The sequence below is a fragment of the Palaemon carinicauda genome, unplaced genomic scaffold (genome assembly GCF_036898095.1).
Source record: "Palaemon carinicauda isolate YSFRI2023 unplaced genomic scaffold, ASM3689809v2 scaffold706, whole genome shotgun sequence".
NCBI classification, from domain to species: Eukaryota; Metazoa; Arthropoda; class Malacostraca; order Decapoda; family Palaemonidae; genus Palaemon; species Palaemon carinicauda.
The window spans coordinates 1-72089 of record NW_027171990.1 but is presented as its reverse complement, the minus strand read 5'-3'; the positions used below and the strand labels follow the sequence as shown (position 1 = coordinate 72089).

Below are 72089 nucleotides of genomic sequence, written 5' to 3'. Positions count from 1 at the left end.
GTCCCTCTCAAGCTCAATAGTCTCTTGTAGTGTCAGCAACCTCACCATCCTTGTGAGCCAGGGAAGATGACTTTGCGGAAGCCTATAGGTCTACCTGCTGAGTCATCAGCAGCCACTATCTGGCCCTCCCTAGTCCTAGCTTGGGTGGAGTGGGGTTTGGGCACTAATCATATGTATATATGGTCAGTCTCTTGGGCTTTGTCCTGCTAGCTAGGGCAATGTCACTGTCCCTTGCCTTTGCCATTCATGTGCCCCCTTTAAAACTATTAACAGTCATGGACGTATATTTAAAGGTTAAAGGTGTCTGGTTTCAGTTCCAGTTCCATCAGAATAGATGCTCACCAGAACGTCAGCCGGGCAAACCCAACCCCCCACTGTGGTGCCCTACCACAGCAGTAGCCTCCCCAGTAAACAGCTTAAACTCACGGCCCTGGGCGGGGATCGATCTCTTGCCACGCGAATGCGAGGCAAACACGTTACCACTGTACTAAAACTTCTTTATTTTTCCAGCTCCCTTATGGTGCAAACCTGAGGTTTCCTGGATGCTGGGTCACCTGGACGGTGATCATGACGGTCGGCTGAGCGTGAAAGAATTGTACCAACTGGAACATGACGACCACGAGCGTTGTATCAAGCCCTTCATTGATCGCTGTGATTTGGATAGGTAAAGGGGTGCTTTTTTAATGAATATTTATTGACACTTAACTAATTTTTCCTTATTTCAGTCACCAATCTCCACAATATAATGAAAAGCAAGTGTCTGGCAGCTATATATGTGTATATAGATGTATAACTACAGTACTTAGTCTCTCCTCGTCCCTTGGGTAGGGGGGAAGAGAGAGTAGTCTTACCCTGGGGAGAGAGGTTGTAGTTAGGAATGGGGAAGGGAAGAGTTGATTCTGTGTGTGTCTGTGTATGTGTCTTCATATCTACCTAAATATATAGTCATGTTGACGGATTGCGTACTGAGATAGAGAGAGGGAGAGAGAGAAAAGGGGCAGTAATCGGATGTAGAACGGCACCTCGTAGTAACGGGGGATGTTGAGGAAGGAGAAGATTAATTGGTAAGGGACCCCAGTTTCTATACCGACACTCCACAAGGGTGAGCGAGCTGGTATATTCCTGGCATTCCATGCAACCTTTTTTTCTCTGGTATATTTAGCAGTATTTATACCTTTGAAAGGGTGCTATAAGGAGTATTTCACTGGGCCACACAGGTCCCTCGCCCAGAAATAGATTTTTCCTTCGTCAAAATCCCTTTTTAAGTATAGAGTGCATGTTCCTGAAAAGCGAAAGATGAGAGATGGAGTAGTCATTAATTAGCAAAAGGATACTCTGATGGTACAGTACTACGAGTATGGATGAGGTTAGATAATTCCTGCCATTAGTGTAGCTATGATTAAGAAATAGTGGAACTAAGTTTGATTTGAACAAATTCTGAGGAAATTTATCAATGTAAAGAGGAACATTGCTACGAAAGTCTTTGTAGCTGTGTTTTTGGTTAGTTAGGAAGCATGCTTGCTTCAATTATTATTATTACTTGCTAAGCTACAACCCTAGTTGGAAAAGCAGGATGCTATAAGGCCAGGGGCTCCAACAAGGAAAATAGCACAGTGAGGAAAGAAAACAAGGAAAAATGAAATATTTGAAAAAGAGTAACATTAAAATAAATATCTCATATATAAACTATATAAACTTCAACAAAACAAAAGGAAGAGAAATAAGATAGAATAGTGTGCCCGAGTGTACCCTCAAGCAAGAGAACTCTAATGCAAGACAGTGGAAGACCATGGTACAGAGGCTATGATACTACGCAAGACTAGAGAACAATGGTTTGATTTTGGAGTGCCCTTCTCCTAGAAGAGGTAAAGTACAACACTGTTTGGGACTTGAGGACCTTTGGAAAACCATATGGTCAGTTTTAATGAAAATCCTCAATATCATTATGAAAAATTTATAACACTACTTGTGTAGCCATATATTTGTCTTTCTTAAATATTCCCAGATTCTATTACTTAGTGATAATACTTTATTGAATAAGACTGTTTGTGAGGACGTTTGTAAAAGCATATGATCAGTTTTAATGAAATTCCACAATATTACACCTTTATGTTTTCCAACATTGCAAAGTCTTAATTTATTGAGTGCCATAAGATGTAATTTACTTTAAATGAAAACTACTCCTTTTGTCTCCAAATGATGTAATTTACGTCCAGTAATTACCAGTTTTTTGTCTATTTTTTACGTATCAGAGAATTTCACAAAATATGTTACATTATATATCAATGGAAAGGAAATTTATTCAACTACACAATTGAAATTTTAGTCCTATTTTGTATAGTTTTGATGTCGAGTTAAGTAAAATGTCAAAAGAAATTGTCCCGAGGCTTAAATGCCAAATCATCGGGAAGGGGTTGGGCCTGAAAAGGTTAATGATTTCAGAGTGTAATTAAACTCCTGCCAATATCTGGAAAAACTTTCGACTTTAGTTCTCTCCCAAATCGATCACTCGGTTTTGAGCACATTGTGGGAAACCTAAATTTTATGCAGTGCAATTGATACATATCAAAACTAGCCGGACATGTTTGCAAAGTTTCTCAAATACAAAACCACCAAAATCAACTCTTTCATCGCCAACTGATTTAATTTGGGAGTGCTTCTGAAAGAAAAATGGGGGAATCAGTGTACAGATAGTGTTAAAAAATCTAGATAATCATAAATTGTATCAATCAATCTTCTTAATTAGTGTACAATACTAGATTGGTTTCTACAAACTTAGAGAAGACATTTCTGTTTATCCTCCATTTGTTAATATGTAAAAATGGATTATCACATCTCCTACTTACTTCAATGGGTCTCTTTAGAGTTGAGGAAATATTTTAAATTAGGCAAGCTAATCTCTCAATAATTCTTTTATTTTATAGAAATATGTAAACGGTAATAAATCATTTACTCAAATTGAACAAAGAAAATATTCAGCAACATCAGTCCCACCATCCATAGCATTTATAGATAATTTAACAACTTCAGGAAAACTAGAAAGCATAGGACCCTTTCTGATAATGTAGAAACTCGCTTAGCCACCCTAACGTTTAAAACATTATGAAATCCTTTCACTTGGGCATGTAGGCCAGAATATCATCTGAAAGAAATGTTGTATGAGTTTCCTGTAGATCATTGAGTGATGGAGGTATGTATGTATGTTGGCATTAATAATTTTCAACATATATTTTCTGACTTAGTACATCACTCACTTGAAAATTATAAATATGGAGTCTACTGGATACGCAACTGAAAGGAGGGGTATAATTTTTCGAAAGGAGAAGATTCAATGAAAATGTAAATATCCCTTATTTTACAGTAACCAATGTGCTTTTTGCTAATGGTGCCGTCATGATAACATGAAGAGAAGGTCCTATATTGTAGAAAAATAGAAAGATTTGAATTAGTTTCTTTGACTTTAGGGACACATTGGAGTGAATTAGGCATTGAAAGGGTACTGAAAAAAGTAGCAACAGCAATACTACCAATCAAAATTGGCACACAAAATCATTGGGCCCAAACATTAGTTTTAAATTATCCTTTTGAATGGCGTTAGGTAAATTATTTTTAGCTTTTTCGTCAGCCGAACTCGGTTGAGTCCCTTGTCAGGCTGGGAGGAACGTAGAGAGGAGAGGTCCCCTTTTTTGTTTCATTTGTTTGATGTCGGCTAACCCCCCAAAATTGGGGGAAGTGCCTTGGTATATGTATAATGTGTATGTCATAAGGTAGTGACAATGAGGGGACTTTTACCGCCCGATAGTAATTTCACAAAAATCCCATGTGTAATTGTATAAAGATAAAAATCTCTCTAACAGTTATTTTTCATAATAACTTTGGTTTTCAATTATATTTTAATTAACTTCATGATTTTGAAAATATTTAAGCATTGTAACCTACAGGCATTAACAAAGTTAAATTAATATCAGTGAAAGACAAGATTATTAAAATGAACACCAGCAACAATTTTGATTTAGATGTTGATCAATTCCTGAAGAACTGGATGATATTACAAAAGCAGAATAGAAAAGAATTAAATAATTTTAAACCTACATATGAAAATTGATAAAATCTAGATAATTTTCTTATCCATCATAGTCATTTTAAACTATAAATAGTAGTTTACTGTTGGTGAATATGTTCAGTGTTGTTAAACTAACTATGTGTTTTTAATTATTAATGCATGTAAGAAATTTACTTGTAGCTAATTTTTATTATGAACTCTTACAGGGACATCTTCCTATCATCCCGAGAGTGGTGTAAATGTTTCGACAAGTCAGAGAGGCCATGCGCCGCCCTGCGTAAGCAAAGCAAGGGCCTTCTCGGTAAGCAGACTATTTAGCCGAATTTTTAATATCTTAAGTGGTCAAATCCTTTAGGAGCTACTGTATTGCATATAAAAAAATCATTTATTGTATTCTAATGTTTCATGAAAGAAGCTATGGGTTGCAAAATATTTTTTGGGTAAGAGATTTGCAATGAACAAAATATGTAAGAGAAGCAAATGGAGAAGAGAGGAACAAAGAAAAGGTCCTATATTGTTGAAAAAGAAATAGTTTTGAATATATTCATAGTTTTCTTGACTTATGGATACATTAGACTGTGAAGTAAGCATTGAAAGGGTACTGAAAAAAAGTAGCAACAACAAATGGTTAATAATATTTCGCTATTGGTAAAGACTACATAACAGACATTCGCGATGTATATACAGTACTGTATAGTGCTATATTACTCTATGCAGTGTCTGAGCAGGAAATGGGCACTAACAAACAAAATAGAAATTTTGAAAGGCTGCTTATATAGGATACAAGGTTCACAGATATTGTTTAAAGATTTGAAGGCTGCCCATGAGCGTTAGAGGCAAAGGATGGGCCGTGATGTTGTCCCACCATGTCCTAAAGACTGAATATATAAACATAGGACCAGGGAAGATTACTCAGTGACTGTTCATAACACTGTGGCAGTGGCATAGCTAAATTGGATACAGGGGGGCCTTTTTTAAAATGTTTCCCAGGCCTCCAAAGAGAGGGGACATCTAAAGCAGTCAGAAAATAAAAGTATTGTATGTGAGTATAATAGGATTTCATTTTCAATGTATCTATAAGGCCAACCTCAATAGCATCTTGGAAAGTATAAAACTGCATCTAAAAGTGATTGATTTTTTTATTAGTGCCTCTCTACCTTCCAACGATTTTTATTTGTGCCCCTCTATCCTCCCAACTATTTTTATTAGTGCCCCTCTTCCCTCCAACTATTTTTATTAGTGCCCATCTACCCTCCAACTATTTTTATTAGTGCCCATCTACCTTCCAACGATTTTTATTAGTGCCCCTCTACCCTCCAACTATTTTTATTAGTGCCCCTCTACCCTCCAACTATTTTTATTAGTGCCCCTCTACCCTCCAACTATTTTTATTAGTGCCTCTCTACTCTCCAACTAATTAGGTTTCGCTCGCCTCTCACCAGGGTAAAGGAGGGGGGACCTCTTTCTAACTTAGCCCCCCATGCCACCAAATCTCTAGCTATGCCCCTGCACAGCAGATAGGCCTGTGATCCCCCAGGAAGTAAAAAAGTCTGAGAGAGGTACAGGATACACTAAATTGCTGAATGAAGCAGAATATACATGCACTGTATTAAGGTTTAGTTCATTGAACAATTGATTGAAAATTATAAGGAACATTTGGTAAACAATTTAGATGGTTTACAAGTAACAGGATAAAGACTAGTATGAAGGCCTTAGATATAATGAGGAAATGGCCTATAAAAAGATCTAGACCAGATACAAAATTAACCAGAAAGTGTATGTAACAGAAATCAGCAGAGAAGATTCACTTCATGTCTGATTATGGGAAAGTTTTAGTGAAAATGTATGTTACTTTTAATTTACTATTTTAGAGGTGTTATTTCTTCTATATGGAAATCTCATACTCTTGAGGCTTCACAAAAACATATTACTTATCTTGTCTATTTTCTTAGCTTTTGTTTATTTTATATTTATTCGTGATACACTGCACAGTATATTCAGTTAGATTTGTTTCCTATTTACTTAGCCATATAAAATAAGCATTCTACTCTGGGATCTTGTAGGAGAAGTTCAAATACATTTGACTTACAAAGGAATAAGTTCATAAGAGACGAACAGTACTATGAAGGGAGAGGATATGTAACGGCTCCTCACCTATCCTCCCCCTTAGATTCCTAGACTGGGTTAAGTCTGTTTGGGGTGCAGATATCTATGGTTATCTACAGATACGTCCCTGATTATAAACGACATCTCAAGATAGTCGTTCCGGGGTTTAGAACCCTGTGATACCTGACGGTAATTCTCTTGTAATATCACTCGCAGAAATATTATACAGTAGGAAGCTGCCGGAAGGAACTTCCATCAGGACGATATGGCTATCTCGCCCAAAAATAGATTTTTCCCACGTCAAAATCCATTTTATTGCACCTATTGGAAACTTCCCTACCACTCGTGTTCAATAGTTTCTAGTAGTGTCTGCAATCTCACCAGCCTTGTGAGCTAGGGATGGGGTGTTTGGGAGAGCCTGTAGGTCTACCTGTTGAGAAATCGGCAGCCATTGTCTAACCCTTCCAGGTCCTACCTCGATGGAGTGCTAATCATATATTTATATATTGACAGTCTCTAGGGTGCTGTCCTGTCCCTTGCTTCTGCCATTCATGAGGGACATTTAAATCTTTAAAGAATAATGATAATTTCCTTTTATTCAGGGATGATATGTATATAAAGTATCATAAGATCAAACTTGACATTGCAAACATATTTAAATGATTATAACCCAAGCTTAAAACTGTTGATTGTTTGTGGCAATCCCTTGAAATTTGTTAAAAGAATATATAATATAGTTATCATTAATGGAAGCTATCATTCTAAGAGAAGTTTTTTAATTGATTTTCTTAGCTTATATTACATAGCTCTGTACTGAGATTCACTCCAGATATTACTATTTTTTAAAGCCCTCCAATTAGGATTAGGCTTATTCTACTATTTGGTAAACTTTCAGCTTAACTTTCCGTTAAAACAAAGTTTACTGTATTACTGCAATAAATATCCCCTACTTAATTCCTGCCCATGTAACTAGACATAAGAACGTTGAAGTACTTTGCATTTTTTGGTTTTGTTAAATAACCATATACTTATCAATCTGTAATTGATATAAAAGCATATATAAAGTAGGGAGTAAATATAAAACGGATTATTCCTAATTCAGTTGGACCTCTCAATTTACCTACCCCAGGCCTCATCTTTTTTTATTCATTTTTGTCCCTCTGCTTTTTTCCTTTCATCACTTTGTGTCTCCATATTTGTGCAAATTTTGCAGCTTCTCTATCATAACTCTTTTTTCTCTTATAATATATGTCTTTGGTAATGTAATTCATATCCTATTCTACTCTGTATTTGCTCTTTTGATATTTTAGAATAAGGAAATAAATTCAATTATATAATCGTTTTTGTGTTATACTTCTCAAATCCTTTTTTGGGAAATTTTGATAACTACCTGTAGATTATGTATTTCTTGCAGGTGGGTATATCCCAGAGTGTGACAGTGAGGGTTATTACCAGGCAACTCAATGTCATGCCGGGGCTGGAGTATGCTGGTGTGTTGACAGGCATGGCGTGGAACTCCCCAACACACGCACTCGAAACACACCAAATTGTGGTATGTACTTGGTTTGAAAGCGGTCCTCTATAGCTTTTAGATCCTGTCAGGTAAACAATTTTGTTTACTAAGTACAGTTGTTTATAATTTATTTAGCTGGTCACAACATGATCGAAGAGTTCATTCATCTCCTAGAAGTTATGAGTACAGAAAAGGTTCTGATTTTCTTTTGCTTATCAAGAAACAGTTCAGTTGTAGATTGCAATTTATACACAGAAATGTGCTTTAGAAAAGTTTTGTTAGACTGAGGTAGTAAGAAGTACAGCTGTTTGAGCTATCTCTTATTGGGCCTTAAATTCAGCATAATTTCATTGTGGTAACAGCCAACTGGATCTCATTGACCAAGCAGACCCTAAAGGACATCATCTCCAACAACAAAATAATTAGATTAATCCTAGTTTGGTGACCATGACAATCAATTTATTTATTCCTGGAGAAAGGACAAGAAAACCAAAGGGTTTCGTGAATACAGTCAAATCCAACTGCTCTAAAAGATGGAATGGGTCTTGCTGCTATCATTTTCATTCAACCTGAGTATATCAGCATTAATTTGTCAGGATTATAGTGTTGGTTACAAAGTCCCAACACTGTTAGGCCACTTTTAATAGTCAATCCTTTTGCGATTATAAATCAGCAAATTATTTTGATGCATTGCTGAAGGAGTGAGAGCTTTCATTACTTATACTAAGTTGACTAAGACACCAGCCACCCATTGAGATGCTACCTTTTCAAAGCTGTTGGGTCCCTTAACTGACCAGATAGTACTACATTGGGTCTCTCTCTAGTTATGGCTTGCTTTTACCTTGCCTATTGTCTGGCGTATTCTTCACACATTCTCTTTTTTCATACACCTAACAACACTAAGATAACCACCAAAAAATTCTTCTTTACTCAAGGGTTTAACTACTGCCCTGTAATTGTTCAGTGGCTACCTTCCATTTTTAAGGATAAAAGACTCTTTATTATTATTATTATTATTATTATTATTATTATTGTTGTTGTTATTATTATTATTACTTGCTAAGCTACAACTCTAGTTGGAAAATCAGGATGCTATAAGCCCGAGGGCTCCAACAGGGAAAATAGCCCTGTGAGGAAAAGAAATAAGGAAACTAAAAGAGAAGTAATTAACAATTAAAATAAAATATTTTAAGAACAGTAACAATATTAAAATAGATCTTTCATATATAAACTATATAAACTAAAAAACAAGAGGAAGAGAAATAAGATAGAATAGTTTGCCCGAGTGTACCCTCAAGCAAGAGAACTTTACCCCAAGACAGTGAAAGACCATGGTACAGAGGCTATGGCACTATCCAAGGCCAGAGAACAACAGTTTGATTTTGGAGTGTCCTTTAGCTATGATAAGCAGCTCTTCTAAAAGAAGGACACTCCAGAATCAAACCATTGTTATCTAGTCATGGGTAGTGCTAGGAATTGTAAAAATGAAATAAAAAATAAAATGTCTACTTACGATACCTGAAATAGAATGAGAGGTACAATACTAGCAAGTGTTAGTGGTGACACAAACTACTTTTGCAGTCTTTTCTGCCCTTGGGATTTTTTACAATTATTTTTATCATTATTAATATTATCATTTTGATTATCATTTATTATTATTATTATTATTATTATTATTATTATTATTATTATTATTATAGGACAATCACATGGAACCATGCCTTTTGGCTGTTATCTCTCCAGTGGGAGATGAAAAAGTGAGAACATCAATTTCTAGTTCAAATGTTCTTTACCTAGCTTGAATATCATGGAGGTATTTTTTAGATATGGGAAAGATATTTTTGTTTAAGTTGTTTACTTCAGAACGCGTGAAGGTACACACTTCTACTAAGTCTGAGTTTACCCATGTATTTCCAAATATGTGCAAATTATATTGGATTAAAAGAGTACTTATTTAATCCAGGCATCAAATCTATTCTGTAGTATTCGTTTCTTAACTACGGCAATCTTACCATACCCTCCACTGAATTGAGTTGGATATTTGTGCTCTGATGTGTTATCCTTCAGAATAGTTTTGCCCTTAGATGTGCCATACAGCTTAAAGTTGAACTCTCTCTCTCTCTCTCTCTCTCTCTCTCTCTCTCTCTCTCTCTCTCTCTCTCTCTGGCACATTTAATGAAAGAAATCAAGTTTCATTTATGCAATTGCATTATGAATTTTTGCAATAAAGTTGTCACTGTTAACCCTTTTATCCCCAGGCTCTTTGAAAATTTCCAACCCTTAACCCCCAGGGGGTTATTTTTTTCCCAGCACATTTTGCAGTATATTTTTTTTAAATTGCTGTAACAGCCTTGATTTATGTCACAGAGAGGTCTCATTCTCTTGGAAAATGCCTGAATTTTCTAAAAAAAATTATCAAAAATATGAAAAAAAAAAAAAAATTATAGCATTTTTTTGCAAGGACGTACCGGTACGTCCATAGGGGTAAAGGGGTGGGTTTTGTGAAACGTACCAGTACGTCCTTTTGGGGTAAAAGGGTTATCAGAGTCAGTGTAAAAGTACTCCCTTACTTCTATCAACTGCTATGAAATAATCTACCTTAGGTATTTTTATGAAAACATCGTAATTTCCTTTTGCAGATGTAATAGTCAGCAGTGAAGAGGTGAGTAATCATGTAGATGACGACGCCGAGGACGGTGACGACTTTCTAGACACCGTTGAAGGCAGTGCAGACATGCCTTTGGACATCTAAAAGAAATGGCTTCCCTTCGAAGCATCTTTGCAACTGCACTACCCAGTCTTCGCTGTCCTAACTTCAAAAGGTGCACCTGAGGCGCTAAAACACATCCACGGGAAATTCAAATTCAATCAGACATATAAAAGAGTAAATATAGAATGTGTAGAAGTAAAAAAAAACAATGTGGGTACTAAATTACTGACCAAAATTCCCAAATGAAGCAAAAGCCATTGTTATTAGACAAAAGAGGCCATAATGTTTGTATCTTTATTTCCACGTCTTGATTTTTATACTTAAAACTTTCAACTCAAAATTAAGTTCATATGATGGGGAGAGTATGTGTTTCAGTTCATCAAAGTAGAGCGTCCATCACATAAACTAAGTGTCCATCCTGATGTAAGGTTACATCAGTTCAACATACTTTGTACATCTTTATTGAAAAGATGTCACTGTTTGGACTCCTATAAAGGCAGCATTGTGCTGCTTTTGTACAGTTCAAATATATTCTTAGGCTTGGAGTAGCTGGGTAATTAAGTTATGTATTTCAATTTCAGTACATTATGTAAAACTACGAGAATGAATAATATACAGTATGTATATGTGTGTGTGTATGTTTATGTACAGTATATTTATTTATATTTATATATGAATATGTATATATATACTGTATATATGTATATGTATGTTATGTGTGTGTAATGGTATGCATATTAATGATCCCATGTTCATTCACAGAATTAATTACTCGTATTTCAACGACTGGAAAAAAAATACACATATTGGTTAGTCAGTTCATGTGGGGTCATTGTGTATATGTACTGTATGTATGTATGCATATGTATACACACCGTATGTATATGTATATATTTACATATATGCCAACACTTATACATACATAATTACACACTTACACACACATGTATAATCACTTATATATGAAATTCAGTTTACATTTTTGTATACTGATAATGTATATGCATATTATGACGTATATACAGAGGAGATATAGACATATTGCTACCTACATAATATAGTAGTTAGCAAAAGTAAATAAATCCCACTTGCAAAATGAAGTAAATTAGTTTTAGTTCACAAACAAAAAATAACAAATGATTCACACGTGGTCTAAACGTTTGTACTTTTGGTAGAAGTGCCGTAAGAATAGACATTCCTTACATGCATGGGTGACTTATGTGATTTTGTCCCCCATAATATTTGTACATAGATTATTAAATGATAAAAAAAATCCAATATTTATTATAGTATACATCTAGGTTAGGTAGAGTGCATGAACTGTATAAAAGGCCCAACATGTACTAGGATTTCACTTGGGACAAAAAAAAAAAATAATTATAATAAAAGCTTCTGCAAGATGTATGTCAATTAAGATTTTGTCCAGATCGTGGTGGCGGCGTAATTCCAAGTTTCTAGTGCTTTGTGGGGCTCGTGTGTGCTCCACCCTCCTTCTCCTCTGTGTCCATGGATGCTTAGGCCATCACCTTAGAGAAATGTAACTCAGAAACTTACTGGTCAAAATACAGTTTGAATCAGTCAGTTGCTCACCTTATTGGCAACAAGTTCATCCCCCTTCCTCAGTGAGCAAGTAAATCTTTGCATATCTCCTCTGCGGAAATCACCATACCTCACAGTTTGAATTGAAAGCAACCTTTTTCCGTCGTAAGCTGGGTGTCTCTAGGTGTGGACCTAAGCAGTAGGTGATTACTAGCAGCTTTGTACACAATGCTGCTTCAACAGTAACTTGACGACAAGTACCGTCGCTATCGTTCATTTCTTTCCCAATGTGAATCATTCCAGACACTTGTACCATTTATAAACACATCCCACGAGGGTTTCCCTGGTCACTGCTTTTTTGGAGCTGCCACCATATTAGGGCTCTGCTTACCATGTGCAGGAGGAGGTATTCTTTCACACCAAAGTAATGCATTTACATCTTTTCAGATGGCATATGTATTGTATATTTGCTTTCAAATACCTCTGTTATGTTAATGATAGATGAAATTTTTATTTAAATGATTATCCACATACATGTGAGATTGCTGGAGTTTGCACCTGGTTATACATTGGACATTATACATATAAATTTCACACACATATATAACTTGGATAACAGTAAGACAAGTGAAGTAATCTTATAAGTTTTAGTAGTCTTCAGGACTGATATCACGCAGTTTTGATCATTAAGACTTAGACGTTGATCCAGAGTTTTGTATATGGCTGTGTGTCCTTTTCACTTGCAGCCCTGTTGTGTGCAATTGCATCAGGAAAAGTTAAGTTTCAGTGGAACCAATATCCTCGCCCGCCGCTGAACTGCCTTTTTTCAGTTTAATTCATATAATTGTGTTGTCATTTCAAGGAAGGTCATTTAGAATTTGGGAGTTTATAAAAATGGGAAAATCATAAATTTATGATAACTGAATTTATTAGTGTATAATAGTGTATTCATAAATTTTTCTTATGAACAAGAATTTTGCCCAGAAAACACAATATTATGAATTACGATGAAAAATTGATTCCATTGAATCCTTGCATTTCCAATTGCAGTATGATTTTGGGGAAACTGGCTCATTCATTTCATTATCATTGTCCATTTTATTTGTCAACTTAGCGTACTTTATTCCTTAGAAAGACAAAGTGTTTCCTTTTATCCTTAAGTGTCCTGTTCAAGTTCACAGAGTCTTCCTGAATTTCAGGTCAAGTAAAATTGCCATTTGCTCTGGGTAACTTTGTAATGAATTTACAGAGTTCTCCTGTAGCCGAGTGGTCCCACCATTACATAACCCACGTTACATGTGACATAACCTGTATTTAGTTAATCTCACAGCCAGTTTCCCTCTTAACTGGAGAATTCACAAATGGATGTACATTAGCACTTGATCTGTAATGTATTAAATGTAACACTGGATACTTATTGCTGTAGGTCATTTGAGGGATCTTCTCCTACCTCACTCTTTGTGAATTCTACAAATTAATTAAGTCTCATCTTAAGGGTGTCCTCCCTGCTGTCTGAAATACCGGCTCGGCAATGCCGCTGCCGTTTTACTTTTCCAAACACCAACATGTTATTACTGTCAGGGGAAATTTTTTAAAAAGTTACATGCGTTGATCCCATAGGAAGTCCAGAACTACCGAACTATCCATTGAATTTCTATTTTTCTTATGAAGCATCGTGTATAGAGCATTTTCATTGCCCTCAAAAAGTTATTTGAATTGATATCCTATAGCAGAATGCTTGTTGATAAATGCCAATCACACTTCCAGTATAAGAAGAGTCTAGGTTGGACTCATAAAACACGTACATCACATTGAAATATAGTCATTTTTACAGCTCAAGTTCTTGAACATTTAGATCTAATTTGTATTACATATCATTGGTACGTTGTCCTGGCAGGTTTTATATATCTTTACTTACTTTTTTAAACCAGTTTTGTATAAGTTCAGGTTTATATATTCATAGTTCTGTTTCCTCTTAAAGTGGGATTGTTTCGGTAAAGGTATCAGCAACTTTAAAGATTTTTTTTATGTTGTATTTACGACAGTCATTAAATTATCATAGATATTTTTTCTAAAATTTCAATTTTTCAACTTTGGACTTTCTCATTACTATTTCATATACAGCACAATACAATCAAACAAAGCATTTTCCAAACCGAAAATTCTTTTTTTCTTTTACCCTGTGTATTGCAGGTCTTTCCGTAAGGGTACATATTAAGAGTTTACATGTGTTTTCTTATTTACTGCATCCATATCCTCTGGATGAGACTTCTAAAGATGCCAGCTTGTAAAAAATACACACAAATTAAGAAATGGAGTTTCATTTCCCCTTTATAGAAGATTGTATTTTTATGAATTCAGTATGGTATAATTGAAAGGTTCTTTTTAAAACATTTCCTGTTAAATTTGAAAATGTTGTTTTGAAAAGATCAGACTGCTTACCACTTCTGTGTCTTTTTGTTTCTTCATTAAAGGAATGAACCATCCCTACATGTGCAGTGTGCTGAAATGGAGATATATCAATAACATCCATAAGAAGAGCATGGGAATGTTTCAAACATTCCCATGAGAGTTGATGTAATGAATTGAGAGAGATATGGAACAAAATTCTCCTACCAGAACAATCCAAAATAATGGAAATAGTTCTTCAATATACCTTATTTTATTTCGTATGTAGCTTGTGTACAGGTATAGTCAAATCCATATTTGTCTTAGTTCAGTTATTATATCAGTGATAAATTTGCCCATAATAGTAGATTTGTCAATATGAGATTTATGTGCACACGTTGCCAATGTCAATCGTAGAATATTACTCTCAATTCTGCATTATGTAATCATATTTGTATTTTTTACCTTCTTTTTCAGTCACAATAAAACTGAAACTTAAATTGGCCTGGGTTTAGAAATAGAAGACAGTTGCAGAGAATATGATATGAAATCTCCAGATTGGTACCAGATCATTCATTTCTACCAACATTGAGAGAAGGATAACAGATAACCTTTGAAAAAGACTCCCTGGACATTTCAAGACTCGGTTCTTCCTCTTTCAATTTCCACCACTTAATCTTTGGGTCCATTGTCGTCTTTTTACTTCTACAATTCCTTAGCAGCGCAATGCAGGTTAGTGGTAATTGATTGCAGACTAAGGAATTGTAGGAGAAGTAAAAAGACGTGAATGGACCCAAGGATTAAGTGGGGGAAATTGAAAAAGGAAGAATTGAGTCTTGTTTAAGGACATTTCAAGGTCAATTATAAGAAAAATGGTATAGGCCACTTCTTCAATCAAGATGATGTATGCTATAAATTTTCAAGAAAGAAATACTTTAGTATGCATAATATAACAACTTTTCAAAAGGAGACTAAAGAATACGGTTTTAATCATATAACTGTGCAATGTAACAGAAGTGATCACACCTAAAAGTGGAATTATCTTCAAGGGTTGTGGTGACCTACTGTAGTTCTTTGATGTCTCACGATCTGTAAGCCCCGAGTTCATGCGTAAAATCATGACCTTCCTTACTATCCCTATTGCCAAGTTTGTGACCTGTCATATTTTCTGAGTCATCAGCAGCCATTGCCTGGTCCTAGCAGAGCTGGAGATGGGACTTAACCACTGTATGTGTGACAGACCACAAAAGAATTTATTATATCTCCAGAAGTATGCACTCAGCTCGCTTTATTATCAAATGTAGGCTAATTAATATTATACAATTATCACTTCATTGGGATTTTATAGGGAGTAGAATATTGGTAGATTTTATAAGAGCTTATGGGTCAACAGTTATTTCAGTAAGATGGCAAAGGCGCATTAGAGATGGATAGTTAAACCAAAGTATCAAGGTAGAACGTGTTGTCCGTTTGTGATTCTGTGTTCGTTATACCCGGACGGATTTTAAAGATACATTGGTTATTCCATTATCTTGACCCCCCTGACACATGTCGGGTCTTAATTAGAATGGCATATGATAAATACAGACCATACTATGCAGTCTTACTAGGCATAGCGCTATACTTAATATGAGCTTGCCATATCCATCTTTAGGACATTATTCGACACCCCCATGACCTTACTCTTGCCTCTGCCAATCATGAATGACCTTTAATATCAAAATATCCTAAATATTTTTTCTTTAGAAGGAATTATATAGTGGAGGTACAGTATTGTTTGTAATACTTTCTCCATACAAAGTTACTATCAAGAAAATTGTAATCTGAATGTTAATTCTAAAAAAGACATTGTATCGTTGAAGTAAACTAGGTAATGTATGTTGGCTTGATCGCAGACACCCTTGAAAATAAGTAAAGTGAAATCTTTAGTAATGTATAGAGCACAAGGAGTAATAAGGATCCCCAGGACAGTATCTTGAATTTTAAAATGAAACCAAAAGATACATTTTGAGTGTTCTTATCACCTAGAGAGCATGTAAGCGGGTATATTTGGTTGAAAGAATCTAAAATATTGTATAAGTTCTTATCACCTAGAGAGCAAGTAAGCTGGTTCATTTGGTTGAGAGAATCTGAAATATTGTATAATAAAGAACAATAGACAATGAGGAACAGTAGGATAAACATGAAAGCAACAGGATGAAGACACACAATATTGCTTAAGAAATTGTGAGAACCAAGAGATCAGTATTAAACAATTAATGGGAGAGTTTAGGAGTAAATAAAAAAGGGATCTTGAAGGAAAAATCTATTTCTGGGCGAGGAACCTGTGTCGCCCAGTGATATGTTCCTTAAAGCACCATATCAAAGGTATAAATACTGCTAAATATACCAGAGAAAAAAGTTTCATGGAATACCAGGAATATATCCAGCTCGCTCACCCCTAAAGGGTGTCGGTATCAAAACTGGGGCGAGTGATACCACTACCAGAGATCCCTTTCCAATAGTACACAGACCTAAATCAAGCATGAGACATCCGCCATGGTGATATGAAAGATAATGCGAATTTTCATGATTCTTGCGTTGATTGGTGAGAATATTCAGGGAAATGTAGTCAATATAGTGTAGGTGCAAGTTTTTAGCATATGAATAATGATAGGAAAAATACTATTTTTGGGGCTCAAGCCATGACGTCCTGATGGAAGGTTCCTTTAGTAGCTTCCCAAGGGTATATATGACTACAAAAAAGTTTGTGGTATAGGAATAATAATAGGAAAAATACTATTTTTTAATACTCTGCATGTTATTAAGGAAAAGAACTGTTTATAAGCAGAGAAAATTAAAGGTGTCAGAAAATCAAGAATAGGATTGTATATGAATGCCAAGAATATGGTTTAATGTTTCAGATAAGAGAATAGATGTTTCAATGAAGGTTTTAATTATTCTATGATTATTCTATAATTGAAAATAAGATGGAGAATACAGAGCCAATCGGAAATTAGTAAACTTGTTATATGATGTCACAGAGCTGATTGGCAATTTGGAATGTTCATGAAGGGGACCGCAAAGATAATTGGCATTCCCAAAGCTGATTGGCAATTTGGAAGGTAGAAAGATGACTTACAGTGCTGGTTAGCAATCTGTAAGGTTGAGGGATGAAATTACAGTACATATGTAAGTGGCAATTTGAAAAGCTGGACAATGGTTACAAAGTTAATGGGTAATTTGGAAGGGTAGAGTAACAGGTCACTTACCTGATTGTACATTTGGAAAGTCCAAAGAGGGAGCCACTTAGCAGATGCCCAATTTGTAATTCAGAAGGAAGGGGTCACAGAGCAGCTTGACAGTTTGGAATTATCAAGAAATGGATCATGGAACTGACGGGCAATTTTGAAATTAATTATGCAAAAGAGCTAATTTGCAATTTTGAAGCTTCAAGCGGGGAATCATGAAGCTGTTTATTAGTTTGGAAATTCCAAAGAGTAGGCCACAGAGCTGATGGGCCATTTGGGAGGTTGACGCCTAGTGTTGCAGAGCTGATTGACAATTTGGAAGGTTGAATGCTAGGATTACAGAGCTCATTTACAATTTGGAAGGTTAAAGGCTAAGATTGTTGAGCTGATTGACAATTTGGAAGGTTGAAGACTAAGATTACAGAGCTGATTGACAATTTGGAAGGTTAAAGACTAAGATTACAGAGCTCATTGACAATTTGGAAGCTTGAATGCTAAAATTACAGAGCTCATTGGCAATTTGGAAGGTTGAATGCTAGGATTTACTGAGCTCATTGCCAAGTGGGAAGATAAGGCTAGGATTACATAGGTGATTGACAATTTGGAAGGTTGAATGCTAGGATTTATAGAGCTCATTAACAAGTTGGAAGATAACGCTAAGATTACAGAGGTGATTGACAATTTGGAAGGTTGAATACTAGGATTTACAGAGCTCATTGACAAGTGGGAAGATAATGCTAGGATTACAGAGCTCATTGACAATTTGAAAGGTATAATGCTAGGATTTACAGAGCTCATTGTCAAGTGGGAAGATAACGCTAGGATTACAGAGGTGATTGACAATTTGGAAGGACGAATGCTAGGATTTACAGAGCTCATTGACAAGTGGGAAGATAACGCTAGGATTACAGAGGTGATTGACAATTTGGAAGGACGAATGCTAGGATTTACAAAGCTGATTGGCCTTTTGGAAGCATAAAGGATGTGGTAACAGGTTGATGGGCAATTAGAAAGGTCGAAGTAGCGGGTCACAGGGCTGGATGTCAGTTTGAAATGTTCAAGAATGGGGCCATGGGTCTAAAGAGGAATTCGGAAGGCTGTAGAACTGATTGACAATTGGAAGGTTCAAGAAAGAGGCCACAGAACTGATGGGCAATTTGTAAGGATGAAAGATTGGATTACAGAGCTGGTTTCCAATTTGGAAGGTTGAAGGAAGGAGTCATGGAGCTCATTGTCATATTGGAATGTTAAAGGAAGGGAGCCACAGAGCTCATGAGCAATTTGGAAGGTTCAAGGTGTCCTGCCTCATGGAGCTGATTGTCAGTTTGGAAAATTCAAATAGGGGAACCACCGAGTAAATTGGAAAGGTTGGAAGATGGGGTTACAGACTTGATAAGCAATTTGGAAGATTCGAGGATGGATTCACATAGATGATATATATATATATATATATATATATATATATATATATATATATATATATATATATATATATATATATATATGTGTGTGTGTGTGTGTGTGTGTGTGTGTGTGTGTGTGTGTGTGTGTTTCTGTTTCATTCGGGATTGTACCCTAGACTATTCAAATGAAGAGCAAGGTAGTAGACTATACAATTAGCTTTCACGAGACATCCGAATGATTGAAGACATTGTGGCTTCCAAAAGGAAACTGAAGACTTTCTTATTCTGTGAGTCGTTTGAAAGTGGCGATTTAACAGTAAATTACCAATATGTGATATGAAATGTTGAATACTCTGAACGAACAAGATAAAATGACAATAGAGGTCTTGTAGAGAGTGGGGTTCCCCTGCAGTATGGGACCGGAAAAGCAGCCGTCAGAGTGAAGTAAGTGGTAGTCAATCATGCCTTATTTGCAAGTGTACAAAGTTCAGTTAATTCCTTATCATATTTCAGAAACTACTGTTTGTACTATAGTTTAGCACAAATCTACAGATAACAGGGTATCTGTTTTCGGTATTGTGAGAGCACACCAGAGATAAGGAGATAAAGTTATAAAGAAAATATATATGCTCTTTGCATCTGATCTGATAAGGATTTTTAGTCTTATCTTCACATCTGGTAAAGTTTTATGGTTAAATTTTTAATCCATTCCAAAAAGGCCCTTACTGTATTTTAATAAAATAAAACAAGTTTTATTGACTTGCAAATGAGTTGGCGAAGGATTCTTTAAATACTGTTATGTATGTCAACTCTATTAAGACACTATAATTTTTGTACAATTGAACTAGATTGTCATATTCCTACAAGTATTTCAAAAAATATAATCTTTCTCGTGTGACGTTTTACCTTGCTTAATATGTGCACTTGAACCTCATGCATGGTAAATACTAGCCTCATTGCTAGTCCAGTGGTAACGTGTTCGCCTAGTATTAGCATGACATCAGATCGATCCTACCCACAATGAGAGTCCCTACCCACAAATGAGAGTTTAAGTTGTTTACTGGAGAGGCCACTGCTGTGGTTTGACAGCACAGTGGGGCTTTGGGCTTTCCTGACTGATGTTCTAGTGAACATCTATTCACATGAAACTGATACTGAAACCAGAAACCTTTAAAATCACAAATCCCATCAATTTCTGGTTCAGTACACACCATTATAAGATTCATATACGTATAAAGACTACTACTGTGTTTAATGTCAACTGCAAGAGAAAAATGGGTGTATTGATCAGTATATTTCATTTATAACTGCGGGCTAACACGTCTTGTTCACCCTACTCGTATAAGAATACCGGGAAATTCGAACCTTAAATTTACTTTACTTTGATATTATTATTGATTTGTAAGTATCCAATGGGAGCTGTTCGTGATACATTAATTTTAAACCCTGGATTCTTATCCTTGTAATTATTATTATTATTATTATTATTATTATTATTATTATTATTATTATTATTATTATTATTATTATTATTATTGTTGTTGTTGCTGTTGTTGTTACAGCCCTAGTTGCAAAAGCAGGATGCTATAAGCCCCAGGGCTCCAACAGGGGAAAAACAGCCCAGCGAGGAAAGGAAATAAACTACAAGAGAGATAATGAAGGATCACAATGGAATATTCTAAGAACAGTATCACCAATGAATTAGATATTTCGTATATAAACTATGAAATAAAAATAAAACACGAGGAAGAAAAGAAAGATACAATAGTATGCAGCGCTCGAGGGACTCCGTGGTAATTTTATTCCCAAGGACATATTCAACCCTTAGTTATGTCCAACCGTCTGCCTGTCCAAGATTGGATGGATATCAATTTTCAGCATCATCAACAGAATTAATAAAGTTATGAAATATGTTTTGGGATGAGATAACACATGCAGAGATAAAACACGAACCGGTAAAAAGAAAATTGTCTTATCTAAAGAATGCTTTTAATTATATTGAAAATTATTTACAAGAACTAGTGTCTGTTTTTGCCTAATTATAAAGTTAAAATCTATATGAAATTACAAACTATAATTTGGTGAAATATAAACCCAAAAGGAATTCAGGGGCGGTGCTATGAAGACGGCCAGAATTTAAGACAACAGCATAGTGTTGTCAATTGTTATGGTTGCAGTTAACTATTTATTATTATCGATTGTTTTATGATAATACGTCACAAATTAGTATGAAATTTACCATTAATTTACGAAATTTATTTTAGAATATTTCTAAAAGTGTTTATGTGTATGCTTTATGTTAATTCTTGAAAATTAAATTAAATTTAATACGAGTTGGCAACTATGCAACTATCGCTTGCAGCTGTAAATATCGTTAGATCGCTCACTCGCTCAGTCGCTCTTGACACATCACAAAGTGTAGGCTTACATACGTGATCCGCCTCTCCAACTGAACTTCAGATTACAAATTCCTACAGCATTTTGTATCAAATTCAGAAATGTCTGCTCCTGACGTCCCATACTTGACCTTCAACAATGGCCATAAAGTTCCATCCTTTGGTCTTGGCACATGGAAGGTAAGTTTTTTTTTTCTTTTTTTTTTTTGACAATCGGAGACCTGTCATTTAGTTGTGCTCTTTGGATTGTCATTACCGGCGCCGGCTTGATTTCGTGATTTTTGGGATATATGAGTAATTACGTGTCATTAAGTAATAGTCGCTTCCAGTAATGGTCATGAAGTTCCAGCCTTTGACCTTGAAAGGTATGTCTACCTTTTAAACAGTTTTGAACCAATCATTTATTGGTGTTAATTACCGGGATTGTTTGACGGAAATTTGGTGAACCTGTAATACAGTAAAACTTTACCAGTTGGTTACAGTTTATGAAATAAGTAAATGAAGTCGAACATACCCTTCCTTACTTTATTTGGAGCCTTTGTATAACGACGGACAGGACCGCCGTCGTGTATAGGGCATCTCCTAACCTAAACTTCCCCACCTAACCTAACCTACAGGACGTGTCCTAACTGGGATAGGATCACCTTGGGTTTTATTATAGTTACGGAAGAGGAAAACATTCTTACTATAAGACAGCTTTTTCCTATTTCTTATGTCACTTCATACCATAGTCAGCTTGTATCCAGCTTGTCCGCCATTGTATAGGTGGTTGTTGCCAAATTTTGTCCGGCAAAATACACGCCCACTTGGTAAACTCCTCGCAGCATGTTCCGCAACATGTACCGCTTGCCTGAACAGATAAACCCTTATGGATATTATACAAATTTACCCAATTATGTAATGTTTAATTGCAAGTGAAGTGAGCTACAGCTTAGCAAAGCCCCGTTAGTTAATAATTAGGGTTAATGAGTGTTAGTTCATTAATCAACGGACTCGTAAATAATCACATTACATTAACATCTAATCCATATTGATTTTTCTTCTTTTATATTTTCACGTCAAATTCAACTTGGATAATTCTAGTGCTTGTGCGCATCAGTTATGCTCCCCTCGTACTACTGTACGGCTGGTGTCCTTTTTGTCGATGTTCCATGTCCATTCGCAAACATACCGCGTTTAAATATAATATAGGATCAGCTCTTAAGTTCTTACGGATTTTCTCTTAACAGCTATTTTCTGCATTGCAATTTTGGTTATGTAGTGACTTTGAAACTCCTTACCTAGCTTGGGGTGAACCCCCTGCAGCTCCTCTTATACTGCCAAATTCTTGGTGATATGGTTGAAAATAAGGGAGTTATAGGGAATGCTAGTCATCATACATGCACCCTTCATTCAACCTACGGTGTACTTTATTCAGCCTACTTGAGCTTACTTTATTGAGCCTTCTCCAGCTTACTTTATTCAGCCTTCTCTAGGTTACTTTATTCAGCCTTCTCTTAGCTTACTTTATTCAGCCTACTCTTAGCTTACTTTATTCAGCCTACCCCAACATACTTTATTCAACCTTCCCTAATTTACTTTATTCAACCTTCCCTAATTTACTTTATTCAACCTTCCCTAATTTACTTTATTCAACCTACCCCTATTTTCTTTATTCAACCTTCCCCTATTTTCTTTATTCAACCTACCCTAACTTACTTTATTCAACCTTTCCCAATTTATTATATTCAACCTCCACAACTTTTATCAACCTTACCCTACCCTTACTTACTTTACCTTATCCTGCTCTACTGTGCTAAGGAAATTATAAGGTGTACCTAACATGCCACAAAATAACCGAAGAATTTACAGTACTGTAGCCCACCATAGATGTTAATTATTTTAAATCGCTATTAGGCAGGGGACTGAATAACTTCGTATCTCTTGGACATCTTTTTATTTAGTATATTGGGAATTTTATGCCATCTGTATTTAGTATGTGCATTTTAAAGTGGTTAGTCCCTAATAAGCTTCTGTAGTATGTTACTGAAATTTTGACTTCTTTTAGCCTAGCCTTTGGCCTAGACCTATATAGAAAAGTAATGGGATGTTATGTTTTCATCGTTAATTAATTGTAAATAAGGAGTACCAGTACTGTACCTTAGCTTAGGTTAGGTTGCATTTCTGAATTTACCTGTAAACAGGTTTGTGTTTTCCCCCTGTTCTAAAACCTCAAATTCCTATACTGGTCTGGCTTTCGTTTTATTTTTTGGTGGTTCTTTATTGCTGAAAAAATCATTTTCCAATAGAAATATAGATCAGATTTAATTAAAACACACCAGTATGCAGGTATTCAGGTATTGTTTGTCCCTATTTCATCCCAGATCTAAACAAAATTTACCAATTAATGTATAGCTGAGGTAACTGACACTCTTGAAGGTTATTACCTCTGCCAACGAAGCTGGAAGGTTATGTTTTACCCCCTGTCTGTGTGTGTGTTTGTGAATAGCTTCTTGGCTACAATTGTAATCGAGGAGTAATTAAACTTGAAGGGATTAACTGTTAGGTAAAAAGCTGGAAATGATCAAATTTAGTCCAAGGTCACGGTCAAGTAAAATGTCCAATTCACATAATCAGCCATAAGTTTGGACATCTTTGTCACAGAGGCTTAAGGCTTGGTTCATATTTGAATGTATGAAAATCCATGCCAATTAATACATGTTAACCATTTTACCCCCAAAGGATGTACTGATATGTTTCACAAAAGTCATCCCTTTACCCCCATGGACGTACCGGTACGTCCTTGCAAAAAACTGCTATTTAAATTTTTATTTTTGCATATTTTTGATAATTTTTTTGAGAAACTTCAGGCATTTTCCAAGAGAATGAGACCAACCTGACCTCTCAATGATGAAAATTAAGGCTGTTAGAGCAATTTAAAAAAAATATACTGCAAAATGTGCTGTTGAAAAAATAACCCCCTAGGGGTTAAGGGTTAGAAAGTTCCAAATATCCTGGGGGTAAAAGGGTTAAGGTCAGAGGTCAAGCAAATAGTTGAGAAATGAGCTGTCGTGGTGGTCTGCGCTCTGAATGCCCTTGTAGTTTATATAGTAATGGCTTTGCTGTTATTCTTCATTTGCTCCCTCTGCTATGTTTTGTGAAATTCAAAAGCTCATAATGCTATGATGGTGTAAATCAAACCATCGATTTCATCTTCAACTCCTAACATCACCAAATTTCTAGCCTTGTACTTGACCCCGGTTCCGGCTTCCAAACTCATTAACTTTTACTTCATTATATAACTGCATGATTTGGCCCCCGTTACACCTCAGTGCGGAATGGCCTCCCTGGGTCTAGGGTTGTGATGTATAGCTAAAGTCCATTGGTTAGTCATACCGCCGATTTTATGTTCATAATTAGGATAATTTTATTATTTCTTTCTTAGGTTTTATAGATTCAATAGGCCTAATTATAGAGTATTTGTGCAGTACAAGAAATGAGTTATTTTAAAACCTTTGGGGTTTAGAACTAAAAGCAAAATTGTCATTATCATTAAACTTAGGCATAGGCTGTAAAAATGTAAAACCTATCTTTTTTTAAAGGTTTTATTATGGTTTTAACTTATTTTTATTTGTATTACTGTAATAATAAAGCATGATAAACCTAACAAATCCTGTCCAGGTTATGTTAAGTAATGATTTCCAGAATGATCAATACCATATCAACTCGCCGTTATTACTGTACGTGTGATCAGTTTGCTGCGCCCAATAGCTGACTGCTAAACAGCGTTGAAGAAAGAAAATTTTATTTTTTCAATAGAGTATGTTAAAACTCCATGAATTAATTTATTTGGACTGAATTACATGTGCCATAAATTAATTGAGGTTACTGCTTTATAACTGATACTTGTTCATACATATACCAAGGCACTTCCCCCGACATCAACAAATGAAACAAAAACAAAAAGGGAACCTCTACTCTCTACGTTCCTCCCAGCCTGACAAGGGACTCAACTGAGTTCAGCTGGTACTTGTATTTAGTACTTATTAAGTTGGTTGGGTGAAAGATTAATAATTGCAGAGATCTGCTGTTTATATTTTTATGGCGTAAACTGATTTTCTTTATGCTCGATTGTGAAGACTGTATGAGTGGCCATACAGTTATTTCATGTAATTTATACAATAATTCATACAATAGATTAAGATCGAATATTGGTACCTAGACAATTACCAAATTCTGAATGAATTTGAAAGTATTTGTGATGCATAGCAGAAAGCTACAGAGACATCACTGGATTCAAAGAGCTTACCAATATTTTGCCATCAAAAGACCTAATGCTGGTTGTTAGTCATCTAGTTACCTTATCAGTACAGTAATGGGTCACCTGGCCTTTATCATGAAATAGGACATTTTGGGATTTTTTCTCGGATGCATTCACCAAGTTGGTAGGTTAGCTGAATGAGTGTTGAACAACGCCATTATATCTAAATAATTACCAGGTAATCGTAGTTTCATGATGATGGTGTGATTTAGTAGTATAATGGAATTCCTAGACTTTGAAATTTACGGGCCCCGAGTTCGTGCATCTTACTAGTGTGTTGGTTCCCACAATCTTAACCTTTTACCCCCAATGGACGTACTGGTGCATTTCACAAAACTCATCCCTTTACCCCCATGGACATACCGGTACGTCCTTGCAAAAACTGCTATTTACTTATTTTTGCATATTTTTGATAACTTTATGAGAAACTTGAGGCATTTTCCAAAATAATGAGACCAACCTGACCTCTCTATGACAAAAATTAAGGCTGTTAGAGCAATTTAAAAAGAACATTTTAAAATGTGTTTGAAAAAGAAAATGCCTGGGTGTTAAGGGTTGGAAAGTTCCAAATAGCTTGGGGATAAAAGGGTTGTCCTTTTTGAGCTAAGGGTGGTAGTTTTGGGGGACACAGACCTACTTCTTAGGCCTTCAGCAGTCATTGTCGAGTCCATCTCGGTTATAAGTTGGGTGGTGAAAAGGCATCGACGCTTGTTAATATGTTCAGTCCCAAGGACTTTACGTAACATTACAATGGCCTCTCCTTTGCATATTCCACTCGTGAGTGACTTTCAAAAATCTTCAAAGGGATTTGAAATTTGCGGACTTAACAGGTTTTTGCAACTATTTGTCATGTTTGTCAGAATTGCTAAAATGATAGGATATGGTTATTCTTAATATGTATTATTATTATTATTACTATCCAAGCTACAACCCTAGTTGGAAAAGCAAGATGCTATAAGCCCAGGGGCTCCAACAGGGAAAAATAGCCCAGTGAGGAAAGGAAATAAGGAAATAAATAAATGAAGAGAACAAATTAACAATAAATCATTCTAAAATAAGTAACAACGTCAAAACAGACATGTCTTATATAAACTATTAACAACAACAAAAACAAATATGTCATAAATAAACTATAAAAAGACTCATGTCCGCCTGGTCAACAAAAAAGCATTTGCTCCAACTTTGAACTTTTGAAGTTCTACTGATTCAACCACCCGATTAGGAAGATCATTCCACAACTTGGTCACAGCTGGAATAAAACTTCTAGAGTACTGCGTAGTATTGAGCCTCGTGATGGAGAAGGCCTGGCTATTAGAATTAACTGCCTGCCTAGTATTACGAACAGGATAGATTTGTCCTGGGAGATCTGAATGTAAAGGATGGTCAGAGTTATGAAGAATCTTATGCAACATGCATAATGAACTAATTGAACGATGGTGCCAGAGATTAATATCTAGATCAGGAATAAGAAATTTAATAGACCGTAAGTTTCTGTCCAACAAATTAAGATGAGAATCAGCAGCTGAACACCAGACAGGAGAACAATACTCAAAACAAGGTAGAATGAAAGAATTAAAACACTTCTTCAGAATAGATTGATCACCGAAAATCTTGAAAGACTTTCTCAATAAGCCTATTTTTTGTGCAACTGAAGAAGACAGACCTTATATGTTTCTCAAAAGTAAATTTACTGTCGAGAATCACACCTAAAATTTTGAAAGAGTCATACATATTTAAAGAAACATTATCAATACTGAGATCCGGATGTTGAGGAGCCACCGTCCTTGACCTACTTACAATCATACTTTGAGTTTTGTTAGGATTCAACTTCATACCCCATAATTTGCACCATGCACTAATTCTAGCTAAATCTCTATTAAGGGATTCACCAACCCTAGATCTACATTCAGGGGATGGAATTGATGCAAAGAGAGTAGCATCATCTGCATATGCAACAAGCTTGTTTTCTAGGCCAAACCACATGTCATGTGTATATAGTATGAAAAGTAATGGGCCAAGAACACTACCCTGTGGAACACCGGATATCACATTCCTATAATCACTATGGTGCCCATCAACAACAACTCTTTGAGATCTATTACTTAAAAAATCAATAATAATGCTAAGAAACGACCCACCCACTCCCAACTGTTTCAGTTTGAAAACAAGGGCCTCATGATTAACACGGTAAATTAAATAGCCCTAGTCATTAAAGATAGTGAATAAGAGCTTGTTTTTGGATGTAAATTACAACTATTTAATTTAAGGGCTGCTTTTCTGGTCCTATACAGCAGGGGAACCCTACTCTTTACAGGATCTCAACAGTCATTTTATGTTTGCTTGAAAGCATTCAACATTTCACACTGCATATCGCTCATTTATTGACAAATCCATACTATCAAAGTACTTTGAGAACAGTCTTCAGTTTCCTCTTGAAACCTTAGAGCATATATTGTATGTATATACATTCAAAGCTTAGGGACAAATTGCACATACTAAATGAAATATGCAATTATGATTGCTGATATTTGTTTTTTCTTGAATATTTTTTCAAATACTATGAGAAGGTAATAGGGATATGTGACATAGTAGGAAGTGGTTTTTATAAGTACAATTTGTTCCGTAACTGAAATACAAACGCTATTTAATATGGGTTATTACTTCGGCATAGCTGAAATGACGAGCCATTAGAATTTTAACGAGGGTTTACTACCCCACCGCTAGTTGGGGGGGGGGGGGGGGGTTAGGGAGTGGTAGCTTGCTCTCCCCCGCCCCTCACACACACCTGTGAATACTTCACTTTGCTTTTGGCTCGGGTGATGAACAGACGTGTCTGCTCTCACCCTCACTTGACTGCCATTAATCTGTTTTTGCTTTCTCTTTTTCTACAAAGTGTGAAGTTGGCCTCTATTAATAATGCGTACGTGTCCTGGTTTACCTGACCACCCTTGTGGGACCTTTATGTCGGCGGTCGACACAGATCCTCACACCTTGTGTCCTCATTGTAGGGGCCAACGGTGTGATAGGGGTAATGTATGCGGTGAGTGTAGGGAGTGGTCTACCTCCCAGAGGGAGAGGTTTGCCCGGTTCCGGAAGAAGAAGTCCAAAAGGGATATTTCTCTTCCAAAGGCTTCTTTGAAGAGAGAAAATCCCAAGGCCTCTTCTTCCGTAGCCCAAACCTCCTCCGAAGCTCCCACTCGATCGGTCTCTTCCGAGAGGCCGTCGAGGGGTAGCGTAGACCTTTGTTCTGTTGACCGATCCCGGGTTGCGGGAGAGGTAGTTGCCTCCCATAGCGAGGCAGCTGCCCTTCCTCCCTCGGAGGAGGATATTGATTTCACTGTAAATAATAATGATTTGTTACAGCTTTGGACTTCCTTGGGGCTTCAGGGTTCACCCTCCAAGGAAGCCCTGTTTGACATGATCAAACTGGGAGCAGCTGTTAAGCAATCGCCGGCGATAGCAGACGTAGATCCTCTGTCTATCGTCGACGTTGTTATAACGGAGGCCTCCGGTGTGTCGGATCAAACTGCTCCTGTTGTTGCTGAGGTAGCTGAAGGCTCTGATTACCCCTCTGAACATCTTTTGAGGTTGGAACTTAGTCCCACGGTCTCTACTGCGGGTGACTCTCCCCCTCGGGGGAGTTCACTTACAGAGACTCCTCTGCGGAGGCCTTATGATGGTCAGCTTGCTGATCCCACGGCCCCTAGAGGCCGTTCAAGGCGGAAGGCTCGTCCTGCCCTTCGCCGTAGAGGACTTCCTTCTCCTCACAAGGGAGTTAGGAGGCGCCTCTTCGTCTCGTCTTCCCCGCAGTCCTCTGCGGAGGAGACTCGCCATTCACTGATCCTGCCGGCTACCACCTTAGACCTCTCCGGAGATCGTTCGCGATCTCCTTCGGTGGAAGGTCGTCCTTCGGGACCCCCTGACCTGTCACCCTCCAGACCTGCTGACCTGCCGTCACCCTTCAAGGCTGCTGATCCTGTCATTGCACAGGCACTGGTCCCTTTGGGGCACAAGGGACTTGAGCGCAAAACTGCGCTTCAGTCCCTTAAGCGCCAGGTACCCCCTGCGCGCCATCTCGCTGCTGTCCATGACTTATTGCCCCTGTGCTCTCTTGCGCGCGCCTGCTCCTGTTCCTGCGCGTCCACGATCTCCTGCGCGCCAGGGCCCACCTGCAGTTCCTGCTATAGCGCGCCAGCGCTCTCCTGCGCGCCAGCGCCCACCTGCAGTGCAGTTCCTGCTACAGCGCTCAAGCTCTCTCCAGTGCCTCAGCGCTCTCCTACATTCCAGCGCGCAGTTCAGGAGGTACCTAAGTTAGCGCACGGGCGCTCACAGGTACCCCTGCCCTCTTCTTCCAAAATGCGGCCGAATCCTGTTGCGTGCCCAACTCAGCAGCAGCGCACACCTGCGCGCCCATCGCAGCAGTGCACTCCTGTGCGCCCGCATCCTGATGCGCACCCACGATCTCCTCAGGGGGCAGTTCCTGCACCACCTGCGCGCAAGTTCACCTTTGCGCTTTCACGAGGCTGCGCAATCGCGCCCTCGCCCCGTGCTTCCAGATACGCGCGCTCCACGCCCACGCGCTCGGGACATTTCTCCTGCGCATGGGCTCTTCAGCAGGTTCCTGCGCGCCCGCGCGAGCAGAGGGTTGCTCACGCTCCAGCTCCCATCCAGCCTTCAACTCCGCCCCACGTTCCAGCTCCTGCGGCCGCACGCCCTCGCCATTACCTATGCGCGCCCACGCGCAAAATTCCTACCTCGCACGATCCTTCCGCGCGCGATCCAGGGCAGTGCTCATCGCGCGACCACCAGTGCAATTTGCGCCACGATCGCCAGCGCGATCCCGCACGCGACTTCACGGGGCTTCAGGCGGACAGGTCATTGTCTCGTTCCCCTCCTCGCAAGCGCAGAACAGCGCGCTCGCCGGAGGAGGGGAGGTTTCCGGACAGGTCCAAGGACTCTCTTTCAGCTTCGTTTCAGGCGAACCCTCGTCTGTCGACTCCTAGGGATCGATCGATCCCCTTCCCTCCAGAGGGAGTGTCCGACAGCGCGACTGTCAGCCAACAGCCCTGGTTTGGGACCATAGTCAGAGCTCTCAAGCAGGCTTTTAAGCCTGTGTTCTCTGAACTGGGTCACAAAGCAGTGGCAACTTTGTCTCTCCTGAAGAGGAAGAGAGGATTCCCTCCGTGGTGACTTCTCCGAGGGCTAAGCTGTCTCCTCGGAAATCCTTGCGCAAGGCTCCCTCTCCCCCCCAGACTTTCTCTCCCTCCCCTGCGGATGAGGATTTTCCATCCTCGGGAGATGGACGAGCCGGTCCGTTCTCCCATCGCACCAATGGGGGAAACTCCGCCTCTCCCTGAGAAGTCTTCTCGCAAGGGGGTGGAGAAGAGCCTGCATCCATCGTTACTAAAGTCCTGTATCCCTCCCAGGAGGGAGCCGAAGGACTCGAAGACTTTACCTAAGTCTTCTGCAAGGATCAGACAGGAGCCAGCTAGACCTTCGGAGAATGTCCATGAGTCCCCCCGGGAAGAGCCACTGGGGACGGGAGACTTAGCTGCTAGCCCTTCGGGAGGAGAGCTTCAAGAATCAGAACATGCGTTCTGGCAAGTTCTGACCCTCATGAGAAATCTCGAACGGGTTTCCGGACCCAGAGATTCCTCCTCGTGAGGGTAAGGACATGGTCTTGGACCGAGTCTACGGCACCCAGAAACCCTCTAGGGCCAGTGCAGCTTTGCCCTGGTCACAAGGGATGAAGAGTGCCAGAGACAAGGTCGAAGAGAGCTGGCCGCCTCCAACAGATCCAGCGCCGGTAACAAGTTCCTCCCTCCTCCTCGAGTCCACCAGAGGAGGTATTTCGAGATCTTGGAGGAGACTTGTTTGGGTCTTCCCATTCACCATTCTGTGGAAGAACTCACTTGGGGAGTCCTTCTAGAGAGACACTCCAACCGGCAGGTTTCGTATTCTGCTACCGAGATCCTAAGCCAGGAGAAGGTGGCGAAGTGTGCCATGCAGGCAACCTCGTGGCTTGACATCTGGCTGGGGTCTCTGGGCATCCTGGTACGGTCTGAGGACCTGTCCAAGGAAGGCACTGGAGACACTTACTCTCAGGCACACGGACCATCGACTTTCTGGCCCACCAAGTCTCGAGCTTGTGGGCCAATACGATCCTGAAACGTCGAGACGCAGTTGCCGAGAGATTTCACCAGAAGGTCCCCAGTTCCGACGTTAGCAGGCTCAGACACTTCCGTACTCGGTAAGAGTTTGTTCGAGCCTAAGGACGTGGAGCTAGCTGCTGAGAGGTGGAGGAAGTCCAACCAGGATTCCCTCCTCCATAGGGCCCTGACATCGAGGCCCTACAAACCTCCAGCAACCCAACAGCCCCGTCCAGCTAAGAATGCGAAGAAGACGACAGCAGCAAAGCCAAAGGTGTCTAAGCCCTTTCCCGTCAAGGACAGGAAGGCCAGAAAGTCCTCTAGGGGAGGTAAGATTCCTAGAGGGAGCGTCCAAGGCTGTAAACGCAAGGAGTGGCAGTCCCCTGCATGTCCACCAGTGGGGGGGATGCCTACAAAGTTGCGCGACAAGGTGGCAGCAACTCGGGGCAGATACCTGGACGATTTCCGTGATCGGTCAGGGATATCGCGTCCCATTCACATCATCTCTATCTCCCCTGACAGCGAAGCCAGTGTCATTGAGCTCCCTTACCATGGGATCGGTAAGGGGGCAAGCCCTGCGGGCAGAAGTAGAGACCATGTTGAAGAAGGACGCTCTCTCCAAGAGGTGGCAGACGGGTCCCCAGTCTTCTACAGTTTACTCTTTCTTGTAAAGAAGGCGTCTGGAGGCTGGAGACCAGTCATCGACCTCTCGACCCTGAACGGGTTTGTCAAACAGACACCGTTCAGCATGGAGACGGCAGACACGGTCAGACTTGCAGTGAGACCGCAAGACTTCATGTGTACACTGGACCTGAAGGACGCTTACTTCCAGATCCCAGTCCACCCGTCTTCGAGGAAGTACTTAGGATTTTGCCTAGACAACAAGATATACCAGTTCAAGGTGCTGTGCTTCGGTCTCTCCACAGCTCCTCAAGTGTTCACCTGTGTTTTCACCCTGATATCATCTTGGGCTCACAGGATCGGTATCCGTCTCCTCTGTTACCTGGATGACTGGCTGATCCAGCAGACTCGGAGGCAACCCTTCTTCGCCACCGAGACAAGCTTCTCGAACTTTGCCAGGATCTAGGGATCATGGTAAATCTCGAGAAGTCCTCTCTGCAGCCCTCTCAGAAACTGGTATACCTAGGCATGGTCAAAGACACCAATCTCCACAAAGCCTTCCCATCAGACGACAGGATGGCAAGGCTGAGGAAGGTCACAAGGCCTTTCCTCAAACGAGAACTTCCAGCCCAAGCGTTGTTACGTCTCCTCGGCCACCTCTCTTCCTTGGCCCGTCTGGTTCCCAATGGTCGCCTCAGAATGAGATCTCTCCAGTGGCGACTCAAGTCTCGGTGGAATCAAGGACACGATTCCCCGGACTCTCTGATCCCTATGGGTCCCGCGGAACAGACGGACCTTCAGTGGTGGTTGGCAGACAAGAATCTACGAAAGGGAGTGGATCTTCTCGTCCTTCCCCCGGATTTGATGTTGTTTTCGGACGCATCAAAGATAGGGTGGTGGGCCCACGTTCTGAACCACAGGACCTCAGGCCTGTGGTCGGAATCAGAAAAGTACCTCCACATAAACCTGCTAGAAATGAAGGCCGTATTCCTGGCACTTCAGAAGTTCCATCAGGTCCTGGCGGGCCACTCTGTGGTGGTGATGAGCGACAACACCACAGTGGTGGCTTATATCAACAAGCAGGGAGGTACCTTCTCAGAACAGCTATTCCATCTTGCAGTAGAGATACTGAGATGGTCCGAAGTCCACTCGGTCACACTTTCGGCTCGCTTCATTCCAGGCAAGAGGAATGTGCTCGCTGACAGTCTGAGCAGAGCGACGCAGATAGTGAGTACCGAATGGTCTTTGGATCCTCAAGTAGCCAACAAAGTCCTGACTTTGTGGGGTTTCCCGACTGCGGATCTGTTCGCTACAGCGCTGAAATTCAAGCTCCCGCTGTACTGCTCCCCAGTCCCGGACCCCAAGGCTCTCTGGCAAGATGCCTTCCAACAACGGTGGGACAACATCGATGTTTACGCCTTTCCCCCGTTCTGTCTGATGAGGAGGGTGCTCAACAAGACCAGAGTATCGGTCAATCTATCGATGACCCTGATAGCTCCGCTATGGCATCACACAGAGTGGTTTCCGGACCCTCTGCAACTCCTCACGGAGCTCCCGAGAGAACTCCCTCCACGTCACGAGCTACTCAAACAACCACACGCCAACATCTTCCACAAAGCCGTAGCATCGCTTCGACTTCACGCCTGGAGACTATCCAGACCTCCTCACTGAGAGAGGATTTTTGCAGCAAGTTGTGAATAGGATGTCTGGACACCTGAGCAGGTCATCCGCAGGGGTCTACCAGGCGAAGTGGCGAGTTTTCTGTGGTTGGTGTCGTGGAAGGGGTATCTCTCCACTCGATGCCACTATTCCAGCAATAGCGGAGTTCTCTGTGTATTTGCGGGAAGAAATGCGCCTTTCAGTCTAGGCAGTGAAAGGCTATCACTCAGCCTTAAGTCTAGCCTTCAGGCTCAAAGGAGTGGACATTTCTTCCTTGCTGGAACTTTCTCTGCTCATACGGAGTTATGAACTTACCTGCCCTCTGTCGGAAGTGAGACCTCCTCCATGGAACGTGGTTCGAGTTCTCAGGTCTCTGAAGAGACCTCCCTAAGAACCATTACGCCAGGCTTCAGATCACCACCTTACTTGGAAGACGGTGTTCCTGCTAGCTTTGGCTTCGGCCAAACGAGTCAGCGAACTTCATGGTCTCTCATACGACATCGCCCATTCAAGGGGATGGGGGGAGGTAACGTTCAGGTTCGTCCCTGAGTTTGTTGCCAAGACTCAGAATCTGGAAGTGCCGGACCCTCGTTTCGACACTTTCCAGGTTTCAAGTCTTCGTTCTGTAACAGATGACCCAGACCATCTCCTACTGTGCCCAGTAAGGAATCTGGGGTTGTATCTTAAAAGAACAGCTGCAGTTCGTCCCCAAGTGCAAGCCTTGTTTGTGAGCACTGGGAAAACGAAGAGGAGGGTCACTAGGAATACCATCTCAGCCTGGATTCGCAAGGTAATGCACCTAGCCTTGAATCCTGACCCCCCTCCGTCACGTTGCCCTAGAGCACATTATGTCAGGGGCATAGCTACGTCCCTGGCCTTCAAGAAAAACTATTCAGTGACGCAGGTCCTGCAAGCTGGGGTGTGGAAGCGTCGGACGACCTTCACAGCCCACTACCTGCAAGACGTGACACACAGGAGACTCGATACGTTCTCTATCTGCCTTGTGGTGGCTGCACAACAGCTGGTCTAACCTCAGGCTCCTTAATGGACAGGTAGCAGAAGGTTGAGGGCATTGTTACCCGGTTTTAGTCTGCATGAATGAAAAGGTTTGTCTGGCCCTTATTCTTTTCTTCATCCTCTCCTCCCTTGGAGGAAGCAGCATCCTGGGTTCTCTGCACAGCTAACCTCAAACCACTGCAGGTAAACCATGCTTGCTTGTGTTCCTAGTATTAAGGTTAATACTGTCACGTCCCCATACCCTGACGAGGTGGTATTGGGAGAGTCCTAGCCTAGAATTCCATCTGAAGAACTCCAGGTCAACTTCCTAGGACGAGTCACGCTTCTCACCTTCACACACAGCTTATGTAGGCAGCAGCAGTTGCACAGCAATGCTAGCGAGGTGCAGGGACTCCTTATTTCCTGAGTACTTACACACTCAAATATTGAGTCCTCGGGCAAAGCCAAAGCCAGTATGGCAGGGACTTACCTCCCTTCCTAAGGGGTGAGTCACCCATATTAAATAGCGTGGTTTGTATTTCAGTTACGGAACAAATGACAAATTCGTAGATAATTTGTATTTTTCCTAACTATACAAACCTTAGCTATTTAATCAAACTTGCCCGCCAGCCCTGTCCCCCGTGAAGTCCTACCTCTAAGCAAAGTGAAATATTCACAGGTGTGTGTGTGTGTGGGGGGGGGGGGGGGGGAGGGTAGCAAGCTACCCCTCCCTACCGGTAGTAAACCCTCATTAAAACTCTAATGGCTCATCATTTCAGCTATGCCGAAGTAATAACCCATACTAATTATTTACGAATTTGTCATATTTAAGACCTAGTTTACCCCATCAGCTTTGTGTTTGTTGCCCTGTAATATATTATGTGGGATGTGCTTCCACTTACTGTTATTCCTCCCCATTTATCTATCCTGTTTTGTATATGTTCTCACTTGGTTGAGAAATAGCAGTGCGTTGTAGTCCCTTATCTCGGGAATACCTCACATGCTGGGTTGATAAGAAAAAATTATACCATTAAGTTACATGTGGTATTATAGAATGAATTGAAATTTCATTAGTGTGTACATTTAGAGCTGCTCGATGCCTGGCCCCGAGATATACTATTGTGTATGGTTGTAGTAATAATCATTAGTCTTTTAAATACACATGGAGAAAACACTTCTAATGTCTCAAATGAGTTTAATTGGTTTAGGCAGTGATGGGTGGCAGTTGTAGCTTTTTATGGCCATGATTAACAATTTTTTGATGTTTTGTATATTTGATTTTATTATATCCTAAGTTCTTTAGTAGCAGGCCTGTAACAGACTTTGCTTTGAGTTGGTATTCTTAGTGGCTGATTGTTAGAAATATTTATTATTTTCTTGATGAAATGGGGAGTTTGGACAAGGTCTAAATCTTTTCCAAATCAGACAACTTGAAAAATTGGACGATTAAGATGTAAAATTAAAAAAAATATCCTTTCATTAAATCATTCAACTATCCCTCCAAGTTCATATCAAATGTATAAATGAGCCTTAAAGAAATAGGGAAAAAAATTGACGTGATAAATTACGGTAGTTGATTTTTAGGAAAATATATGGTAATTATCAAAACTGAAAGGGATGATTTATATGGATGACTCAAAATACAAAAGTAGTACAATATGTGATGGGGAATCTCATGTTGCTAAACTGGAAGACTTTTGACATAATGAATGGTTTGAAGTTTGTAAATAACACTTTTTGTGATTTATAGGGATTAAAGAATGCCTTCGAAGCATTGAAGGAATTTAACCCTCCTCACCAATTGAACCAGAAGGCTCGGTAGTGGCTCTTTCATAGCTCTGTCAGGTACAAAGGGAGGGCAAGTTCCCATAAGGTACAAATACGTATCTGCAAATATCCCATACACTGACACGAGAAGCCATAATTTCTTAAATTCTGAATAAATAAAACAGAGGTGGTCACCCATATCTAATAATAAAAAATAGGAAAATACAAAAAGACATAGACCTTGGAGGCTTGGAGGCCTGTCTATAGAGAAAACAAAAGTACAAAATCAGTCCTACTCTCCTTAGGGTTGGAAGTAAAGGTGACAGGGCAATTTAATTTTAGGCATTTATGCCATAGTTTGTGCTCGCTGGGTTAATACTGTGTTAAAGATATAACCCTTTGAGGAAATATTTAGATGGTACAAGAACATCTCTAGTTTAAATGACAGTAGATGTTGATGACGATATATGGGATTATCTACAATATACCAAGATCGTTAAAAGAAATATTAGATAACAGATCAGTAAAATTTATTTCTTTTTATATTTTTTTATGATAGAGAAAATGTGTTTTATTTAAGTTTCCATGATATTGTTTGGCAATTTTAACATGAAAAAAAGGCTAAACTAAGATAGAATACATCTGTTTGCCTAATGGCCCAAACCTCTTATCAAACCAAAGTAGTTTGTTTACAAACCAAAATTTAAACAAAACAGCACTATACATGGATTCTTTGTATTCTCCCTTTTCTCCTGTTATGAAGTAAAGTTTCATCTTAAGGATTATAAATTTTAATAAAATTCCCTGTCTGAAGTATTGAAGTATAGTACAGTAATTACTGGAATTGACTTGTTTACAGAAATCTTGTGCAGTATATTGAAGTTAATACTGTAATGCTTAGTTAAAGGGATGCATTTTCAAGGCCTGTCAGTGCTGAACTCAGGAAATATATGATCTTCATTAAAAAAATTTAGTGGTTTCTTTTAGAACTAAGAATAGTAGGCAAGTATAGAAGTAATAATTGTTAATTGTATTAATTGGGTGCTTCAGGTCCATAAGCCTTAGTAAACAGAGATGGAAAAGTAAGCATATTTGACGATATGATTACTTTGCAGTATACAGCAGCTACCTTCTTCACTCAGAATAACAATAAATTGATTAGAAATGTGGAAGCAGTCTCAATCACTATTTTGTACTGGCAATGCAGAGATCCAATGTGATTCTGTTTGATAACCTCAGGAGTCATTGTTCTTTGTTTCATGATATGGTATAAGTAGATAACGGAAAGTAGAAATCATACAATTTGTTGTAAATTTGTTTCCCTTTGAAGGTCTGGGTTACCGGAGATGTTATCCAAGTTGTGTTATATCGGCTAAATCGGTTAATACTGAAATTTTTGCTTTAGTAGAGAAACGGAAAGAATTTTTTTCTTATAAAGTTGATATAGTACCGTATTTTTAAGTTTAAGCATTTTGCAAGACTAGTAATTTATAGGTCTAGTCTTTAACCTAAATATATATGATTATGCTGTATTGACAACCGCAGCTTAACTTTAACCATCCATAACTAATTTCTTGCTGTTCACATATCCTTTCTGGCATTTTGAAGAAAATGAAAAGTTGGCCAAATGAAATGGATATATTTATGTTGCAATGGCATCTTTAGTTTTTACTTTTCTTTTATTATTTTCATCTTGGTACCACAGTTCTGTTTAATATATTGTATTGTGCAGTTCTTTCCATATTTAGTTATTCAATCTCTTCCATTTGTATAATTTTAAGTATTAAAATTTAATGTCATCTATACTTGTTTTCAGTCCAAGCCCGGTGAAGTGACACAAGCTGTGAAAGATGCTATCGCCTGTGGATATCGCCACATTGACTGTGCTCTTGTTTATGGCAACGAGCCTGAAGTAGGAGAGGCAATTAAGGCAAAGATTGCTGATGGCACAGTTAAGAGAGAAGATCTTTTTATCACTAGCAAGGTAATGTTTAAATACTTTTATGGAATTCTTATGAATATTTATAGAAGGGGTGTAAGGGTAAGGCCATGTATAAGAAAAATGTCTCGTCTCTCTTCCGCTTGTTTTTTAAAGTTTTTATATTTTATATATCTAAGATTTATTTTGATATTGTTACTGTTCTTAAAATATTTTATTTTTGTTAATTACTTCTCTTGTAGTTTATTTCATTCCTTATTTCCTTTCCTCACTTTGCCATTTTCCCTGTTGGAGCCCTTGGGCTTTATAGCATGCTGCTTTTTCAATTAGGGTTGTAGCTTAGCAAGTAATAATAATAATTATTATAATAATAGCTGAGCGAGGAAAAGAAATGAAATTAATACAGTAATAAATACCAAATATAAAATATCTTGAGATCGGTAACGTTACAATAGATCTGTTATATATAAATGATGAAGAAAGACTTTTTAGTTAGTTAAAAAAAAAAAAAATACTGCAATTTTGAGCTGCAGGGTTCCCCCCTTGTACTTAGAGACTGAGTGACCTCACAGATTCCAATGCTGGGTTATATGACCCAAGTTCATGAACTCTGGAGTTCTGCCACAGTTTGAACTAGAAATTTTCTATATTTTCAAAGGGTAGCAATTTAAATCCTACATTTTTGAAATCCCTGTTGCTTAGAGGTATACAAAAAGAATAAATTGATGCTTACAAAGGTAATAGCAAATTTATTTCTTATAATTTTTGCAGAAATCTCAAATAACTAAGTAATGTTGCTATTAATTGCTAATTGGTAGAGTGGAGAGAATTTATTTTAATACTAATGCTTTTAGCAAGATCCCTTAACAAGTTACTGTATATATTTGCAGCTGTGGAACACATACCACTCAAAGAACTTGGTCATTCCTACCTTGAAAGAAACTCTGAACAACCTTGGACTGGAATACTTGGATTTGTACCTCATCCACTGGCCTATGGGCTACAAGGTTAGTCTCTCTTTCCTATATGCAGTATTGGAATGAAAATAACTGATATATAGAATTTTTATTTAATATTTTTTGTGCCTCCTAAACTTTTGTGATATATCAGTTTTTTATATTGTGGTTTTGGTTTTTAGTATATACATTATATATGTATATATATATATATATATATATATATATATATATATATATATATATATATATATATATATATATATATATATATATATATATATATATAATGTGTGTGTGTGTGATGTAATAAATATGTGTATAGTATTTATACCTTTACTATGCATATGCAGTATATATAATCAACTCGCGTATATATATGCGTGTGTGTGTATGTATGCTTATGTACTGTATATTTATATAATTTAATATATTTAAATTTTATCTTGATGCACATTTACACAATGTTTTGTAAGTGTACACAGCCGAGTAAAGGGAGAAAACTTATTAGTTGCCAACCTGTCACTATGGAAGTGTGACTTCGCATATTTGTCTTGGCTATTGCATAATTAAAGACTTGACAGTTTCCAATCAAGGGTTCAGGGTGTTGGAGGTCTCTTTCTCTTGCTTTTAGTAACCACAAATGACTTTTCTTGTCAATCAATATTGATAATCAGCTAACAGCAATGCAATCAACGACTGTTTACTTTCACAAATGAAAGTGGGTAAACAAAATTTTGATGGCTCATTGTTGTTATACAATTTGTATGGAGACTTGTTTGCCAGGGGGAAATGTAGTAGTAAACTTGTGAAGTTTTAAAGATGAATATTGCTAAAAATGTCTGAAGAAAAAAGAAATAAGCTTTTGTATAATAGCTTCATTAGAAACACTGTTGGGTAGATTATTACAAAAATGATTATACTTGAGTATGTTACAAAAATTATTATTGCTGAGCATGTATAGATCTGATAAATTATATTAGCAAAATAAAATCAGGAAGAATTTAAGATATTTATTGAGAATTTTTCATTGAATATTGAGATTGTAATTGTTATTACAAGCCAGGCTGAAACTTTACAGTGAATAAATTGCCTCTTCACTAAAATTAGTCTTGCAATACTGTACGACAAATTTTATTTAAACTACGTAAGGATGATATGTAATATTAATTCTTTACTTAGTGGGTTAAAATTCCTCTTTATTCTAGTTCACCTTTTGGGCCTCTTCAGGCACGCCTAGATGTGTATTCCTGCTTTAAGTTTCATGTACCAGGTACTTCTTTCTTAAGGGCTAATATTCAACTAATAAAGTTTATGGTGACAGTCTTAAGAGTGTAGAATTTAGACTTTTAGTTCAACTAAAGCATTTGATACTTGTATTGTGCCTTTAAATAAAAGAGCTACAAAAAAAGAAATTTATTGCATGAAGAAATTTTTAAATCATTTCTAGCTTATCTATATTGTATACTAATTTTATATTAAATGTATACTGGTTGTAAGGTCGAAAAGTCAAGTTGTATCAACATATGAGTCATTGAGTGTATTTTTCTAAATACACACCGGATAGTTAATAAAATACCCTTCTTTTCAAGGTACCACATCAGTCTTGCATTGACCATATTAGTTTAGGAAATCAATTAATATTTGAAAATCAAGATGAGAGAACCATAAAAGGTATAGAATTATTCTTATAATTTATTAATTGTACGTTGGAGTATAAGAGAAAATAAAAACTTTACTATTATAAAGAAATGAGGACCAGGACCTGTTAGTAGGTTTTAAATTGTTTATTAAGAAAAATACCTAGATACCTAAGAAGTTATAATGACTAGATGAATTGAAGCAAATATGGAATGCGATTGGAATTACTTAGGCTTTCGTAGTGTAGCATTTTACTCCTTAAATAGCTGTTTTTAATAATTGCAGATAGACCATAAAATTTTTTTACCATATTGTGCTGCTCTTCACTTTTGGCAATTAGAAAATTGTCTCTCACCAGTTTGTAATACAGTATTTGAAAATTGATTCATGGTATTTAGCTGAAAATTTTCAATTTGACGGTTGATAATTCTTGTTTATGCTAATTACAATATTGAAGTATATTTCATAGATTTTCAAGAATTATATCATGCTATGTTGTCAAGAGTTGATGGATTTGTATGCTTTTGACTTAAATTTTTTTCAACTTTTAATTTACTATTTAATTACAGTTTATTGTACATTACGCTTGCAAAAATTTCAGGAGAATGCCGACCACTTTCCAAAAACAGACGATGGAAAGGTTATTTACTCTGATGTAGATTTTGTAGACACCTGGGCAGGTATGGAAGGAGCTGTGGATAAAGGACTTGTTAGAAGCATTGGAGTATCCAACTTCAATAGCAAGCAGGTCCAGCGGATATTGGATATCTGTCGTATAAAGCCAGTGACCAACCAGGTGAACACCAAGAAATTTTTGATTGAATTGAGGATTTTTAAAGGATTTGATGACTTAGATTAAATTTCTGTGTGCGAAATCAAACAAGTTTAATAGACCGCTCATGAATGGCAGGGGTAAGGGACAGTGCCATTACCCTATCGAGCAGGACTGTCCTAGTGACTGACCATGTGATCAGTGCCCAAGCCCCCTATCCACCCTAGCTAGGAGCAAGGAGAGCCAGGCAATGGCTGCTGATGACTCTGTAGATAGATCTATAGGCTCCTCTAAACACCCCATACTTAGCTCATAAGGATGGTGAGGTTGCAGCGACCAAAGAAACTAGAGAGTTTGAGCGGGACTCGGACCCCAGTCGGGCTTCCACCAGATAGGGATGTTAAAGTTTAATCAAATCCTTTAGGAATTCTCATAATAGTTTATGTACTAATTGGTTTATTGATTTTCAGCGCATCCCGGGGCGGAGCAGGCAGTCGTTGTTTTACTTGCACTTTGATTAATTTTGCAAATATGACCTGACTAAATAAATTTCAGGAGGGAGGTAGTCACTTTCCAGCAGATGAAAATGGTAAAACTTTGTATAGCGACGTTGATTATGTAGAAACTTGGCCCGAGATGGAAAAAGCTGTGGAAACGGGACTAACACGATCTATTGGGATCTCAAACTTCAACAAACATCAGACAGAACGTATTCTGGAAGTTGCTAAAATTTTGCCCGTTACAAACCAGGTTTGGCGATTGCCTGTTAACCCTTTAGAATTTTGCTTGGGTAATAATTATAACAAGAAGTTTCCCTTTTTAATGAGCTGATTGCATGCAGCTATTGCTTGAATTACTATATTGTATTATTAACCCTCTTACCCCCAAAGGACGTACTGGTACGTTTCACAAAAGCCATCCCTTTACCCCCATGGACGTACCGGTACGTCCTTGCAAAAAAATGCTATAAAAATTTTTTTTTTCATATTTTTGATAATTTTTCGGAAAAATTCAGGCATTTTCTAAGAGAATGAGACCAACCTGACCTCTCTATGACAAAAATTAAGGCTGTTAGAGCAATTTAAAAAAAATATACTGCAAAATGTGCTGGGAAAAAAATAACCCCCGGGGGGTTAAGGGTTGGAAATTTCCAAATAGCCTGGGGGTTAAAGGGTTAACATAGTTACCGTAGTGCAAGGTAAAGGTAACAAGGCCTTCGTTATGATGTAAAAGATGATTTTGAGCCAGTGGTCTTAAAGATTTGCTTAAATTATTTGCCTGATATTTTTCAAGCAACAGTACACTGAGAAACCAAAATATTTTAGCTTCTCAAATTTTTTGTTGGGCATGTCTGGTTTTCTCTATGACTAAAAAGTTTTAATCCAAACTAAATTTCCATGCAGTGCAGTCAAACATCTTGATTTTTTAAACCTGAAATTCTCAATGATATTAACTAGTCTTTCTTCCCCGAGATAACTATTTTTCCTTCTTTAGATTCTCAGTTTTGAGTAAAAGACAAAGAGAAAATTAATAAACACAAACTTTGATAGGTAAGAAGTTCATTTTATTAATTAATGTTCAGTGTTGTAGACATAATCTGAAATGCTCATATTAGTAAGATGAAATAAGTTTTGTTCTTACAGGGTCTATAGCATTAATCAGTGTATAGATTTGTAGTAGTGAATGTATTCTCATGGTTTTTATTAAAGCAATTTTTTTTTAAAGCATATTTAATAGAAATTATTATCATTATTATTATTATTCCTAGCTAAGCTACATCTGTAGTTGGAAAAGTTGGATGCTATAAACCCAAGGGCTCCAACAGGGAAAAATACCTCAGTGAGGAAACTAAATAAATAGAAAATATGAGAAATAATGAGCAATCAAGATGGGATATTTTAAATACAGTAAGAATGTCAAAACAGAATTTTCATATGTAAACTATAAAGACTTATGTCAGCCTGTTCAACATAAAAAGTATTTGCTGTGAGTTTGAATTAGTTTATTTTATATATTATAGGTGTGCCCATAATTACTTTGGCCTCCAATTTTCTTTGCTTTATCATGTTTTATTTATTATCATTAGATAGTTGATTCTATTATTCTCTCAAAGGACTGGACTTGTTTCGTATTAATTTGTGTACATCTATAGAGACTTCTGTTGTGTTGAAATTTTGATAGCAAAGAGCAATACTAAACATAGAGGATATACTATTTTTGAATTTCTAGTTCTTTTCCCTTCGTGGGGTTCACTTGAATAGTTCTCTCCATTCTTTTATGTCCTGTATTCAGTCTTGCTGGTCTATAAACAGCACTCTTTAATCTCTTTTTCTGTGAGTTTTTGCATCTTCATTAAGGTGTCTGTCTTGTCAAGTCATCATTGCTTTTCTGGTAGGCTATTCTTCATCGCAACTCCAGGGCGTGTCCAGGATGTCATGGAACTTGTTTTATACTTTCTTTCAGCCACTGAACGTGCTAGCACATCTTCCCACCAATTCCTTATTCGTAATACTTTCCACCCAAAATACTCCGGCCATGAATCCTAATATTCAGAGGTTACACTATTTTAAAATCTTCTATTTTTGTTGTCAATGCCTGTGATTCTGCAGCAGAGAGTAGTACAGGATATACAAACCATTGTAAACCTTGACACCCTACAATTTATATATATTTCTATTTACCTGTAGGTCTGTTATTTCTGTTTCATCCTTAGCTTAGGCAGACATTTTCTTACTGCCTTCTCAACTCTTGCCTCACCGTCCAGGTAACAGAAAATTTTATAAGATCTGACCAACCATCACAATAAGGTTCTAAGCTTCCCTATCCTTCTACTTTGTTCTTAAACATTTCTGACATTGAAAATTTACTTGGTATTGTAACCCAGATCATCCTTTATCACCATCTGTTAATTGCAGTCACTGTTAGATTAGTTTTATGTTGATTTTCAGTCCTTGTTCATTTAGTTATATTAACAAAAACATTTACATCACTTCACCAAGTTCTGTTATTGACACTGACATCTATATAAAGTAGTTCCCATGGGGCTCTTTTTTTTTTTTTCCAGCATTCCTATGGACTTCCACCATTAATACAGTAAACAGTAAAGTGCATAATAAATAGCTCCACTGGACACCAACATTTAGTTTAACTTTAGGCATATGGTCGAGTAACTCCACTAGCTTAATGAGTCTTTCTTTTACCCTTTGCGTATAGAAAACTTATTTTATGGTCAAATTCATTTTAAATATACACATGTGATATGATGTACTGCATTTTCTTACGTTTTGCACATTGTTTCCCATAGTTATTTCATTGTAGAGGGTGTTGTTGATCTCATACATGAAACCAGAGAGACAGTTGTAAAGTAATATAATTTCCTCTGCAATTTCTACACTGCACTACATCATCTTTACCTTTGAAGGTTTTTTCCCCTCCCTTCTGGTCCTCTTGACCCATTTCAGATTTTCATGTACACTAGTATGTTCATAGATTACAGAATTTCCTACTTTATTCAATTTTTATTCTGGATGTGGATGGGCCTGGTGTCATTTTGTGCTCTATTTGTACTCTATCTTCCTAAAAGTTAATTTAATCTCTTAAGATGTTCTCAATTGGTCCGTCTGTTAAGCACAATGTTTATAGAGAATAAAACTACCTTGCTTTATAAAGAACAAATTATTGCATGACATAGTAAATACAGCTCAACCCTAATGTTGCTATAAAAGGGAGTGTTTCAGAAAATGATAGATAAGTACACTTAACTTTATGACAAAGTACAAAATCAGATGACAAAGTACAAAATCAGCCAAGCAATTTTACAGATTCAATTTTTAAAGAACTCCAAATATTACTACAGTTCTAAATGGGTAAGACAGCATTATTTTGACAACATAATCCTGTAACAGTTTTGGAGCTGTTATATACTGTGAATAAAGAGGAAGTACACCAAAAACTGGGATAGACTAACACTTTCAATAATTATCTTTACTTGCTTTTTTCACCTAGTATATTCCGATTTCCCTTCTGTCTTGCTGTCCAACCTCTCTTTTAACCTTTACTCCATATTGCAACTGCAGGGTTTACCCCTAGTTGAACCTTGTTGCTCAATTGCCTTAGCGCTGAGCTGTATGACGCAAATTCTATATATCCTATTTATTGTAATTCTCTCCCTGGAGAAATTGATTTGATCAGTTAATTTGAAGCAAAATCGAAAATTTCATCATAGATGTGATATACTTGCTGGCCATGTTTACGATAATTAGCAGAGTATGTCTTAAAAAGTAGCCATTAACTTTAGTTACCATTGCTGGTGTTTAGCATGTAGCTTTATAAAATGCTACAAGTATTCCTATCCTTTGGCATACCTTTAAATACTAACAAGACTTCCCTTTATACCGTAACTAAACCATGTTGCTAAAACACAAAGTTAGCATTTTTGTTAGTGAACAAAGTTCCAGTACAGTGACTTCTGACTTCCCATTATTCTCAACTAACCAAGCACATGTTTATGATAGTTTTCAGTAAACTGTCTTTACAGGCACTATTTTTGAAAATATCTTTAAACAAATGTTGTGTCTTAACCCTTTTACCCCCAAAGGACGTACTGGTACGTTTCACAAAACCCATCCCTTTACCCCCATAGACGTACCGGTACGTCCTTGCAAAAAAATGCTATGAAAATTATTTTTATCATATTTTTGATATTTTGAGAAAATTCAGGCATTTTCCAAGAGAATGAGACCAACCTGACCTCTCTATGACAAAAATTAAGGCTGTTAGAGCAATTTAAAGAAAATATACTGCAAAATGTGCTGGGAAAAAAATTATCCCCTGGGGGTTAAGGGTTGGAAATTTCCAAATAGCCTGGGGGTAAAAGGGTTAATTGCCATTGTTGGTGTTTAGCATGTAGCTTTATAAAATGCTACAATTATTCCTATCCTTTGGCATACCTTTAAATACTAACAAGATTTCCCTTTATACCGTAACTAAACCATGCTGCTTAAACACCAAGTTAGCATTTTTGTTTGTGAACAAAGTTCCAGTACAGTGACTTCTGAATTTCCAGTATTTTCTACTAACCAAGCACATGTTTATGATAGTTTTCAGTAGACTGTCTTTACAGGCACTATTTTTGAAAATATCTTAAGTACTAATATAATCTAGTTGAGCATTTCCCTCAGTTGTGGGATTTCTGAAATTTTTATCCTTCGCTATAGGATTTTATTTCTCAAAAGCAGTCACTGAAGCAGCATATAAGCTGTGGTCATATTGTAGTTTTAGTTTTTTTTTTTTTATAAAAAGATAGCTGTTATATAATTCATTTTTCTAATAAGTGTTTCCCTTTGCTATTACAAGTGGTTTTGTGCTAGGTTATAGAAAATATTAAACTCCGAGTACAATTGTAATTTAATTTTTCTTCAATTTGTTAATGATGAAGCTTTTACTCTGCTGTTTTTGTCATACATTGTAAATTAAGTTCTAGTTTTTCACATTGAAAAAAAGGTATCAAGTTTTATTTAAAGAATGCTAAAAGCAAAATTTTCAATATCAAACTTAGCCGGTGATCATATAGCTGTCAGCTCTGCTGCCCGACAGAAAAACCTAAGGACAAAATACGCCAGCGATCGCTATACAGGTGGGGGTGTACATCAACAGCGCCATCTGTCGAGCAGGTACTCAAGTACTCCATGTCAACACAGAACCAATTTTCTCTCTGTCGTGCCACTGGCAAGACCTACTAAATACGCTGTTACTAACTGGATTTGTTTTCACAACTATTTGGTGAAGTACACTATTCCAGTTTTGAGCTTTCGCTATGCAGGGGTTTTATCTTCATCTCAAAACTTGAACTCGTTTTGGATAGATTTAATTATGGTGACAAAGAGAGTATGGACTCTCTTTCACTTTTAAATGGCCGACCCTTCCCTTAGACGGAAGTGTGTTTAGGTTTTTGGTAATTTTGCTTAACACGTTATAGATCTATATTTTTTATATCTCTCCGCCTTTATTAGGCCTCTTCGATTAACTTTCCATTTATTATAAACATATAAAAATAAATTTTTATGTTTTGTTTATATGCGACCTTTCCTGATAGTAGGCGGTCCTAACTTGGAACCGAAGTTAATCAACGTTGAGCCCGTTATATCGTATTTAGCCTTTAAAGAATTTAAAACTTTTTAAATTTAATGTTTTATGAAAGAATTTCTTTGATAGTCTCGTACTGTTTTCAAAGATGAACTAACGTTTAGTTTTTTAGACTACGCAGTTGTTGACGTTCAGGACGTTCAACATGCGCTCTATCGTTACGATAGAGAGAGAGAGAGTGTATCACGGTTTCACTTTGCAGTAAGAGTAAATCGATTCTGACGTTTCGTTCATTCTTTCATAGCTTAAATGGTTTAAATTCTAAATTAAAGGAACTTTTTATTTGGAAAACCTTTCAGTTTTTTCCTTTAGCCAAATAACATGTTTTGACGATATATAATTAGGCTCTTCTCTCAGGTGCGAAATCAAGAGAGAAAGAGAGAGAGAGATAGAGACGGAGGGAGAGAGAGGAGAAAAAACGTTCCGTTCTAGCGGGTAACGTTGTCGTGTTACTCTCCTCCCTAGTCGCTGTACGGAGAAGAAGGTAAAACGTTTCTAGGGTTTTATTCTTGTCCCCAGGCTATGTGCGGTGAGAGATTGTAAATGTAGTTTATTTTAACTAGTGTTTAGTCTCTTTTCCAGCCACTGAATTCTTTATCTTTATATATGTTTTCTGTTTTTGCTAGTATTAATTTCGATTTCAGTGAAATAAGTGCAAAACAGAAAATCGAAGTGATAAAGTGATATGCGCAAAGTGTTACAGTGTTGCGTCCGAGGGTTCGTCTGTTCGTGCCTGTCGTTCACCTAGTCCGGGACCTCTTGCAAGCTCCCAAGCCCAGGGGAGAAGTAATGTCGAACGACTTATGGGTTCGTCAGGCCTTGATCAACGAACAGACGTTTTCCCTCCGTGGTTTCGGGCGTATCTACCCAAGATCGCCCCACCCACACAAAGACGAGAGAGCCCATTTACTTTCGTCTGCGGAAGAGGTTTCTCGTAAGAAACCTTGGACCAAGGTCTCGCAGCTTATTAAGCGCAAGTCGGTCCCTTCCGCGCAAGTCCAACGGCCCAGGTGTAGCCACTGGGTCAGTTCGGACTCGCTGCAGTCTTCCGATGACTGCACATCTCCTAAGAGAGGCAAAGTGGTACCGCAACAGGCAGTAACACCGTCTGTTGCCGCACCTGCTGCTGTAGACCCTTAGTGGTCTTTGCTACAGTCTATGCAGACACAGTTAGCATCTTTTATGCAGGAGTATCGTGCGGAGAAGGTTGACGCTGCACCCGTTGCCTACAACCAACCACGGTTGTGCGTACAGTAGACGCTGACGCTACCTGCTCCCGCACTCCGCCTGTGAGAGTTCCACCTCCCATGCGCAGTGTACCCTGCCAGCCGCACGTTGACGTTCACAGACGCACGCTACCCTCCGTTGACGTTCGCGAGTTGCCACAACAACAGGAGGGTGGAGTTAAGTTGCTTTGTTTTGCCACTGTGCGTCAACCTCCGCAACCCACTGTGGTTACCGCTACTTGCCCGCAGCAGACTAGTCAGTCAGGAGTAGAGGCTTTGCTTCCCCACACAGCTATGGTTGTTGCCAGCTCACAGACTGTCTAGCAGTTACATGACGTTGCCTTCTGGTCTGCTACTAATGCACCAGTGCTGTATGTCCTCACGCACCTGTTGTGGTTGACAGTTCAGTTTTTGACAGTTCACAGACTGTCAAGCAGTTACATAACGTTGCCTTCTGGTCTGCTGCTAATGCACCAGTGAGACCCTCACTGAGATACCTAGCTTTTCTCGGACAAGGTTCCTGTAGATGAGGAAGTGCTGTTCTCCCTCCTACTGATATTCCTTTGAGGACTCTGTCATTTGGAGAGGAGCCTTAAGCTGCTTAGCCTCCTATGGACTTTAATTAAATCATGATTTTTTAAGGATCTTCGTCCGGATCTTGTAACTGCTGCTCCTCGTTCGCCTCACGTCAGAACTTACACTAGGCCTAGCTACTTCGAAGCCGTTGTTGTTAAGCTAGTGCTCTCTCGCTCTCCTAGAGAGCGTTACGTTGGCTAGGCGACTGGTTTTTGCACCAGGAGGAGTTTTAGGGATACAGCCTTTGATTTCCCTTCTTTTAAACTGGCTTATAGAGCGAGAGTCTGATAGGACACGAGAGAAGTTCTCGGCTTGGGAGTTCATGCCTCTGCCCAGGTAGACTTCTCAATTCTGGTAGACTCGCCCTGGCGCCTAGCCAGGAGACGCTCCAGTTGTTTACAGGTCAACTTCTCAACTTTTGTCGAGCCTTTGAAGTTTTGCTGTACTATTATGCACACATAACAAGGCTTCCAGGGATGGTAAATGGTTCCGCCTCAGTCGCTAACCCCGTCTGTTGCCACACCTGCTCCCATAGACCCTAAATGGGCTTTGCTGCAAGACATGAAGTCTAAGCTTGTGTCCTTGATAAAGGACTTAAATACGGAGAAGAACCTTCTGGCCAACAACCTTCCTACCGGTTGGTTGTGCGCCCTGTTAACGCTGAGGTATCCTACTCGCGTCTGCCAGTTGAGGTGGTTCCTCCACCGATGCGACCCAGTGTGGGTTGCCAGTCGCACGTTGACGTTAAGCGACGCTCGGAGGTGGTTGTTGACGTTCAGTGTGTCACTAGGAAGACGTTCAACAACCAGCAGAGGTGACTTGTTGTGACGCAGTGCGTCAACCTCAGCAACCCGGTAGGGTGTTGACTACACAACCCAGACAGTCTAGACAGTTTCGGGTTGACGCTGTACTTCCTCGCGCACCCATGGTTGTTGACAGTTCACAGACTGTGCAGCAGTGCCATGATATTGCGTCCGGCTCCGTCACGCATCCACCAGTGCGACCGGATTCAGCGAGTCAGACGTTGCCCACTCCGTTGCCGTTTCCTCATCAGTTTCAGATGAGGAACCCTCTGATGAGGACGTTGCTGAACAAGACGATCAACCCCCAGCCCTGCTATCCATCCAGAAGATGCTGAAGAAGGAACGCTGCTCAGTCAGGCTGTGGATGAGTCTGGTAGGGACACTGTCATCCGTGGATCAATTTGTGTCACTAGGAAGACTACACCTCCGTCCTCTTCTATACCATCTAGCTTTTCACTGAAAAAAGGACAAGACGCTAGAAGCGGTCTCGATCCCGGTTTCCGGAGAGATAAAGTCTGGTCTGACTTGGTGAAAGGACTATATCAACCTTAGAGAGGGTCTTCCCCTGACTGTTCAGACTCCCAACCACGTTCTCTTCTCGGACGCATCGGACGTAGGCTGGGGTGCGACATTAGACGGTAGGGAATGCTCGGGATTATGGAACTCGAGTCAAAGGATAATGCATTTCAACTGCAAGAAGCTACTGGCAGTACGTCTGACCTGGAAAAGCTTCAGGTCTCTCCTTCAAGGCAAAGTGGTGGAGGTGAACTCGGACAACACCACGGCTTTGGCGTACATCTCCAAGCAAGGAGGGACCTACTCTCTGACATGGTACGAGATCGCAAGGGACCTCCTCACCTGGTCAAAAGGTCTAGACATTTCACTAGTAACGAGGTTCATCCAAGGCAACTTGAATGTCATGGCAGATTGTCTCAGTCGGAAGGGACAAATATTCCAACAGAATGGACCCTCCACAAGGATGTATGCAAGAGACTTTGGGCCACCTGGGGCCAGCCAACCATAGATCTCTTCGCAACCTCGATGACCAAGAGGCTCCCAATATTTTGCTCACCAATCCCGGACCCAGCAGCAGTTCATATAGATGCCTTTCTACTAGATTGGTCACATCTAGATCTATATGCATTCCCTCCATTCAAGATTGTCAACAAGGTACTGCAGAAGTTCGCCTCTCACGAAGGGACAAGGTTGACGCTAGTTGCTTCCCTCTGGCCCGCGAGAGAATGGCTCACCGAGGTACTTCGATGGCTAGTAGACGTTCCCAGAACACTTCCCCTAAGGGTGGACCTTCTACGTCAGCCACGCGTAAGAAGGTACTCCAAGGCCTCCACGCTCTTCGTCTGACTGCCTTCAGACTATCGAAAGACTCTCGAGAGCTAGAGGCTTTTCGAAGGAGGCAACCAGAGCGATTGCTAGAGCAAGGAGAACATCCACCCTTAGAGTCTACCAATCGAAGTGGGAAATCTTCCGAAACTGGTGCAAGTCAGTATCCGTATCCTCGACCAGTACCTCTGTAACTCAAATAGCTGACTTTCTCTTATATCTGAGGAAAGAACGATCTCTTTCAGCTCCCACTATCAAGGGTTACAGAAGCATGTTGACATCAGCCTTCCGTCACAGAGGCTTAGATCTTTCCAACAATAAAGATCTACAGGACCTCCTTAAGTCTTTTGAGACCACGAAGGAGCGTCGTTTGGTTACACCTGGTTGGAATTTAGACGTGGTACTAAGATTCCTTATGTCAGACAGGTTCGAACCGCTACAATCAGCCTCCCTGAAAGATCTCACCTTTAAGACTCTTTTCCTGATATGCTTAGCCACAGCTAAAAGAGTCAGTGAGATTCATGCCTTCAGCAAGAACATCGGATTCTCATCCGAAACGGCTACATGTTCTACAACTTGGTTTTCTAGCCAAACACGAGCTGCCTTCTCGGCCTTGACCAATATCGTTTGATATTCCAAACTTATCGTATGGTTGGAAATGAACTAGGAAGAGTCTTATGTCCTGTAAGAGCTCTTAAGTTCTATTTAAAAACCTTTACGAGGCCCGTCTGAAGCTTTATGGTGTTCAGTTAAGAATCCATCTTTGCCTATGTCAAAGAATGCTTTATCCTATTTTATCAGACTGTTAATACGAGAAGCTCATTCCCATCTGAATGAGGAAGACCAAGCTTTGCTGAAGGTAAGGACACACGAAGTTGGAGCTGTCGCAATTTCCGTGGCCTTTAAACAAAATAGATCTCTGCAAAGTATATTCGACGCAACCTATTGGAAAAGCAAATCAGTGTTCGCGTCTTTTTATCTTAAGAATGTCCAGTCTCTTTACGAGAACTGCTACACTCTGGGACCATTCGTAGCAACGAGTGCAGTAGTGGGTGAGGGCTCAACCACTACAATTCCCTAATTCCATAACCTTTTTTAATCTTTCTCTTGAAATGTTTTATTATTGTTTTTGGGTTGTCCGGAAGGCTAAGAAGCCTTTCGCATCCTACTTGATTTGGCGGGTGGTCAAAGTCATTTCTTGAGAAGCGCCTAGATTAGAGGTTTTGATGAGGTCCTTTAGTATGGGTTGCAACCCTTCATACTTCAGCTCCTAGGAGTCGCTCAGCATCCTATGAGGATCGCGAGGCTCAGTAAGGAAGACGTACTTAAAAAGGCAGAGTAATTGTTCAAGTCGACTTCCTTACCAGGTACTTATTAATTTTATGTTTGTTATTTTGAATAACTGCTAAAATGAAATACAAAATACTTAGCTCTTAATGTTAACATATTATGCTGGTCTCTACCCACCCCCCTGGGTGTGAATCAGCTATATGATCACCGGCTAAGTTTGATATTGAAAAATGTTATTTTCATTAGTAAAATAAATTTTTGAATATACTTACCCGGTGATCATAGATTAAAGGACCCTCCCTTCCTCCCCAATAGAGACCCAGTGGGCCGAGGAGAAAATTGGTTCTGTTTTGACATGGAGTACTTGAGTACCTGCTCGACAGATGGCGCTGTTGATGTACACCCCCACCTTTATAGCCATCGCTGGCGTATTATGTCCTTAGGTTTTTCTGTCGGGCAGCAGAGCTGACAGCTATATGATCACCGGGTAAGTATATTCAAAAATTTATTTTACTAATGAAAATAACATTTTATCAATTTTGAATCTATTTAATTACTTCAACAAACTAATTTGTTGTTTTTTGCCAGGTTGAATGCCACCCATATTTAAATCAGAAGAAATTAATTGAATGGTCTGCTAGCAAAAAGATACTCATCACAGCCTACAGCCCTCTTGGATCTCCAGACAGGTAAGAGGGAAATTATTACTCTACTGTAGGTCTGAACACAGCTGACGTAGGTGTTTTTAACTAAATTGTTGCACCTTAAACATCATTCCATTTCAATTTTGTTAAATTGATTGTTGCCAATGAAATCCTATCGAGCATCGGATATGGTATTTTGGAAATAGCTTTTTGAAGCCACAGTCTAATAAGCAAACATATGGAGTGATTTTTAATGTTGATAATTAAGACTTGTAAGTTGATCAAAGAATTTTAAAGGGGTCTAGCAGGCTCATGGATTCAATAATGAACTGATGGCCCTCTCACTTTCATACGGTAGTGTGACGCACTTTACTATAATTTATGAATGAAAGCTTGTATCTTGGTAGTAAAAGTAAATACTACGCCTATTGACGAAAGGGCCTCGATTAGATTTCACCAGTCATCACTTATCTGGAGCTCTTAATTCAATAGTTCTCCATTCACCATCTACTTCATGCTTCATAGTCCCCAGCTATGTAGGCCTGGGTCTACCAACTCTTCTAGTGCCTTGTGGAGCCAAGCTAAACATTTGGTGAAGTAATCTCTTGGGGAGTACGAAGAGCATGCCCAAACCATCTTCATCTAGCCCTTATCATGATCTCATGCAATTATGGCACTTGACTAATTTCTTTTTCATTTCTAATCCTGTCCTGCCATTCAACTCCCAATATCCTTGAGGGCTTTGTTCTCAAATCTACAAAATCTATTGGAGATTGTTTCATTGTCATAACATGACATGTCCATACAGTAACACCAATCTCACTAAACTGATATATAGTCTGATTTTTATATGCTATTTCAGGCAATTTGATTTCCAAATTTTACTTAACCTAGCAATTGTCTAATTTTCTTTTTTTCAATATGCCTTTAAACTCTAATTCTTAAGACACTGTTTTGGAGATTATAGTTCCTAGATACTTAAATGATTCTACCTTATTAATCCTTTCTCCTTCCAATGATATTTCATCTACTATCGCTCATTCCATTCTCATCATGTCTTCTATTTATCTTGAGGCCAACCTCGTGTGATATATCATGCATCCTGGTAAGCAAGCATTGCAAATCCTGTTATGTAGTACTAATAAGGATAGCATCATCAGCGTACTCTAGGTCTGCTAATTTCCTATTACCAATCCTTCACCATCTCCGAATGCTCTACGCAATACAAAATCCACGAGGAGGATTTATTGGTGGTGACCAATTCCCTTGTAGTAATCCCTGTTCATTTGAAACAACTCCATTAACATTACTTTGCACTTGCTATGCTCATGAACAGACTTAATCAAACATATTCAAGAAGAATTTCATAACGCAGGACTCGCCGCAAAATTGGCTTTTTCATAGCCCACAAATGCCATGAACAGTGGATTTCTATATTCTGCGTATTGCTGTACGTCTCTAAATGAAAATTTGGTCGGTACAATTTCTACCTTTTCGAAGAGTTGTAGTATATGGAATTTTCATAGTTTCACACAAACACCTACCCTACTCTCTCTCTCTTTTTTTTTAAAGGGAAAAAATAAATTTGGTCTACCCAAACCATTTATTATATATGGGTCTTGGAATAGACAACTCCCAACAGGTGTGCTTGTGGAATTTTCCTAATTCTTCCCTCACCTTCATGTCAGGCCCCCTACAGCTACTGTACGTTTATCACACGTCACTGAATAGATGGAGTTTTGAGATTGTTAACCAAACTCCTTATCAGGTTTAGGTAGATGTCAATACCTTGGATGGAAAGAACCTTCCAGTTTGGATCATGGGATTTCTTCCCTGCATCAAGTGTATCACCCAAGTTGAAAGATGAATCTAAGTGCTAGAACAAATGACTGATATGGAAAATTGTGTATTTTTCATAGCTATACTCGTATAAACCCAAGTACATCTTACGTCCCTCTCTCAAAGTCATGTTGCAGAGATGGAATTACTGACTGTGCAGGCTGAAACCCCATCCAACTTGATTATAATTTTTTTTTTTTTTATTCTTATAGTTATTAATGCTCAGCTAAATTATCTGAAAAAGTACTTATTTGAAATTTTGTAACTGCCTTTTCAATAAATGCATAAGAGTCCTGGTGTTATGAAGGAAGTATTTTACTTCAAGGTTTGCACGTCTGCCATAACATCATTTTCATTTTGCTGACATTTCTCTACTAGCATGGCCCTCCCCTTTGATGAAGGGATAATCTAAATGGAAGACAGCCTGTGAATAGTGGTTTTCACACGCCCTTGTTAAATACACGACACCCACAAGGTGATCGCGCGATGGTAGTAACATCTGCATTCCATGCTTTTATCTTTCTCTAGTATATTTGGAAGATTTATATTAGAAAAGTGTAAAGAAGGACCCTTTTCACCGGGCGTCACAGGTCTCTCCCCAGAAATAGATTTTTCCTTCGTCAAAATCCCTTTTCTCTACTAGCATAGTCAGAAATTTTTTGTTTTTTCAACACTAGTATGCTATAAAACTGTAGTTATTAAAATTTTTCTCCTCAGACCTTGGGCTAAACCTGATGATCCCCAACTGATGGAAGATCCAAAAATTGTTGCCTTAGCAGAAAAGTACAAGAAAACCCCTGCTCAAATTCTTATCCGTTATCAGGTAATAAAAACTATTTCTATCTTGCCTATGAGTAAATTCAAGGCATCAACTTATCTGAGTGTTTTAACAGTAATTCGTATAGTTATTCTTTCAATTGTATTATGTTAAGTATCATTTTACCATTTTGCAAGGTTACTTCACCCTCCAATGTTAATTGGGGCTACAGCTGTATTGCAGTTTTGTGGCAAGTTTCTGTTCTCAATTGTGAATTATGGCAGGTGTGGTCATCATTATTTTATCCACCGGAATCTCAAGTCATTCCTATAGGACGATGTAAAATACTTTTTGTATTCGAGCTAATTTACTGTACTGTAATTTCCCATTCCCTGTTGTTGATACAATAACGAGTTAAAGATCTTCCCACAAGGGTTCATATAAAGAGAAAAAGATCTGGCAAGTATGCAGAGCTAGAGAAAAGTTCTTTTGGTTTCCTGAAAGTATGATCAAAATTTTGTTTCAGATTCTCCAGCAAGATTCTCTCGCCTTGTGCTAGTTAAAAGAAAAGTGGGTTTTGCCTTGTCCTTTATAAAATGGTCATTATAAATTGGTCAGTAGGATGTCTTAAGTGAGAGAGCCCAATGTTATATAAATTTCCCGCCTCTAATATATAACAGAATTTGATTCTGCCTGCAATGTAGTTGAAATTATTTATACCCAGACTTTCGTGAAATTTCAGTGCATTAAGTTTAATAATTTAGAATATAGGAATTAAAAGTCTTGAGGTTCATCTATTAGCTTATAGTATCCATTAACTAAAAATTATTTTGTAATGTTCATAATAGAGTGGATCAACCTACCATATGCAATATTGTTCCTCCTTTATAAGTAAACGTGTGTATAGGGTTAATTTTCAATTTGTTCTAATTAATTTATTTCAGAGTTATCTTAACCCTTTTACCCCCAAAGGACGTACTCATACGTTTCACAAAAGTCATCCCTTTACCCCCATGGACGTACCGGTACGTCCTTGCAAAAAAATGCTATAAAAAATATTTTTTTCATATTTTTGATTTGTTGAGAAAATTCGGGCATTTTCCAAGAGAATGAGACCAACGTGACCTCTCTATGACAAAAATTAAGGCTGTTAGAGCAATTTAATAAAAATATACTGCAAAATGTGCTGGGAACAAAATAACCCCTGGGGGTTAAGGGTTGGAAATTTCCAAATAGCCTGGGGGTAAAAGGGTTAACCTATATAAAGTATTTTATAGTTACATATAAACAGTGCTTCATAAATTTAATTTTGTTTTACAGCTTCAGCGTGGTTTGATAGTTATTCCTAAATCAGTGACGAAGTCAAGAATAGAATCGAATATTCAGGTAATATGCATTGTATTTGTTAAAATTACACCACTTCCACAGAAATAAATACTGTAGAATTTAGTGCGTCTTTAATTGTATATGATTCTACTGAAAAAGTAGAGAAAATAATTGATTCAGTGTTACTCTATTTTTTTTTTTCTTAATTTCATGTTTAATTTTACATTCTCTTCACCAGGTCTTTGATTTTGAGCTATCGGATGAGGACATGAAAGCTATTGACAGCTTTGATTGTAATGGAAGAGCGCTTCATCTCACATGGTAAGTAATGACTGGTAAATATGTGTAGTGGTGCTAAATACCAAATAATTATATTTATTCATCACCCTTTTCAAATTACATGCAGAATGGAATTGACTTGAAATAGTAAATTAACATGGTATTTCCAATGTTATTTACAAAGAGGGTTATTATGACATTTTAGGCAAGTTTCACTCATGTTTTTATTTTAACTTCAGCCTAGGGGCTAATTTTAACATCTAAACTACCATTTTTAAGGCCAAACAAACCCAATAGTCATAGTTAAATATGTCGAAACGTTTGTTACTGCAACTATTGAATATAGTCATTAATTTACAAGTAAAATTGGGCATTAGGCATACTAAGCACCAACCACAAGGACAAGTTTATTTGATGGTCTGATATGTTGCATTAGCTACTGGCTCTCGCTGCCAAGAAATGTGGATAAAAGAGGAAGCACATAATCATGCCCACAAATTCACGACTTCTAGCATGCGACCTCTGATAAGGATCGAATTTTCTTCTGCCAAAGAGATGGCGAATAGCAGCTCTATCAAGATCAAAGTTACAAAGCAACACAATGAATTATGAATTTAATTTAAGGTCAGCTACAAGCCAAGAAGAGAATTGGCTGCATTCAGACTATCATATCATGCAAAAGAAAACTAAAGTCCTGAGACTAACAGCTCTGGTTTCATAAAAAATTTTCAGTTGCATGAAACTGCTCTGGCCAATGCCGTTCAATTAAAACACCTGAGAGTTGGAGTTCCATTCATGAAGAGCGTTATTGTGTTCTTTACATTTACCCAGACTTTTGTAAAGAGGACATTTCAAATGCGGAAGGAACAACCTATGGAATCATTAACGACTGTAAACTAGAAGGAAGAGGTGTTTGGAAAAAAGTTGCACTAACCTAGAAGTTTGGCAATGTTCAAGTCAATCCCTTCATACCATATAGACATGCTCCACTGTCAGAAGCCAAAACCCAATCTTTCCAAGTAAACCAACCACTTTGTCACCAGAAAGGGAATATAAGACAATATGATTGTTGCTACTGCTTTAATGGAAAAATTCCATGTTAGACAGAGCACAGTGCTTACTCTCTTGACTGAAAGGAAGCCACTAAACTCGGATTGGAGCCCTAACCACTACTCCCTGGGTTGCAGAGGATTGTTCTCATCCCTGGTAACTCATCATGAAAGCTAGTCAACTGAGTAAGCTGTTGGTAAAGATTGCCCTGCTGTCACTTTATTTCATATGGCTCTTTGGTGGTCCAGAAGCCAGATTTGACCTGAAATGCAGATGTTTAAAAACAACAGGGAGAGCTATATGACATGGGTGACCTCTGCACTTAAGTGCCTTCTTGAAAACTGGTATTGCTGGTGGGATAGATGATGGGACATTGTGTCTGCGACAGTACAAATCCTTAATGTTTGCCTACTGATTCATATGTAATTCTCTGTGGTGCCAAAATTGAGGAGTTGACGCTGCCTTTTCGGAGAGGAGCATGCCACAGTCTGCAAAACAAGCAAATGCTACCTATTTTTTGAAAATTTCGTCACTGCTGTCCTCACAGGTTCCAAGAATGGAAATAAAGAGATCCAAGAATTTGGAAACAATCCTGTTCACTGTCATTTCAACCCACAAGGCTGACATGAGCCCTCATTTCCAAGCCAGATTCCAGCTGACAAAACTAATTTGTCTCTAACCATATCAAATATGAGCAACTTTGACCTTGTTAATATTACATACATGCATTACTTATGTATTGTCAGTATCTAACCATATCAAATATGAGCAACTTTGACCTTGTTAATATTACATACATGCATTACTTATGTATTGTCAGTATCTGAAACTATGCCAATGCTACTAGATAAAAGGTCCTTCATGGTCATACACTCATGATGCTGCAAGAAAGTTGGAAACCCAGTTTGACTTTAAACCTGAGAGAATCATGGCATTGGGTCTAGTCAGGAAGCATGTTATCAAAAAGAAAATGGGTGCCATACTGAAAACATGGAAACCCATTTGCTGATGTAGCAACATGCTACGTAATGTGATCACTCTTGCCTACATCCCCAATGAAAATGTTGCATCATTATGAATGTAGATGGGGCTGGTTTGAAACTGTATGAAAACTGTTTTATCTAGAGAGATTACAGTAAAATGGATTTGTCAGCCCAAGGCCAACCAGTAAAATAAATTTCTTGGTTGTCAACAAGAAAACCATAGTAAAATTACAAGAAGACAGACTGTGCCATAGACATCCTAGAAGTTCTCCATAGATACCCTGATCTTTTGGGTCCTTCAGAGATAAAAACCAAAGAAGCCTGTGAGAACCACACAAATCAATCTGACACCAAGGCCCCATTTTGCTTTAGATGGTGTAGTTTTGCCCTGCCTGGACAAATTGAAGTTGATCACTTCCCAAGAAATTAGCAATGCAGGAATTCTCTCAAGATAACAGATGGGATGGATGTTATAACAGAAGCTCCAAGTTAGGAGATATTCCTGGCAGATGGAAGGTTCTCCAGATGTTGGCCCAAAATCTCCATGATTGCTATTTAAACGTCGGGCTGAAGTTCAAATTGCGTGACAAAAGCATCCTTATAGTCGAGATGTAACTCTCTGAACAATGCCATCCGGCAATTTTTTGATAACTCTGGTCTTAAATATATCCCATAATTTGCAAGATAGCTCCCTTTGCATGGTAGGCTTATGGCTCAGCAGGTTCATTTGTGGCAGTACTCTGGAGCTCCACCTATTAAGTGTCAGATGTCATAGATTTGTTAATACTGCTGCAGGTGGGGTCAGGCCATGGTTGGTTCTCTCCTGCAGGCGTGGGTACCATAGCATGTGACCACTTGGGAGCCACCAAAATCCAAATATCAACTACTACAGTGATTTACTCTTCAAATGGAGAGTAAAAGGTCTGACACTAGAGAACTTAGACCAGGACTGCTTTTGTTAAGCTTGGTATCAAAAATCTTCAATGGGAAACCTCACAAAGTGACTTGTCAGTAATTAAATACTAGTTGCCTGTTAAGTCAGCTTGCAAATGCTGTTCAAGTAGTACCTCCTTGAAGCAACTATGGTCTTGTTGTCCATCATCAATGCCAGTAGCTGCCTCTCACACTTTGAAAATACTGCTATTCTCTCAACAGGTTGATGTGCAATTGATCCTGCAACCCATGGATCTGGTTCTTTAGGAGATTCATCCATCCCTCCTTCAGTGTGTGTGTGTAAATGACAAAATTTCTAGAGAAAGCCCTTTGTCTTCCAACCACTAATCTATAGCATCCCATATCTGTTGCTTCACTGGAGCAAGTGGATAATGCACATGAGGAACAAGATTCTTAAAAGGTATATTGCCAGATGTAATTATTTGCGTCCTCTGACAGTTGCCTATTAAGCAAGACTCGCTTGATTTTGACTTGAGCATATACTATTCTGCTATAGCACAATCCCCAGATCATGGCTAAAAGCATCTCGGCACTGAAGTAACTGCTGTCCACAACAGTGGGGATAGTCATCCTTTTATAGAGACAGATGAATACAGTTGGCCATGAAATAAAGAACTATGTGAACACAGGGTGTAGTAACCAGTCCAAAACAAAGAACTGGTATACCATTTTTCTTTGACAAAGAAGCTGAAGTACTGTATCCTGAGGACTGATGGATTGAAATTAAGTTTGTGACCATCTGATCTACAAACCAGCATGAAGGCGTTCCTCCGGATGGCAGCTTGGACAAGTGCAGAGTTTTGAGAAAGGACAAATGTAGTTAAGTAGGGGATAGATGCCTGGTCATCCGCAGTTACCTCTCTATAAAAAGAATAAAACAGTCGGGAGAACAATCCTGTATGATCTGCCAGCACATATTTCTACACCAATTTCTTCAATTTTGCCATACAGCTATACCTTGTTCACTGGCTCGATGTGCAATCCCCCTTTCAGCCTGTGGCAATAAGAGATGGGATGCAGGTCTTACCGTCATGTCCCTCTTGGTCATGGGGATAAACTGGACAAAAGCCTCTGCCAGATATAGAAAAGGTTGGAGGTGCAGACTAAAGCACAAATCACCTCCCCCCCTCCCAAAGCAGCAATCTGTTAATGCCAAAAAATGGAAAACCAGGAGCTTTTTGCTGAAGATATGGCCTCCCAACTTTCAGGGAAGTAGCCAGCAAAAACTGCGAGTGGCGATTTAGCATGTACTGTATACCAAACAAAATGTTTGACGACTGCTACATATAGGACATGAGCTGTTTCTTAATGCTTGCCAAACATCACAATAGTTGTGCGACGCTATAACAGTATCGCTAGTGAAATTTGGCTGGTGTTTGCTAAAGCTCTGTGTGAGGGCGATTCTGTGCACATCATTAATCAAGTATTATTCTGCAACAAAATGCCTGTAATCTGATAAAACCCATTGGACATACCTGCAGTTGGTGTAACAATAAGAACCACCTGGCAATCACATGTGAAAGGAGGATGGAATTTAGAAGAATATCACAAATTTTAAGTAATTTGTATTTTTCCTAACATACTTACCGAGAAATACTTTCATAGGAGTTGCCTGGAACCTCCTCTCAACCGACCAGAGTTCTGTGTAGTTTACCCTACTCCCGTTTTCTGTAATGGTAGGCCTGGCAAGGGCAATGCCGAGGCAGGCCACATGTGAGCTTGGGTCGCGACCTTCAGCAAGTTCTTTGAAAGTAAAAATACCAAAGGTCAATGAAGCACTCGGGGAAGGAAGGGAGGGCCATAACCCGAAAGTAGTTCTCGGTAAGTATGTTAGGAAAAATACAAATTACTAATAATTTGTGATTTGTTCCAACACAGGAACTTACTTCGAACTACTTTCATAGGAGACTTACACTTAAGGAGGTGGGAGTGCGTACCTGACTTAAAGACCCAACTGACGGGATGACACGTACCTAGACAGGGGACTAGGTACTAATGGTTAAGAAACTGGATAGCAGGATAAACTACACAAAGAGCTCATATTAGTGTATCAGTGCTTGAAGAATTAGGTTGTGCAGGACCGGTCACGAGCTCTCAAGGAAAGAAAATTAAAAAACGAAGACAAGGGGAAGATAGAAAAGATCGCACCTGTGTCTGATGGTGTTGATATCCATGATTGAACCTGGGTCCTGGGCCGTTAAACCGGTTGGAGCGCGGAGATAACCGTACCAATCGAAAACCCATCTAGGGACTTCCTCGTACATTCCTTGAGGTAGTGAGACGTGAACATCGACTGCTCTAAGGTGCCTGCTCTAAGAATCTGTGCTACTGACATGTTCTTTTCAAAAGCTAGAGAGGTACTAATACCTCTAACGTCATGTGCTCTGGGTCTTCCTGGTACTGGTAGAGTCACACTAGTGTAAGCCTTGATGATGACTTGTCTGAGCCAAAAGGAAATGGTGTTTTTAGAAATCTGCTTCTTAGTCGGACCTGTGGAGACGAAAAGATTCTTTATAACTGGACGTAGATTGGCCGTCCTTTTCAGATATTTCCTTATACAAGCTCTGACTGGACACAATTTCAAGTCATCCTGATTGTTTGATCTGGGAATTGCTGGAATAGAGAAGCACTCAAACTTGGGGTCCCAAACTGAGGGGTTTTGAGGTTTGGCCACGAACGAAGGTACAAACTTTAAGGAGACATCTCGCCAACCCCTCGAATGTTCTACTTTATAAGACAACCCATGGATCTCTCCTACTCTCTTCGCTGAAGCCAACGCTAACAAGAAGACAGCTTTAGGCGTAAGGTATCCACTATATCCTTCAAGGGTTCGAAAGGGGGCTTACTAAGCATATCAATTACTCTAGCCACATCCCATTGAGGGAACCCTGGACAAAAAGGGAGGACAGGACTGCTCAAAACTCTTGATGAGCATCGAAATATGTCTAGAAGCACCTAGATCAATTCCTTTCAAGAGAAAAAAACTTGTCCTAGAGCGGCTTGTACTCCTTTCACTGCTGGGATTGACATGCCCACCTCATCTCTGAGGTGGACGAGAAAGTCCGCGATGTCCGGGATCGATGCTTTTCTAAGGGCTTGATTTTTCTTGAAGCACACCACCTGTAAAAGCTGCCCATTTTGCTTGGTATACTGCTGTTGAGGACTGCCTAAGATACCGAGACATCCTGTCTGCTGTTTTCGCCGAATATCCCTGTCTCCTAAGAAGGACGAAGGGACTGAGGATTCTTGTGGAACCTTAGAAAGTGCGGCTGCCTCAGTAGGTCTGATCTGTCTGGAAGGCCATGGAGGGAATATTGCTAGTCCTTTTAGATCTGCGAACCACTCCCTCTCCAGCCACCAGGGCACTACCAAAGTAATTTTTAGGTTGTTGGCTGTCATGACTTTGTTGAGCACTTGCCTGATCAGAGCAAAAGGAGGAAGGCGTCTTCCAATGCTTCCTTTGGGTCTGGGACAGGAGAACAAAATACGGGAAGTTGTGCGTTCAGCCTTGTTGCGAGAGATCCATTACCGGAGATCCCCACATTCGAATGATGAACTTCGCTCCTTCCGGGTGAAGGGACCATTCTGTTCCTACCACTTGGCCTACTCTGCTGAGGCTGTCGGCCAGTACATTTTTCTTTCCCGGAATGAATCTCGCCGTCAACTTGACTTGTTCTTCTTCGGCCCAATTCAAGATCTGCAATGCGAGAACGCATAACTCCTTTGACTTCAATCCCCCTTTCGTCTTTATGTACGCCACTACTGTGGCGGTGTCCACCATCAGAGCCACTGTATTTCCTTTTAGAAGACCTCCGTAGTGCAGACAGGCTTCTTGGGCAGCTCTCATCTCCAGGACATGTGGTGTAGTTTTCTCGACTTCCGTCCAACTTCCTCTCGCCGCCTAACCTAGGAGATGGGCTCCCCACCCCTCCTTTGAGGCGTCTGTGAAGAGTAGTAGTTCCGGATGCCCGGAAGACAGCGGCATCCCTTTGAGTGTGTTCGAACGATCCTGCCACCATTCCAGGGACAATCTTGTAGGGGGAGCTCCTCTGATCCCAGAGATCCTTTAGGTTCCACTGAATACCCCTGAGATTCTGTCTCCCTTGAGGGACCAGCTTCTCCAAAGACACTAGGTGGCTGGCCTATCAACCTCTGCCAATCCTTTGCCCTTCTGGGTTGGTCCGCTAGGAAGGGGTGGAGGACCTGGTCCAGGTTGTTCAACCTGTCTACTGATGGAAAGTCCAGTTAGGAGTCTAGGACTATGCCCAAGTACGTCATCTTGTTGGTTGGGGACAGGTGAGATTTTCCAGGTTGATGGTGATACCCAGGGTCTTGCAGAAGTGTAGGAGATCCGTGCCCTGTTGTTTCATGACTTCCTCTGAGGAAGAAAGAAGTAACCAGTCGTCCAGGTACCGAATTAGACGGATTACCCGTTCGTGAGCCCAAACGGTGACCGTCGTGAATACCTGGAGGGCTGTGGAGCGTCCGAAGCACAAGGCTCTGAACTGCAAGATCTGGGTGCCCCACCTCACCCGGAGATACTTCCTGCTGGCTGGATGGATCGGAATCTAGAAATAGGCGTCCTTGAGGTCTATGAACAACATGAAATCGCCTTCCCTCAAGGACTCCAGGACCAACCTCGGGGTGTCCATCTTGCAGTCGGTTTTTTGTATGAATTTGTTGAGGGCTGACAGGTCTATCACTGGTCTCCAACCTCCCGTTGCTTTCTCTACCAGGAAAAGCCGACTGTAGAACCCCGTCCATTGCTCCCTTTACTAACATAGTGGAGACTTCTTACAAGGCTGCTCTCTTCAAGGTATCCTTGGGGCCAACCACTCCGCCTGATTTGCTGGTATAAGGGGAGGTGAATCTGCCATGAAAGGAAGCCTGTAGCCCTCCTTTAAAGCAGTCACTGTCCACGGTTCCGCACCGTGAAGTTTCCATGCTTGCCAAAATAGTCTGAGGCATCCCCCTACCTGAGGCTTTGGCAGGAGAGAGGGGCCTCTCACTCTACCTCCTTCAGGATAAACGTCGTGAACGTCTTCTCCTGCCTGAAGGGTAGGCTGTCCTAAGCGAGGAAGGAGCCGAGTTGTTTCCCCTTCGGGTGGGATGAGTTGCCTGTGACCACAGAGACGCCGAGGAGTTTCTCCTTACTTGCGTAGGAGAAGTGCGAGAAGTTGAAGGAGCATCGGAAGCAGGTCTCCTAAACCAAGGTCTTCTCATCGACTGGACTTTCAGTAATTCGGTCTCCTCCTCCTTAGCCAGTTTCCCTACGACCTCCTCCATCTTCTTATTGGGAAGAGCCCTTCGTCCCACACAGTCAGGTTCCGGAGAGCCTTGGCTTCCCTGTCCGGAATTTTCTTAGAGAGATTTTTCAGGACAGACTCTCTCCCTCTCAACACCCAGTTAGCTGACAGTGCTAAGGACTGGAATGTCAGGAACTTCAGGGCGCGGCCCCCCGAGCTGACTAACTCATGGCATCTTGTTTGGCAGGGTCCATAGAATCTGTTGCAATCTGGGAGCCCACCAGAGTAGAGGCCCACCAGTCCAACCATGAGGCGACATTAATAAGGTCCTTTGACATTTTCTCCACCATAACAGCTTCTGCCTGGGAGAAGAAAATAGGTGCAGAAGCCCTGTCCTCCAGGGCACCTTGACCCAAAATTTCCAGCACGTCTTCCAGTTTCCTGGCTTCATGAGGACGTCCCTTCATTATATAAGTTGTAAACAGCCAAAATTTCTCAAGCTGTAGGACAATGGTTTTTATTAGTTGTAAAGGAACAAAACCCTGCTGAACTTAGAATTTTCTAAAGCCTTGAAATTTGTAGAACATTATCTTGTAAGTCCAGTAAAAGAGTAACCAAGATAATTTAGCCAGATTAGTAGTAAGATTTATTAAGTGTTGATGAGTTTCTTAGTGAGCAATTCCATTTATAAATTGCAATGGAGGTGACAATCCCATTAAGCCCCAAGCTTTTTATCAATTATTCTCTATCTCAGGGAGTGGGAATATTTAAAAGTACAGAAACATGAATTCTGTACGTCATAAAATTTGTTGGAATTGACTATTTTCTTTACTTTTCAGGGTGAATGACCATCCTCATTTCCCATTCCACGTGGAGTTTTGAGACTGGAGGAGGAGATAATCCGGAGACATTGAAGCACCTATAAAAGAAACCTAATGAAGTTGACTAGTATCAGTTTAGCAAGGACTAAACAAATTTGTATTCCACTCAACTAAATAAATTCATTTTCAAAGTAAATATTTTATTACAATTCTTATGAAAAAAGTATTGAAAATTGGTTTTAAAATTTATTAACAAGCTCTTCATATATGTTTACATATATATGTCTAGTATAAACGAACAAAGTAAAACTCTTATTGTAGGCAAGCATCCAGGGGAATGGAATGGCTTCAAGATGAAAATAGTAAATGCTCTTCTAGCACAATGTCTCTTCTTAAGTGATGTACAGATTCACTTGATAATGCATTTCATTGCACATTCTTCAATTTCCCTTCATGGCCATTCTAGTTTCCCAGTCACAACTTTTACACTTTCCAATTCACCTTGTCTGAAAACAAAACAAAAAAAGTAATTTAAAGGGATGTATTTAGATGGCAATTTCAATAGAAGAACCCAACGAAAAAAGGGTCTTAAATCATATAATAATAATTAATAACCATAATTGTTTGAAACCATGCACACATTGCACAGTTTGCTAAGAGAAGATTTATATAGCTTAAATTCTGCTTTAAGACTTAATCCTCAATTAAGTTGATACTGTGCTCAAACCTACATGAAAAAAGTTTAGGCAATTTATTGTATTAAAAAGAGCTGTCCGTCTATAATTAAATATACTTATGGTTTCACACGCAGTTAAGAATTGCATAAAAGACTACAATATCCATATTAATATTTCATTAGTGTTTCAATTATGTGATCACATAACTACCTCTTTAAAAAATATTCAACCATAAAAATGAAACCTATTTTGACATCCCTTCTAAATAAATTACTCTATTAGCCATCACCAAAAATGCACCAAGAGGAGATTTAGCTCATAAGTGCATACTTAGGAAACAACCAACTACATATCTTTGAGGGAGCAAAAGTTCTCAGACATCACCAAGACAAAAGGTGGAAAAAGTCTGCATAACCTAACAAGATAGAAAATATTACCATAAATTATCCATCAGTGCAGAAATTCCACTTGACAATACACATTCATCTCCAACTAAAAAAAGTCTAAACCAACATATACACCACACTATAATCTTATGCCAACTTTTGATTTAAATGACAACCATAAATATTTTCGAGCGTACAGCTTTTCAAAACTAAAAGCAATGTCACTGAACTTCTCTAAGATAATTTGCATTATGGGTAAATGATTAGATTTTAGGCATAACTAGAACCTTACTACCCTGCCCAGACTATGCTGTGAACACCTAATCATCAGAACCAGAAATACATGGGATTGGAAAAGACAAAATCAACAGCGATTTCATGATACAAGAATTGTTTGTGCTACGCACAAAACTCAAAACTGCACCAGAAGCATCCACTGAATTAACTGTATTTGCCCAAGGTTGGGACTGGAATAGTAGTCACGTGCAATAGGTAAAAAGCATAGACATCAAGTCTGCTAAACCAATATACGACAATGAGACAAGCCAATGTACAGTTTGGCTGCTAGGGAAACCAGATTAGGCACTAAAGAAGCCTAACCACAGGAGTGACCCCTTTATTCCAAACCAAGAGGAAAAAAGTAGATAAGGCATAAGACGGTGGCTTATCTGTGGCGACATCCGTTTTAACAATTTGAAAAGAGAAAAATTTTCAACTGAAAAGTGTATATTAAACAAAGAAATTCATCAGACCTATAGTTTCCTATAATAAAAAAAACTTCGAACATTAATATAAGCAGAGCCGTCAGGCTTTGAATTGATGAAATCACAAAAACAACTGTAATGCAAAATTAAATTTGATCAAAACGATTAATACCTCTTCGCCACTAACATTACACAAAGTGAAATAAGTATTAATATAAAGTATTCTATAAGGTTCTCTACTTGTGGTTATCTATTTCATAACCGTCTTCAAAGATCACCATTACTACTGGGCTATGGGGAACCTTCTCTTATTAATTCAGAAATTCTCAAGCTCCTAAAGAACACCTCCACCAAAACACAAGAAGAAACGAGGAATAGAAGAAGCCTCCTTAATGAGGAGCCACTGTCCGTTCTAAAAGTGTAAATTATATTAAAACTAGTCTGCATGGTCTTGATTGACCTTTATCCATTTTATGTGAAATCTATTTTTGCAGTCATAATATTCTATAGGTTACAGCTAATCCTAACCTTTGCCCACTAGCCGCACATTCTATATACAATATCCTACTTCCAACAATGTCCCTGCTATGTTTTTTCCTTGCTGTCCAACCACCTCCTTATAATAGGACTAGTCCAAGAGAAATATCCTGAAGGAAAGAAAATTTTTTACAAGTGTGTTGTAGATCTTGAAATGCATATGACAGGGTACCTAGACTAGTTAATTGGTGTTTAAGAAAGAGGAATCCCGGAGGTTTGTAAAGTTATTGAGGGTGGTAGATGAGTGGGGAAATGGAGAAAGAACAAAAATATTGGGGAGACTGAAGCATTTTCCCTGGAGGTTGGCTTCCATCAAAGATCTACTCCTGTTCCTTGTCATCAAGATAATTTGTCACCAAAATTAAGGAACAATTAAAGTGTGGGAAAGCATGTATGCTGATTATTAAGGATTTTGCATAGAAAGAAGACCTATTAAGAGAAGGATTGAAGGGTAACACTGGAAAGAGCTAATGATAAGCAGTACAGAAGGACATGAATTGGTACACATTCAAGTGCAAAAACAGAAAAGCGAGTTCATCTACTTAGAATCAATAACAGGGGAGGGCAGTACTGAGAAAAGAGTGAGCAAGTGAGAGAAGCATAGTGAACAATGGAAAGAAGTAACTGGAGTTGTTTTGGACACGAAAATGCCATTAAGATCTGTAAGACAGTTATCGGCCCAGTACTACTGTACCGCATGTGTACTTATGAAGAGAGGAGGGACTGTTTGAAAGAATCCAGATGAGGATGGTGAGGTGGAATGCTGGAATTTTACTACTGAAAAGGAGAGTCAAGATATAAGATTGTGTGGTATTTTGTAATGTTACAGATAAGGCTAGGGAAACTCATCTGAGATACTATGGCCACTTAATAAGGGAGTTGGAACAAAGAAACTGGTGAAGAAAATCGACTTGAGCGGCTGACCTGACAATACAGCGAGACTAGCAAAGTCAAAATTAGTTAAAAGTCAGTAAGCAACTGTAATTCTGAAGACTGGCCTTTGAATACATCAATTTTACAATAAACACTAAGAAAGCACATTGAACTTCCTATTTTGTTAGATATAAAGCGTCTAATTTGAAATCCTCACTTGAGGCCATGGTGGATGACTTAAACGGGATTAATTGTAGAACCTGTGAAAAGTGAGGGTGTTTAAAACTACTTTCCCCTGGTAAGAGGGAGCAAGGGGAACAAGCAGGGGAGAGTGAAGGAACCAGCTAGGTAGGCATTACTAAAATAGACATCACCACACAAGTTAAAAATATTATAAGTTAGCCGAGGAAAAAGGGTAGCAGGAACATTGTTGAAAGTGGGGCATATAGAATGCTGAAAAGACACTCAACACTATGGGAGGTGCCACACTAACCGCACTACCCAACCTGCTACTAACTCACTGTTTGTGGTGAAGCTATTAAAAATTTGAAAAACCAATTTATTAGCTACTGAATATTTTGACTGCAAAAAGTTGAAAAGTATTCTAAAATGAACTCACAGATAACTGCTTTAGCACAGTGGTCTGGTTAAGCTGTTCATAACACTGTTGCGAGTAAAAGAACACAAATTACTAGTATAAACTTCCCTAATTTCCATATTTAGACTGGAAATATGATTATTTTCGATTTTGGGTAGATAGCCCAGTTACACCTTTTTCCATTTTTTACGGGTACAGTTCAGAAATGTCCTTAATACATAAAAATAAATAAAAATAAATGAGATCAACCATCACAGAATTGTTCTGTATATGCTAATAACCCTGTAATCAGTCACTTTCCCTTGCAAGGTTATTCAGTGCAACTGGGGAAAACCCCAGCAATTGCAGAATTAAATAAATTACAAGTGCTTAAACAACGAGAAAGAAAAGTAGAAGTAAGAGGATATGAATCAAGTGTAGTCAAGGATCAAAGGAACACTGCCAAAACGCCTCAAGTAAAGCTAATAGTACACCGACACCTCTAACTACCATGGCGATATCTTAAAGAAATACTATGGCAGAGCTCCAGTCTAGAAATTCAACTGGTTTCCTTACTCTCTCCAGTTACACAGTATGCAATAACAAATATTTACCATAGATACTGTACCTGTAATTATGAAGCTACACCAACAGAGCTGTCCCTATTCTTCTTATTCTTCTTCTTCTTTTTAGCAGATTCTGGCTGTTCTCCATTCACATCGATAATAAATGAAGATTCCATAGCTTCACCTCCCCCTGAAAGAGACTTCTTTTTCTTCTTTTTGGGAGTTGCTGCACCTTTTACTTCAGTTGTCTCTTCTGCAGTTACCAGGCTACCATTTAGCTCTCCATCAGGCTGGATGGACTTCTTCTTTTTCTTTTTTGGAGTTTTACCATCCACCTCTGGA

The 72089-nt window shown here is 39.0% G+C and overlaps 1 protein-coding gene and 1 long non-coding RNA gene across 3 annotated transcripts; one reads left to right on the top strand and one right to left on the bottom strand.

The window, feature by feature from the left end:
* The first annotated feature begins 21333 nt into the window (after positions 1 to 21333).
* On the top strand, positions 21334 to 67623 carry LOC137637401 (aldo-keto reductase family 1 member B1-like). Of its 2 annotated transcripts, none has more exons than XM_068369607.1 (9): positions 21334 to 21528; positions 38657 to 38824; positions 39670 to 39786; positions 42704 to 42898; positions 54117 to 54217; positions 56729 to 56834; positions 58089 to 58154; positions 58333 to 58415; positions 67446 to 67623. In XM_068369607.1, the coding sequence occupies exons 1-9, from the start codon at positions 21451 to 21453 to the stop codon at positions 67486 to 67488; spliced, it is 957 nt and encodes a 318-aa protein (XP_068225708.1). In that variant the 5' UTR covers positions 21334 to 21450; the 3' UTR covers positions 67489 to 67623. The 2 variants fall into 2 exon arrangements, with proteins under 2 accessions (XP_068225708.1, XP_068225707.1); XM_068369606.1 differs by lacking the exon at positions 42704 to 42898 and adding an exon at positions 41978 to 42172 and having other exon boundaries at positions 21335 to 21528.
* A 37-nt stretch (positions 67624 to 67660) lies between these two features.
* On the bottom strand, positions 67661 to 72083 carry LOC137637402 (uncharacterized). The gene is made up of 2 exons (XR_011043616.1): positions 71810 to 72083; positions 67661 to 67933 (listed from the first exon to the last, which is right to left on the bottom strand). It is a non-coding gene; the product is annotated as an uncharacterized lncRNA (long non-coding RNA).
* Positions 72084 to 72089: the final 6 nt, after the last annotated feature.

Bases quoted from the DNA above. Each gene is read 5' to 3' on its own strand.
- LOC137637401 (XM_068369607.1), top strand. From the start codon at position 21,451: ATGTCTGCTCCTGACGTCCCATACTTGACCTTCAACAATGGCCATAAA. The intron at 42,899-54,116 runs GTTTGGCGATTG...GTTTTTTGCCAG, and splicing joins TTTTGCCCGTTACAAACCAG to GTTGAATGCCACCCATATTT. The intron at 56,835-58,088 runs GTAATAAAAACT...TTTGTTTTACAG, and splicing joins AAATTCTTATCCGTTATCAG to CTTCAGCGTGGTTTGATAGT.